This window comes from Nicotiana tomentosiformis, chromosome 5 (assembly GCF_000390325.3).
Source record: "Nicotiana tomentosiformis chromosome 5, ASM39032v3, whole genome shotgun sequence".
Classification (NCBI taxonomy): Eukaryota; Viridiplantae; Streptophyta; class Magnoliopsida; order Solanales; family Solanaceae; genus Nicotiana; species Nicotiana tomentosiformis.
Genome location: NC_090816.1, coordinates 82,108,558 through 82,180,646, shown reverse-complemented (window position 1 = coordinate 82,180,646; position 72,089 = coordinate 82,108,558). Strand labels below are relative to the sequence as shown.

Below are 72,089 nucleotides of genomic sequence, written 5' to 3'. Positions count from 1 at the left end.
TGCAGATGCCCCAACAGTCTATGCTTAACTCTTGAACCAGCAGTAGTTGATGTGCAAAAACAGTACAGATTGAGTGTGTTGTGCATTGATGTTCTCTTGATGTATTTGTATAAGATCAGTCTATGCCATTGCCTGAGTTAGCTGAACCTGTTTTAGGAACCTGCACAATGTAGCAAACAAGTTAGGAAGGGAGTTTGTGCTCCCAGGTTGTTGTGTGTTCTGGGAGCATTGAAGAAGCTTGGTTTGTAAGTGAGGTAAGCGGGCTTTGTCTACTGCTAGGTTTGTATATTGTTGTTGTGTGTCGCCAAACTACCCCTAGAATGAGAATGAAGCCATGCTAATGCCACTGAGAAGTAATGAGATAACACATAACAATGCAATACCACCCCAAGCATAGCATCAAAAGCAAATCTATGTGAGTGTAGGTTGCTTGTTATATTGAAGGTCATGAGGTGGATGTAAGCCCAGTAGCAATGAAGAAGCAGTAGATCCAATACATAGTTATTGGTTTGCTCAAAGGCAGTTATATCCAACCAATCAGCTGTAGTATTTCACATGCAAAGACAACAAACAATGCTAATAACAATGTGAGTAAGACAGGAGGTAAGAGCAAGCTGTTGGTCATTGGTTGCATAAGCTGTATGCTTATGATGACATGTTGTTGAAGAAGCTAGAGTTGCGAGAAACTGGTGGGTGACTATTTTAGGAATTTTGATTTCCTGTTGCATTTGGTAGTGTTGAAGTGAGGAGTGTTGTGGTTGTCTTGCCTGCATGGCTTAAAATGCTTGTCTTGCCTGTTAGGATTGCAGAAATATGAATCAACGAGAGGCAAAGCATTATATGTTTTGATCATCAATCAGGTTCTCTTCTCTTTGCAATCCTAATCCGAAGGTTAGGAATTTGTGATTTGTCCATATTGATCAGTTTTTTGCTGCAATTGATAATTCATGAAATGACTGAAATGTGAGTGTACCTACAAAACATAAAGCTAGGTTAGCAATAAAATCTGCAACAATGATCCCTTCCCTTAGTACAAGCTAAAAGAGAATATTGTAGTTGTTCTTTATCTGCTTGATCTTCCTTACTTAAACACTTATACACCATGGAGTTGACCATTCCCCATCAATAATGTTCCTCATCACCAAGGAATCAGTCTCCATAATCAGTGGATGTAATTGCCTTTCAACACAGTATTCTAACCGCACACAAATAGCCTTTGCTTCTGCCACTATATTGGTTGCCTCTCCTATTTCACTTGCCTTAGCAAAAACCAAATCACCCACATGATCTCACACACAAAATCCATATGAGCTTGGTCCGGAATTACTTCTTGATGCACCATTTATGTTGCACTTGAACTACTTTTCATAAGGAAGTTGCCATGTCACTTTCTTGGTCACAACATATGGCTTGTAACCTTCCAAGAATATGATCATTTATGGCCATAAAAGGGGGATGCCTAACAGCCATGGATACCTCACTCTTGCTAGGTAATGTAGTGTCTTGTTTACCTCATGAAGCACCCTATTGCAGGATATTGTACCTCCATATTTCATTGTATTTCTCCTCTTCCAAAGTTCCCATGCGATCACCGTTGGAACTGCTTGAAATATTGGCTTTAGTTTAGGACAACATTGTGCATTCCACCATGCTCTTATTACTTGATGAACCTGTATCGGATTTACTACCAACCCTGCTGCTTGAAAGAAAGTCTTCCATACCTTGTTTGTAGTTTCACTCGTTAAGAAAAAATGCTGGAATGAGTCTTCTTGTGGTTGTGAGCAGCACTAGAACTTGGACACTATCATATACCCACCTCTCCTCAACAAGACATCTATGGGAATCTTCCTTTTTCCACAATATCCATAGAAAGAAGGAGATTTTAAATGGTAAACCTTGAGTCCACATCTTACTGTAATCAGGATTAGTAGGTGCTCTATGTCTCAAAATCTTCCAAGAACTACTAATAGAAAAATTTTCTGAAGGTATAGGCATCCATATAGGAATATCCCAGCCATCATCACTAGTGTCAAATAGAACTTCTTGTCTGATATATTGAGCAATGTCTATAGGAAAAGACTGATCCAGGAGTTGCTCATCCCAGTCATCATCCACTGTCAAGTCAGCTACTTCCTGTATATCTTCATTGATTGGGTAGTCTCTTGGAACAACATGGTACAAATAACCTAGTCCAGTCCAATTCTCATGCCAAATGTTAGTTGATCCCCTTTTTATTTTCCACAATATCTCATGCTCCACCTCTTGCCTGGCCTCTAACATTTTCCTTCTTACATGAGACCCCCCTCTAAATTTGACCACTGTTGCCAGCTTATTTTTACAGTATTTGTTCCATATGAAATTAGACCATAAGGAATTCTATGTCCTAAACTTCCACCACAACTTGGCAAGTAAATCTCTAGAGACATCATGCAGAGATCTAAAACCTACTCCCCCTCCTTCCTTTGGTAGGCATAGATTTTGCCATTTTGTCCAATGTCTACTTTTACCTTCATCTTTGTTACTCCAGAAGAACCTATAAAAGGTTTTATGAAGGTGTTCAAGTACATTGTTAGGTGGATCAAGGACATAAAGGATGTGTGTAGGCATGCTTTGTAGGACACTAGTGATTAATGTAGCTTTTCCCCTGTAGGACAGTAGCTTCCCCTTCCAAGATTGTGGCTTTCCCTTCACAATTTTAATCAAGTCATTGTAATAATCCTTCCTTATTCTTGTGTAGAATATTGTACTACCAAGATAAGTGAATGGAAACTCACCCCTTGAGAATCAACTAATAGCACCTACAGAGTTGAACAATCTTGCAGACACAGTAGAGTGCATATAAAAGGAACTCTTTGTCTTATTGATCATTTGGCCAGAAGTGTGCTCGTACTTGTACAAGACTTTTATAATCTTCTCTAAAAATAATGGATCAGTTGAAGCAAAGATTATAGTATCGTCTACGTAGGTTAAATGATTCAATGGATCAGTCCACTTGGGCATGCCAAAGCCCTTGAATTTCTGGTTTTCAAATAGCTTATTTAAAGACCTAGATAGTACCTCTATAGAGAGTATGAACAGGGATGGGGAGAGAGGATCCCCTTGCTTTACAGCTCTTGTTGAGTGAAAGAAACCTGAAGCTTGACCATTAATCAGAACAGAATACCGGTTGTTGGATAGTAGATTCCACACCATGTTGATGAAGCATTATGTAAATCCCATTTTCCTCAAAACATTCATTAAATACTTCCAAGAGACCTTATCATATGCCTTTGCCATGCCAAGTTTGATAATTACATTGGCAGGTTTTCCCCTTAACCTTATGCCAATAACAATCTCCTGAGTTAATAAGATATTTTCAAATATACTTCTTCCCTTGATAAATCCTGACTCGTTGGAAGAAATCAAAAAAGGCAGTATCTTTTCCAGCCTATCATGAACAACTCTAGATATCACTTTATTCATAAAATTGCTTAAGCTTATAGGTCTGAGATCAGTGAATGTTTGAACATGTTGTTTGTTTGGCAGCAAGACAAGGTTTGTGTGCGTTATAGACTTGGGAAAATGAATTCCTCCATAAAACAGTTTTAGCATCTCATGCATATCTTCACCTATTATATCCCAACATTCGTGAAAGAAAATGCCTGTGAAACCATCTGGACCACCTGCACTCTCACCACTCAAAGAAAGTACTCCTGCCTTTACCTCCTCAATTGTAGGAATTCTACAAAGCTCTAAGTTTTGATCACTAGACACCATTGGAGGTACATTGTTTAGAAGATCAGAGCATGTAGGGTCATCTTCTTGTGTAAACTGCTTCTGGAAAAATTTTGCTGCTGCATCAGCCAGCTGATCTTATGACTCAATCCAAGCGCCATCATTATTCTGGATTCTCTTCAGTTGGAGCTTCTGCCTTTTACCATTGACATGGTTATGGAAACATCTAGTATTTATATCTCCTTCTCCAAACCAGGACATTCCTACTTTTTGTTTCCAATACTGCTCCTCTATGCTCAGATATCTCTTTAACTCAGATTGTTCTTTTTGAAGTACAATTCTATTCTCTATTGTTGGTTCTTCTTCAAATAGCATTTCTTTTACTCTGACCACATATTCTCTTAAAGCTAGTTGTTTAAAGATATCCCCATAAGTGAGATTGCTCCATTTTTAAAGATCAGTCTTAACTCTTTTTAGTTTTTGTTTGAACATCAAGAAGGGGTCACCTGTGAAATCAGCCAGCCAATTCTGTCTAACTACCTCCATAAAAGAGGCATGTGTTGTCCAGAAATTCAAAAATTTGAAAGGTTTGGCAATTTGAGTGTTCTACTCACCACAACTCATCAGTAGTGGTGCATGGTCAGACCCTGTTCTGATGTGGTACTCCACTTCTGTACTAGGTGATAAAGTCTGGAATGGCACATTGACAAAACATCTGTCCAACCTTTTGAATATGCATTCTGAGTGTAGTCTCCCATTCCACCATGTGAATGGACTTCCTTTGTACCCCAGGTCAAATAGCCCACAAGAGTGTACACAAAAGGCAAAATTTTCATATTCTGGAGGGTAAACTGGTAGTCCACCAATCTTCTCTTCTTCATTAAGAATCACATTAAAGTCCCCTCCAACCACCCAATGTAATTCCATGTCTCTAGCAAGGTAGTATAGATTATCCCACAATTCTAATCTAACCAGGGATGAACACTTTGCATATACAAAGGTCATCATGAGGTGCTACTCAATATCTTGATGATAAACAATGATTGTAAGTTGATGGTCAGTGTCAATCACCACATCCCACTGGACCACAGCATCAAGAAATAATCATATCTTGCCATTGATATTAGATATTGTTGCTTCCATGCCTAGTCTCCTCCTATAGTTCTGAATAAGCCTCTACTTTTGGAAAGGTTCCATGAGTGATATAGTGAAAACACCATATTCTCTTTGCATGTTGATAACTCTCTGAAATGCCTGCTGAGTTTTAACAGATCTTATGTTCCATATGAGTGTCATAATCATCATATAGTGGTGGAGGCTGCCCTCTTGGGCAGTATTCTTGTGATGAGTTTGCTTCCTTCCTTTCTTACCATGTTTAGCTGCAGTCCTAGGTGACAAATCTCCTTCCCTTGCCACATACTTGAAATTCCCAGCTATAGATTCATCAACACCTTCATCTTCTAGTTGTTCATTAGTGTCCAAGGCTTTATGAATTTCCAAAGGAAGTTCCTTGTGTGCAATAATGTCATGCATAATCTGATTAGAATATTGCATTGGTATATTGATTTGATTCTACATTGGAGATCCAGTGGCTGATGTAATTGCCATAGGCAGTGTATCAATTACAGCTGACTCCCTAGGAATTATAGCTGACCCTACTTGCTCGTACACAATTGTTGGATCCTTCCTATTTACATTTTGAGAGGCTGACCTAAGTATATGGTGATCTGTCTCTGCATCATCATTACTAACCTGCACCCTGTCTGGAAATATTACCATTGCACCTTCAACGTTGGCTACTAGTTCCCCAGTTTTGTTGTTGTCCAAAGCATTCCTGGATACCTCTATATTAACCTATGCTGGCATTGATTTAACTCTTTGATCATCAAGTCTTAGTCTTGTGTGTGCCTTTGAACTTACTTTACCTCTCCCTAGTTGTATAGAGCCTGTAGTTTTTCCATTTGAATTAGGTGAGTCCACAAATGTATAATATGGTATTTCTTGACATGAGTGGTTGAGGGTCACATTAAGTGTTTCCTTATGCGTTCCAAAGTTCCTTTGAACCTAGTCAATGGTATTTTCTTTTGTCCCTGAAGCATTTTGCCCAGTATTAGTAGAGATAGAGTTTCTGGTCAGCTCTACAGCTTTAGGATTTGAATTTGATTTATCATCAGTTCTTAGATGCCAGGAAGTTCGGAGTTGATTTGGAAAGAACATTTTAATTTCGGAAGCTTAAATTTAAAGAATTTACTAAGGCTTTACTTTTGAGTAAACGACCTCGGAATCGGGATTTGAAGGTTCTGATAGGTTTGTATGATGATTTTGGATTTGGGCGTATGATCCGGTTGAGTTTCGGGTGGCCCAGAAGCATTTGGGCACTTATTATGGAAAGTTAACATTTTTGAAAGTTTAAGAATTTCTTAAGTTTGATTTGAAGTTAACTTTGGTGTTATCGATGTCCGTTTGGGGTTCTAAGCCTTGGAATAGGTTCGTATCATAATTGGAAACTTGCACGCAAAGTTTGGCGTCATTTTGGAATGTTTTAATATTGTTCAGAAGCATTAATCGAAGTTTGGAAGTATTTCGATCATTGATTCATAGTTTCGATGTTGTTTGGCGTGATTTGAGGCCTCGACTAAGTCCTTAATGTATTTTGGGACATGTTTGTATATTTAGTCAAGGTCCCGGGGGCTTCGGGCGGATTCCGGATGTTTAACGGATCGGATTTTTGACTTAAGGAAAAGTTAGAAATTTTGATTGCTGGTGTTTTCACACTTGCACATGAAGGACTGGAAGTGCGGTGTCGCAAAAGCAAGGCAGTGGCTCACAAAAGCGTCCAGGGCAGGGCTGGACTAAGGTCGCAGGTGCGAAGAACTTTTCCGCACCTACGCAATCCTGGAAGCGGAAATGGAAGCGCATAAGTGGATTTTTCAGGGAAAGGCTAGGACCGCAGATGCGGTCGCATTTTCCCAGAAGCGGAACCGCACATACAGATGAGGCGTCGCAGAAGCGTGGGAGCAAAAGCACTGGAGGGGCTACAGATGCGGTTGTCGACCTTGGCTGGATTCTCGCAGGTGCAAGCTTGATGCCGCAGAAGCGACCTTTGGGACCGCAGAAGCGGAATATTCTGGGTAGTGTGGGTTTTAAAAATGGGATTTGGCCCATTTTCTTTCATTTTCTCTTGGCTTGGGCAATTTTTAGAGAGCTTCAAGTGAAGATTTTCATCATCCATGTCAAGGTAAGTAATTCTAACATATTGTGAGTTAAATACATGGTTTATATTTGAATTTGAACATGGAAATGAGTAAAAATTTGGGATTTTGGTAGAAAACCTATAAATTGATATTTTTAGATTTTCACCACGAAATAGGACATGGAAATTGGAATAAATTATATATTTGAGTTCGTGGTGTTATGGGTAAAGTTTATCTTCGAAAACTTTCGGAATCCAGGCACGTGGGCCCGAGAGTTCACTTTATTGACTTTTCGAGCGGAGTTGGAAATTGTTATAAATTGTTAAAATGTAAGCATTGGTGTATATTTTGATTGATTTGCACATTGTTTGACTAGTTTCAGATCGTTTGGCTTAGAGTTGAGTGTTAGAGTGGCGTTGGAGCCGGTTATGGAAATTCGAAGCGAGGTAAGTCTCCTGTCTAACCTTGTGAGGGGGAAACTACCCCTAGGTGATGTAATTGCTATGTGATACTAATTTGTGGGTGCTACGTACGCACGAGATGATGAGAGTCTGTACGTAGCTAAAGCATGTTTATGTCCGAGTAGACTTAGGACCTTATTATGTAATAATTGAATTATTTAAACTCATTCTGCTGGCTTAATTAATTGAACTTATAGTTGAAATTGATTTAGAAATAAATGTATGTATTCTAGGCCAAACCTTATCACCTTGAGATGTTGGGTAGTAATTTGAGAAACGATAAAGACTATATTCACTTAGGCTCATGTACTGTATTGTAAACATGTACTGTATTGTAAGCACGTGTCTCGTAATTTGGAAACTTCCTTCCTTTATTGTGGAGCGAGCCGAATGCCTCGACATTATAATAGATGCATCTATGGTTCGTGCCCCTCGACCCTCGGCAGTGTACATATTATTCTGGAGCTGGCCGAATGACCTCGGTAGAATCGTGCGTTACATCGTTGGTAGTCCGAATATTCACGAGATAATCTTTCTATTGATGCCCAACATTTTACATGGTACTTATTATCCGTTTGTTACTAGTACTTGAAACATCTGAGCTGATGAGGTAGAATACAAGATTGAGGAATTCATACTTTAAAAGAAATATTTGGAAGACTAGGTAACTTACAGATTTACCCTGTTATAGTTGTGTGCTTCACACCTGCTTATTGTTTTGTTATATTGCTTTGTTGGACCTCTAGTAAGTGTTGATGTCGACCCCTCGTCACTACTTCTTCGGGGTTAGGCTAGATACTTATTGGGTATGCGTTGATTTACGTACACATGCTGCACTTCTGCACTAAATGGTGCAGGATTTGACAGATTCATTTGATGATCATTTTGGTGCGTAGGCGCAACTGTTGAGGAGATTTTGTGTGAGCTGCATCCCAGGCTACGCATCGCAGTCCACATAGTCCTCATTGTACTATTTATTTTATCCTATCTTATTTACATTCCAGACAGATGTTGTATTATTATTGTACTCCTTAGTAAATGCTCATGCACTTGTGACACCAGGTTTTGGGGTGTACTAGTTGATGCTTACGGTTATATATATGATCATCCCCTTTCATTTCTCTTATAAACTATAATTCTGTACATTTCTGTGGATTTAACAGTGTAAATTTCCTTTTCTTATTAAAATTTGTGATTTCGAAAGTAATAAATTGAGTAATTAAATTGATAAGTCACTGTTGGCTTGCCTGACGGCGGTGTTAGGCTCCATCACGACCTATAGTGGAGTTTGGGTCTTGACATGGGCCGTGGGCTATCTTTTGTAAAATTAATGGATTTTGTTGTACCTTTGGAAAGGTTGTGGCCTACAGGAAATTTGTAAATACGAGTTGATTATGTGGTGGTTTTGTGATAGTTTACTGTGTGAATTGTTGTGTGATTTGGGTTACTGTTATGCGGCGTATAAGGGTAGCATTCCATTGTTGATATTATGCGGGTATAAGGGTGGAATTTCACTGATGTTATGTGTGTTGGGATATTGTCTAGGCATAGTGATTAGGGTGTCTATTATACGGAGTGAGGAGGCTATTATACGGAGCAGTAGGGAGGCTATTATAGGAGCGATAAGGGTGGCTATTGATATTTTCAGGGTGGAGGTATAAGGGTGGCTATTATATGGAGTGCTATGGGTGTCTATAGCAGAGATAAGGGTGGCTATTATGAGGGATGATATGTGATGATGTGGGGTTATTGTGTTGGTGATTTTCATGTGATGTTATGATTTTCCTTGTATTTATTTTTATATCTTGTGCAACTTATCTTTTTATTTCAGTAAACTTGATAATAGTCGGATCCACGTTGAAATTGTGAGCCAGTGGGGTTTGCCGGGTGGATTATGTTATTGGCACGTGAACTGTCCATGCATATGTGATATGAAATGTGGGCACGAGGTGCCGGGGAAATATAATGATTTTGACATTGTCACGTGAACTATTTGTGCAGTTGTGTTATGAGATGTGGGCATGCGGTGCCGTGATTAGATAATGAATTTATTATTGGCATGTGAGTTGTCTGTGCGGTTACGAGTACGAGGTGTCGTGAAAATATGAAAGTGGGTTGAGACCCGTGTTACGAAAATAGGAAAGTGGGCTGAGACCCGTGTTTTATGATTATGAAATAAGGTGTCACATAGTGACTTTTAATTGAAAGACAACAACAACAACAACAACAACCCAGTATAATCTCACTAATGGGGTCTGGGTAGGGTAGTGTGTATGCAGACCTTACCCCTACCATGAGGTAAAGAGGCTGTTTCCAATAAACCCTCGGCATCCTTCCCTCCAAGAACTACCCACCTTGCTCTTGGGGTGACTTTTAATTGAAAGAATTATATTCAAAAGTATTTATTTGAAAGAATTATATTCGAAAGACATTTATTTGAAAGAATTATATTCGAAAGATATTTATTTGGAAGATTTATATTTAAAAGACTTACATTTGAAAGGCGTATATTTAATGGACTTGATTAATTGGTTTTACTTGTGTTCCTTATTCGTTTGAGGAATATTTATGGTATTTTTGTTGCCCTGTTGTTTATATTACCGGTTGATTTTTGTTGTTATCATTGCTAGTTATTTTCCAATACTATTGTATACTGCTATATTGTACAGGTTATTTGACTAGTGAGTATCTTGACTGCACCTCGTCACTACTCCATCGAGGTTAGTCTTGATACTTACTGGGTATTGAGTGTGGTGTACTCATACTATACTTCTGCACATTTTTGTGCAGAGCCATGTATTTGAGATATCAGATTCAGACAGGGTTAGAGTGTGATCGCAAGGATTCAAGGTAGGGCTGCTTGATCGTCACAGTCCCTTAGAGTCTTTCCATTTTATTGTACTATTAATTTATTATTCGAACAGTATTGTATATTCGACCCCCGAGATCATTCCATGTATTCAGTTAGAGTTCGTGACTCTGTATTACCAGTCTTAGGAGGTTGTTATAATTATTTTCGCTTTTGGTTTCGACCCTTGTATTAGATTATCTATAAAAATAAATGGCTCGAAATGTAATTGTAATCGTCTTACCTAGTCATAGATACTAAGTACCATCACAACATCTGTGGTAAAATTGTGGGTCGTGACAGATATAGACTATCATATTAGGAAGAAACTACTCCCAAATTTGAATTGAAATTTTTTTATTTTTTTATTTTCAAATAATTTTAAAACTCCAACTTGAAACTACTCCCCAATTTGAATTGGCAATTTTGTTTTTTATTTTTTAAAAAAAAAAAATTTTAAAACTCCAACTTTGTTGAAGCTTTGTCCTAAAACTCTACACTTGGCATCATATAATTATTTTACTTCTATATATATATATATATATACCCTACCGCGACCTAGGCCTCTAGTGGCCCTAGCTGGTGGTACTGGTGGTTGTCCATCCTGTCCGGTAGCACGTGTCCTCACCATCTGTGACAGAATAGAATACAGAAGTTTAGTTACCGGAATCAACAAATTTGCACGACAAGAATACAAGAATGTGAAATTTTCTAAGGGTTCGGCAGACTCTCGAAGATAAGTACAAATGTCTCTGTACCGATCCGCAAGACTCTACTAAACCTGTTCATGACTCGTGAGACCTATGTAACCTAGGCTCTGATACCAACTTGTCATGACCCAAAATCCTAACATGTCTTGATGGTGCCCATCGTGGTACTAGGCAAGCCGACATTTAAAAATATTTCCAACATTTTTAACATAAAACGAATTAAAGTAGTTTAAACAATAAAAGTTTTAATAAACGGGATAGAAATCTGAAATACAACGCAGAAGTTCCCAACCACCGGGGTGTCACAGAGTACATGAGCATCTATATATCACAAGTCTGGAAAATATTGTCTATGATAATCTAAAACTAAATACAATAAGTGGGGAAGATAGGGAAGGATAAACAAGGTCTGCGAAACGCCAAGCAGCTACCTCGATAGTCTCCGAGAATCCGAACTCCACAACTCAGCAACCGCCATGACCGGAAGCACCTAGGTCTACACACAAGGTGCAGGGTGTAGCTAGAGTACAACCAACTCAGTAAGTAACAAGACTAAATAAAAAACTGAAAGTAGTGACGAGCTTCACAATTATAGTTCAATTACAATGAATCAACATAGGAAAGTAGGCATGATCTCAAGTTCAATAAATTAGGTCAAATAGTTATTCCATGACAAGTTTAAGTGAAACAGATAGTAATATCTTTTAGAGATTTCAAGACAGTGATACATGGCAGCTAAGTGCAACAATAATGAAATCAAATGCATCCTCTCAGGGCCACAGTCACTCAGCCTTCCCATTCACTCAACACTCGGCACTCGTACTCAATAGGTACCTGCACTCACTGGGGGTGTGTGCAGACTCTGGAGGGGCTCCTTCGGCCCAAGCACTATAATCCGCACGGACAACTCACGTGTTGCAAGGATAACTCACGTGCTATAGTATAATATCTGGATCCGCACGGACAACTCACATGCTGCACGGACAACTCACGTGCTATAGTATCAATACCTCATAATCAGGCCATCGGCCTCACTCAGTCGTCAATCTTTCCAGTCTCTCGGACTATCAGTAATCATGAAAGTCAGCCCCAACAGAAATGATATAATGTATTAACAAGGAAGAATAGAGACTAAGATATAATAAACAAGTAAAATAATGACTGAGTATAAAACAACAATTTAGCAGATAATTCAACATGTACACGACCTCTGTGGGTCCCTACAGTGCCATCACATAGTGTAAACATGATTTGTGGTTCAATTTTTCTACTACATAGAGAACGTACAGATAATAATAGATTATTCAACTACACAGTTCCATGGAATTTGACCAAGTCACAATTCCTACGGTGCACGCCCACACGCCCGTCACCTAGCATGTGCATCACCTCAAATCCAAATACATAACACGTAATGTGGGATTTCGTACCCTCAGAACCAAATTTAGAACTGTTACTTACCTCAATCCGAGCAAATCTCTACTCCAACACACCCTTGCCTCGCAAATCAGCCTCTGAATGCCTCGAATCTAGCCATAAACAATGCGATATAATCAATACGGTCTAAAGGAATCAACTCCATGAGAAAATGATAAGCTATTAATCAAAATCAAAAATCGACTCAAAAGCCGACCCCTGGGCCCATGACTCGAAATTCGATAATAGTCATAAAACTCGAAAGCCCACTCAACCACGAGTCTAACCAGACCAAATTTATCAAAATTCGATACCAAATCATCACCCAAATCCCCAAATTAAACTCTACAATCCCTAGCCTCAAACTCCCAATTTACACCTTAAATACACTCCAACTAGGTGGGAAAATTAATGGGAAAGCAAGATTATTGATCAAAAATGAGCACAAGGGACTTACCTCAAGAATTCCTTCGGAAACCCTCTCAAGAATCGCCTAAACCGTGCTTGAAATGTTTGAAATGAAGCCAAAATCGCAAACCCTTGATTTAATAATCTGCCCAAGCTTTTCGCTTTTGCGGCGACGGAGAAGCGACAATACCTACGTATCTGCGGTCCATACCGCTCCTGCAGTCCCTCGCTCCGCTTCAGCGGACTCACTTCTGCGAGCATCCAATCCGCTTCTGCGGACCAAGCCCATCTGCCCAGTTCCACTTCTACGGTCACGCAGATGCGGAATTCCCCATCGTATCTGCGCGAGTTTCACTTCTGCGCACCTCTCACCGCACATGCGGCCACGCAGGTGCGGAAAAGTTCTCGCACCTGCGACCACTTGCACACTCCCCTCCAATCTTGCACCTGCATAAGCCAGCCCGCACATGCGAGCTCGCACCTGTGATCAAAGCTCCGCAGGTGCGGTTACACCAGCAGAGGTCCATCTTCAGCAATCACTCAACTTCAACTTTTGATCCGTTAACCATCCAGAATCAACACGAGGCCCCTGGGACCTCAACCAAACATACCAACAAGTCCTAAAACCTCATACGAATTTAGTCGATCCCTCAAATCACATCAAACAACTTCAAAAACACGAATCGCACCCCGATTCAAGCCTATTGAAACTAAGGAAATTTAACTTCTACAAACGATGCCAAAACCTATCAAAACACGTCCGATTGACCCCAAATTTTGCACAAAAGTCATATTTGACATTACGGACCTACTCCAACTTTCGAAATCAGAATCCGACCCTGATATCAAAAAGTCCACTCCCGGTCAAGCTTCCCAAAAATTCAACTTTCGCCATTCCAAGCATAATTCCACTACGGACCTCAAATTCACAATCCAGAAATGCTCCTAGGTACAAAATCACCCAACGTAACTAACAAAACCCTCAAAACTCTATTCCAAAGTCATTTACTCATAGATCAACATCCAGTCAATCATTTCGACTTAAGTTTTCAACTTTGAGACTAAGTATCTCATTTCATTCTGAATTCACTTCGGACCCGAACCGACTACCCCCGCAAGTTACATAACCGCTATGAAGTACAAAATGAGCAGTAAATGGGGGAACGGGGCTACAACTCTCAAAATGAGCGGTCAGGTCGTTACAGTTAGTGAGAGCAATTTTGAAAAATGAGGGACTATGTTAATGAATCCAATCATAGCAAAATGTCCAATAGTAGGTTATATATACTCTCACGACATAAAATATTTTTATAACATCAATATTGTTTAACTTCCTATAGTAGGTTAATTACTTTTTTATTAGGTTACTGTATAGGGTAAAATATGATATGACACGTGACTGACTAAAAGGAGGACATGTGGAATCCGAGATAGAATAACTGAAGACCGAACGCAGGCATTGCACTTGTCACCGGAATGGATAACATTTATAAAATTGTATTAAATGCTCTGCGCCCGGTAGCATTTACTAAGGAACACTCTATAGCATTAAGAGTGACGATCTGTTACAAAGAATTTGGCATTTACACTCAACGTTATATCTTCATCAATAACCCTCATAATTGGCATTAAAGGAGGGCATGATCCTAGGACCTTTTTCCCTAGGCATAGCTACAAATAGTGAACTTAGTTACCATTGTAAAGGACACGAATTTTCTGGCAAGAACATATACTATATTCTATACAAAGCTTTATACAATTTCACTCTCTTGCTTTTTGATCTCATCATTGATATGTTTGGAATCCGTGTTCACAAAATCACTATCTTTGTTGTTTCATCTACATTCCAAGGCTAAGTATTGTGTATTTCTTCGATTATTATATTATTTCAGGATCAAATTAGTTCATTTTCTAGAAACCATGTATAAATTCAGTTGTACTATTTTACGAGTAAACAGTTTGGCGCCCACCGTGGGGCCTTGACAACCGTGCAATTAAATTGATCCTTGCCTTTTTTACTAACGTGTCTTGATTATTTTATCTTAGAAAAAATCACAAAAAATGGCAGATAACACTGTTAACGATGCACGCAACCCTGAAATTTGAGGGGATCAGCCTCATTTTGAGGATTCGATTAGTGAAACCCGCAATGAGGGGAATGACGCCATACTGGTGCATGACAGGCGATACCCTCGACGGGTTCGGGAAACAACTCTCGATGATGCTGACGAGGAACAAGTAGCAGATGTTGTGAGGATCCTGCAAGAGCAACATGCAATCATCCTAGGCCATCTCACGTGGCAGGATCAGGTTATGACAGAACTGAAGCAGGCACTATCAAGTGCTTCAAATAATGCAAACAGGCGTGACCCAATTCCCCCCGCTGTTCCCGTAGACCAAATAATGTAGAGAGTCGACAACAACACTCCCAGGGGTGAAGTTGGCTCCGATGGGGCTGGGGGGAGCAGATCGGGTCTTAATAACGAGAACGATTCATTCAAGGATGATCTTTTACGGTTCATGAGGAAAGTAAATGCCCGCATGGATCAAATCACGGGCGCACCACCAGTATTGAAAGGCACGAACTCGAAGAAGTATGTTCAATTATCGTACAAGCCAAGTGCGGCACCAGAACTAATCCCGAAGCGTTTCAAAATGCCTGAAGTTCCAAAGTATGATGGAACTTCAGACCCGCAGGAACATATTACCACCTACACAACGGCGATAAAAGGAAATTTCACGACCCAAATTTCTCTCTGTAGGATATCATGATGGCACCTAGTTTTAGGGACTAGGTAAGCCTAACACTTACTGAATTAGTGGTGACTCAACCAACAAGTATTAAATATAAAATAGAAATTTCCTACAATCCCAAAACCGGTAGTACAAGTTACAAGCTCTACAGAGTTTACTAAAAAATCTCCAAGTACAACTATTCCAGAATAGAATCAAACAGTGCAAAGAAAATATCATAAGGTGACTCTGAGGCCTGCGAATGCGACAACAGGTGTATCTTGAATCTCCACAGAGATGCAAGATCAGATAACAGGAATATCAACAACTCTGAGGTACCTGGATCTGCACAAAAATATGCAGAAGAGTAGCATGAGTACACCACAGCGGTACCCAGTAAGTATCAAGTCTAACCTCGATAGAGTAGTGACGAGGCCAGGTCAAGACACCTACCGGACATATAAACCTGTACAAAATGTTACATAAAGCTAACAAGAAAAGAATATCAATGTAAGGCCAATAATAGAAGAATTTCCAATTCAAATCAACGATGAGAACAATGAGAACACGGATGGCAACGAGAAAACAATCAAGTAATTAAGCAACAACATAGTCAGAGTACAAATGACATGTGAATGGATTCAAGTAAGGAATAATATGACAAATCAATCAATTAAATTATTTATAATACATGTATTTCAACATAAATTACCCGAGGTATCACTCCTCGAAATCTCAATTCATGATTCACAACTTCCCATTCTTACACATGTGATATCTTGTACCCACATCTTCCGAATTACTTTTGCACGAAAAAATCCTTGTGCTACCATGTGTATAATTTCCATATCAATATCAACCAAGATGACCAATGAATAATTTAAACATAATTAAATACAGTGAAACATCAAATGAATCACTAAGCCAATTTGGGATTTAAATAAGGTAAAATAGTAAAGAGGTTGTACAAATAGAATATCAATTGAGTTTAGTTTAGAAGTATATGAGATCCGATAAAATATTGTATTTATACAAAATAAGACATTCAATCAAGTTTTAACGAGATAAATATGGAATTTATTAAAGTAAAATGAAATAATAATTTTTCACGCAAATTACTCGACAATAAGATAATGAGAAGGTTGAGATATCAATTAGAGTAAAAATATAATCACCATTTAATTTAGTAAATATCCAAATAAGATATGAGTTTTATTTTTGAAAGACACACAAGGGGAACAGCTTGAAAATTCTTTCATTTACCTCTGCTATATTCTCAGCAACTTAACATATCACATAGGATGCATGACTCACACAAGAAGTCCATATTGTTCCATTTTTAATATATTGACGGTTAATTAATTATGATCAAAATACAATGAAGTGATTTAAGAAACCATAGTAACCGTCCTAGCATGAAATGCATCATGAGAATCACAATTGGAATTAACCTTAATATCACAATAATTTCATATTTATACATTTGTTGCGGCGTGCAATCCGATCCCATACAATATTAATCAAATCTGTTGCGGCGTGCAACCCGATCCCACACAATAATAATCATATCTGTTACGGCGTGCAACCCGATCCCTCACAATAATAAATCATATATGTTGCTGTGTGCAATCCGATCCCTCACAATAATAAATTACATTTGTTGCGGTGTGCAACCCGATCCTCAAGCAACATAAATTAAGCAACCAATTTACAACCAACTACGGTATACCACAAAATCAAAAGGAATAACGAGGCTACACAAAGAAGTCACAACTAATGAAAAGGCTATACGATAGCTCACAAAATCAAATATCAAGGAAATGACAATCCATAAGTCAAGGCACAATTTATGAGCATCAATTGACAATTAAGGCATGTATCAGGTAAAACATGAATTCAACGAGTGATTACAATCAACAATTATCATATAAGGGTGAACTTAACAACAAGGATGGAACATGTGCTAACAATTTCAAGTAAAGCACGTACAAACAATTCTAACAACAAAAGATATAATCATGAAACGATATTTACAATCAATTGTATAAAAGGATCCTAACGGTCCAAACCGGTCAAATACCACGTATAGGTCGTGTACCCACTCATCATCTCGTGTACACGACCTTCACATAACACGAATGACACAATCATCTCAAATCCTAAGGGGTGGTCCCCCCCTCCCCCACAAAGTTAGACAAAACACTTACTTTAATGGAGTTAGGTCAATATTCCAAAATAGCCTTCTTGCACAAAACGACGTTCGCACGGCTCCAATCTAATCAAAATATTATTATAAATTAATTATAATTCATGTAAAATAATTTTGGATAATAATACGTTAATTTCAAATTTTATTCTAAAAGTTAACCGAAAGTCAACGCGGGGCCCCGCCTCTCAGAACCCGATATAATTTTCACGAAATCCGAATGCCCATTCCGATACGAGTTCAACCATACCAATTTAATCAAATTCTGATAACGAATCGACCTCCAAATCTTAAATTTTCGTTTTTTGAAAAGTTTTACAAATTTTTCCAATTTCTTCCATTTAATTCACTAATAATTGATGAAAATAACCATGGAATCATGAAGTATAATCACTTTTGGATATATAACACTTACCCCTATCCATATGGTGAAAATCGCCTCAAAAATCGCTTCAATCCGAGCTCCATAGCTCCAAATATGTTAAAATGGCCGAAACCCCGAAATATACCCAGGTAGGTCGCATCTTTAAAATGCGACCTATTTCAACTTATTTCCAAGCAGAAACTGCAGTGAAAACTGAAGCACCAGTCTCTAGTAAATCAATCATAACTTTCTGTACAAATGTCCAATAATAAATGGTTTAACTTTATGGAAACTAGATACCAAGGGCTACAACTTTCATGTTTTGCTCATCTCCCAATTCCTTATAGATGTCGAGATATAAGCTCCCAAAGTCAGCCATGTGCAGCAGAAATGTCTTCTTCGCGATTTCAAAACTCTTTCCAGACAGCCTGTAGTATATCAACCATAACTCTTTGTACACAACTCTAAATGCCAAGCAGTTTGAATTTTTGAAAACTAGACACAAAGAGGTACAACTTTTATTTTTGGATTATCTCCAAATTCTTTATAAATTGCAAGATATAAGCTTCCAAAGTCAGCCCTTTGCAACAAAAATTTCTCGCGATACACACTGCTGTAGCCAAAAACCAGCAATTAAAAATAACCTAGAAATGGTCTGAAACTCACCCGAGCCACTCGGAACCCCATCCGAATATACCAACAAGCCCCATAACATAATAGGGACTTATTCGAGGCCTCAAATCACATCAAACAACACCGAAACAACGAATCGCACCTCGAATCGAACTTATGAGTTTATGAAAATTTTCAAATTCTATATCTTGTGCCGAAACGTAACAAATCAATCCGGAATGACTTCAAATTTTGCATGCAAGTCATAAATGACATAATGGAATTGTTCTAATTTCCAGAATCGAAATCCGACCCCGATATCAATAAAGTCAACTCCCGGTCAAACTTTTCAAAGATCTTCTATTTTTCAACTTTCGCCAAAATGCACTGAATTGTTCTACGGACTTCCAGATACAAATCCGGACATGCGCCTAAATCCGAAATAACCAAACGAAACTATTAGAATCATCAAAATTCCATTCTGGAGTCGTTTGCTCAAAAGTCAAATCTCCGATCAAACTTTAAAAATTCAAACGTTATAAAATCAAACATTGTATTATGTTTTTTCAAAAACTAACGGAAAAACGTGCCTACGCACCTCGGAATGACTTCAAATTTTGTACATAAGTCATAAATATTGTTACAAAGATGATCGAACTCTCGAAATCCAAATCGGGACCCGGTATCAACAAAAATCCAATTATGGCCAAATTTAGGAATTCTTTAAACCTTTAAATTTCTAGTTTCCGTCAAATGGCGATAATTCAAGCTAGGGACTTCCAAATTTGATTCCGGGCATACGCCTAAGTCTCAAATCACGAGACGAACCCACCGGAATCGTCAAAATACTGATTCGGGTTCGTTTGCTCAAAGCATTGACCGAAGTCAACTCAAATGAGTTTTAAAGGAAAATTTTCACATTTTCTTTGGTTTATCACATAAAAATTTTTTGGAAAAAGATACGAATTATGCGCGCAAATCGAGAAAGGCTGAATGGAGCTATTCGAGATCTCGGAATACATAAATAAAGGTTAAAATTAAAAATGACCTATCGGGTCATCACAAGAAAAGATCTAGCTCCTCACGAAATTGAATCAGTGTTGCTAAAGAAATTCGGCGAAGATCTCATGAGGGGAGCCTTAACGTGGTATTCATTACTGCCCGAGCATTCCATAGATTCTTTTGAAATGCTCACGGATACTTTCATTAAAGCTCATACCGGGGCTAGAAAGGTGCAAGCCCGGAAGGCCGACATATTCAGAATCGTGTAAGGAGAATCAGAATTAATACGAGAGTTTGTTACTCGATTCCAGAAAGAAAGAATGTTGCTCCCGGTTGTCCCGGATGAATGGGCAGCAAAAGCATTCACCAAAGGATTGAATCTGAGAAGTTCAGACGCTTCTCGGAAGCTGAAGAAGAGCCTGCTTGAGTTTCAAGCAACAACCTGGGCAGATGTTCACAACCGGTACGAGTCAAAAATAAGGATCGAAGATGACCAGGTCGGTTCTACATCATCGGCCAAATGACGAGAGAAGAACAGAGAAAAATCAAAGGATGACTACGACACGGATAAGCGGACTACGAGGGGTCGGTTTTTGCCCTACGAGCGTACCGAAGGCCGTGGCAGAAATTTCTGAGCAGCAAACAAGTTCACCATTGACGGAGGGACTGATCGTGGTCAAAACAATAGATCACTTCAAGATAAACAAACATCGGGGTCTCGAGATCTTTCCTACCCCAAGTTATCAGAATATAACTTCAACGTCAGTGTAGTGGAACTGGTGTCAGCTATGAGGAACATTAAGGAAGCACAATTCCCAAGACCTATGACGTCTGATTCTAGCCAGAGGGATCCAAATTTATGGTGCGAATACCACGGGACGAACGGTCACCGGACAGGGGACTGCCGACATCTTCGGGAGGAGGTGGCAATGCTATTGAAGAATAGTCATCTCCGAGAATTCTTGAGCGATCGAGCTAAGAACAATTATGGTCATAACAGAGACAATGCAGATGCCTCGAAAGTAGGAGAAGAAACCCCACGCCAAACGATCAACATGATCTTAGGGGGGAACGAGATTAACGGGGTCACCTTTTCAATGGCAAAGAAGACTAAAGTATCTATAACTCGCAGCAAAAGACTCTGGGAGGACGATATCACTTTCACGGAAGAAGACGCAGACGGATTGCTGTTACCACACAACGACGCACTGGTAATCTCTTTAAATGTGTTGGATTTTAAAATTAAGCATGTTCTAGTGGATCCAAGAAGTTCAGCTAATATCATACAATAGAGAGTATTGGAACAAGCTAAACTCACCGAAAGCATTATTCTGGTGACAAAACTCCTCGCTGGATTCAACCTTGCGAGCGTGGCGACCCGGAGAGAGATCTTGTTGCTCACGAATGCTAAAAGAGTAATGAAAACAACTCTCTTTGAAGTAGTGGATGGTGATATGGGATACAACATCATCTTAGGAAGGCCATGGTTACACGAGATGAAAGTTGTACCTTTAATGTATCACCAATTGCTGAAGTTTCCAACGCCCGAAGGAATCAAGCAGATAAGAGATGACCAACCAGTAGCGGCATAGCAATTACAGGAACTGACACATACTCCTGAGTTAGAAGAGGTTATTCCAGGGGAAGAATCGTCAAAACAATATCAGGTGCTGAGATATTTCCAAGTTCTAGAAGAAACGGACGCAACGAAATCTACGACAGAGGAACTAGAGCAAGTGTCATTATTCGAAGAATTCTTAGAAAGAAAATTTCACTTGGGAATAGGACTGCACCCAGAGCTCAGGTCTGGTTTTATTGAATTCCTTAAAATTAACGCTGATTGTTTTGCATGGTTGCACGAGGATATGACAGGTATCCCGACGAAAATAGCTGTGCACAAGCTAAGTCTGGATCCCAACGTACTACCGGTATGACAAAAGAAGTGCCCTATTGCCGAGGCCAGGAATAAATTCATCAAAGAAGAGGTAACCTGCTTGCTTAAAATCGGTTCGGTCAAAGAGGTAAGATATCCAGACTAGCTAGCCAATGTAGTAGTAGTTCCTAAGAAGAACAATAAATTTTGTATGTGTGTAGATTATAAAGATCTCAATAGGCGTGCCCGAAATATTCGTTTCAACTGCCAAATATCAATCAAATGATTGATGCCACGGCCGGGCACGAACTGATGAGTTTCCTTGATGCTTATTCCGAGTACAACCAAATTAAGATGAACCCGGAAGATCGGGAAAAGACTTCATTTATAACAAATTTCGGTACATATTGTTACAATGTAATGCCTTTCGGGTTGAAAAACACCGGAGCCACTTATCAACGGTTCGTAAATAAGATATTTGAAAAGCAAATAGAAAAGACCATGGAAGTTTATATAGACGATATGCTCGTTAAATCTTTGAATGCAGGTGACCACCTTAAGCATTTGCAAGAAACATTCGATATCTTGAGGAAGCATAACACGAAACTTAACCCCGAAAAGTGCGCATTCGGGGTCAGCTCGGGTATGTTCCTGCGGTTTCTGGTCTCACAAAGGGGAATTAAGGTAAAACCCGACAAAATTAAAGCCATAGACAACATCCCGGACAAATTATCAAACGTGACAGAAGTCCAAAGACTCACGGGAAGGTTAGCAGCTTTGAGAAGGTTCATTTCTCGATCGTCGAAAAAATGTCATCACTTCTTTACATTGCTAAAAAGAAGAACAATTTCAAATGGACGCCGGAGTGCCAGTAGGCTTTGAGGGACCTGAAAAAGTACTTGTCAAGCCCTCCATTGCTCTCGAAACTAGAAGAAGGCGAAATATTGCTAGTTTACCTCGCGGTTTTAGAAGTTGCGATAAGTGCGGTTTTAGTCCGGGAGGATGAAGGTACACAGTTTCCTATTTATTACGTTAGCAAAATTTTAACGGGCAGAAACTCGCTACCGACATTTGGAAAAATTGGCCTTAGCTCTCGTAGTCGTCGCTCGGAAGTTGAGGCCCTATTTCAATGCCACCCAATAGCTGTGGTGACTACTTTCCCTTTGCGGAACATCCTTCATAAACCCGAGCTCTCGGGCAGATTGGCCAAATGGGTCGTCAAAATGAGCGAGTTCGATATAGAATATAAACCTAGGACTGCAATTAAGTCACAATTCTTGGCTGATTTCGTGGCCGATTTTTAGTCTGGGACTGCTGCCTCCGGCAACCAAGGAGGCAGTAATGGTGTCGGAATCGACATAAGGGGTTTGGACCTTATTTACGTACGGAGCCTCGAACGTAAAAGGGTCCGGGCTCAGAATAGTTTTAATCACGCCTTCGAGGGAAACCTTAAGGCAAGCCATCAGCATGATCCCTTTAACTAATAATGAAGTAGAGTATGCAACTTTGATTAAAGGGCTCGAATTGGCCCGGGGACTTGATTCCGAGGTTATCAAAATCAAATGTGACTCACAACTGGTGGTAAATCAGGTTTACGGGATCTTTGATACCAAAGAAGAACGTATGCAACAATACGTGGTAAAGGTCCAGACTCTTTTGGCACGATTTCGTGAGAGGTCAATCACTCATATCCCGAGAGAGGATAATGCAGAAGCGAATGTATTAGCAAACTTAGGTTCATCAACGTAAATAAAGGGACTGGAGTCCGGAACGGTAGTACAATTGATGAGCTTAGTCCTTAATACAGGTGGTTACTATGAGGTGAATTCTGCTAGTCTGATCTGGGACTGGAGAAACAAAATAATCAACTACCTCGAGCACAAAAAGTTGCCCGACGATCTCAAAGCATCACGGGCGTTACGCACCAAAGCTGCACGTTATAGCTTCAGGAAAGGTCAATTGTATAGAAAATCTTTCCAAGGCCCGCTGGCCCGATGTTTAGGAGCGTCAGAAGCTGACTATGTCATGAGAGAACTCCACGAAGGATATGCGGCAATCACTCAGGCGCAGAGTCTTTGGTGCTGAAATTGGTACTGGCAGGATATTATTGGCCTCGCATGGAACAAGACGCCAAAGATTTCATACGAAAATGTGATAAGTGTCAACGCTATGCATCACTAGTGCATCTACTGGCAAAACCCTTACATTCGGTTCTGTCCCCATGGTCGTTTATGAAATGGGGGATGGACATCGTCGGACTGCTGCCACCGGCTCCCGGAAAGGTAAGATTTCTTTTAATTTTGACTGATTATTTTTCTAAATGGGTGGAAGCAGGTTCTTATCAGAAGATCGGAGAACGTGAAGTGGTAGATTTCCTGTGGAAAAATATAATTTGCAGGTTCGGAATACCAAAAGAGATAGCATGCGACAATGGGCCACAGTTTATCGGTGCAAAAGTTACAAAGTTCCTCGAAGACTTGAAAATAAAGAGAATCACATCTTCGCCTTATCATCCGAGCGCAAACGGTAAAGCGGAGTCGACAAACAAAGTGATCTTTCAAAACCTCAAGAAAAGGTTAGAAGCAGCAAAAGGAAAATAGCCCAAAGAATTGCCCGGACTTCTATGGGCCTACCGAACAACGGCCAAATCAAGTACAGGAGAAACTCCTTTTCCCTCGTATACGGTGCTGAAGCCCTGATTCCGGTTGAGGTGGGCAAACCCACTTTGAGATATTCTCAAACAAATCAAGAATCGAACAAAGAAGCAATACTAATCAACTTGGAACTACTCGAGGGACGCAAGGACTTGGAGCATGTGAGAATAGCAGCTCAAAAACATAGGATGGAGCGATATTACAATCAAAGAGCCAACTTCCATTTTTTCAAAGTAGGAGACTTGGTTCTAAGGAAAGTAACACAAAATACACAGGAGCTCAACGCGGGAAAGCTAGGTCAAACGTGGGAAGGTCCCTACCGGATTGCAGCTGTCACTGGGAAAGGTTCATATGAGTTGGAGAACCAGAATGGGGACAAATTGCCCAGCAACTGGAACGTGGCACACCTCAAAAGATATTATTGCTGATGAACGACGCTCAAATAGGAAGTATGTGTTGCACTCTTTTTCCCAATTGGGTTTTTCTAGCAAAGTTTTTAATGAGGCAGCGATAGAAAGCATACTACGAACAAGGCAAACGAACAAGACCTTAGGTAATCTTTGGTTCGATAGAAAATTCCCAACACCATACTATGAAGACAACAACAGTAAGACCTTTGATAGCAAGGCAAACAAACAAGCTTCCCATCGGGGACAATTAGGTAATCTTTGGTTCGATAGCAAATTCCCACCGGGAAGTTCCGAACAGAGGTTACCCGAACGTTCACGGGCACAAACCGCCAGAGGACTGTTAGGTATTATTTTGCTCGATAACATGGATTCCTAAGGGGAAACAAGATATGTTGCCGAGTGAATGATTACCTAGCAATTCATTGGTGGGACACTCGAAGATACAAGACTTCTAGTGTTCGAATTCGCATTCTTCGCATTCGAACAGTAGGGGGAATGATATGAGGATACGACAACATTGACTGCCACGTCAACCAAGAATGAAAATCCAAAAATAAAATGCATCATCGGGACCGAGGATTGCGCAGCCAGCCCGTAGAAACAAGTTGTATAAGATGGCCACAAGTAATGACAATTTCTTTTCTTCATAGCAAAATGCTTATGTAATTTCTGAAAATAGAAGGAATAAAATGAAATCCTTTTGCTTTTATCTTGTTTCTTGTCTGAACGATGAACTAACTTTGTCATTTGAAAGTTAAACAAGTACTTCAAATGTTAGTGTCGTAATAAACATGAGACGTCATCTTCAAGAGCACCGTAAACATAAGAGGGCCATCTCTTATAAAAACCCTCACGTTAAAGGGTTGGTTCCGGAAGAATCAATGCCCGAAATCCAAAATGCCATCGGGGAAAAATACACCCGAAGTCGTATATGAAAAGGACGCAAAAGGAAAACTTGCGCAAATATTCATAGAAACCCTCACATTAAAGGGAAACTTGCGCAAATATTCATAAAAACCCTCACGTAAAAGAGATAATACTCGAAGCCAAAATGCTTCAAAGAAAAGGCATCCAAGACTACACATAGTAAAGCGTGAATTGAACAACATGCGCAGAATGCTTGAGTAAGTGCAAAAGTTAAAGGCTTGCATAGATATTCAAACGAAAGTAAGACTCAAATGACACTTGAACAAAAAAATATTATCTTTATTTACAAGAACATGCCAAAACGTTACAAGTACAAAATGGGGAAAAAAAAAAGCTAGACTACAGTGCCTCCGGAGTCAGGAGGAAGAGAAGTATCCGCATTGCCGGGAAGGGTAGGTGGTTCAGCCGATGGCTCAACGCTTTCTCAAGTTTGGTCTTCGGCCTCATTGCCTTCCGATCCTTCTTCAGTTTTCAAAAACTCAAAACCGGAATCAGAAGAACCTGGAGCATCAGACTGCACCGGGAGTCTATTTTTTGCAGCCAACTCAAGCTCTCGGGCCTTAGCAATTTCGGCATCAATGTCAATAATACTAGCTTTGGTCTCTTCCAAGGTTTTTCTCCTCATGCTATACATGAAATATGTTTTTTCAACAATGAGGGAAGCCGTTCGGTGCTTGAGTTCTTCTTTGAGTTGAGTAACATCGGCAAAAAGGTTTTTCTGGGCGGATCTAGCAGATTTGAGGCTGACGTCGAGCTCGCGGACAGTTGAACTAAAGAGCCTATTATGCTCAATGGTTTTCCTGTACTTCTCTTTTAGCTGGGCATGTTTCACCTCCGCAATAGCAAGCTCTTCACTTTTAGAGTTCAAGGCTACCTCCAAGTTAATCACTCTTTCCGCGGAGGCAGCCTCACGGTCGGCTCCAACAAGAACAACGTTCTGGACTTTTGCCCATTTGGCCTTGGCCTCATTAAAATTAACCCTCAGCGGCCCAATTTCTTGGCTAAGGGTTACCACTTCTTGCTCGCTTTGCTGCAAACGAGTCTCCAAAACAACGGCCTCAGCAGGCCTAGTTTCCAGTTCCGAGAGGCGGAGAACAATCTAGTCCCGTTCCGCCAAAAGCTGATCCCGTTCAGAAGTAAGTTCTTCCTTCTCACGAATCAACCTTTGAAGGCCCTCAGAAGCAAGAAAGTTGGCATGTAAAATAAGAAGAAGTGAAATTTAGAATACATTCGTTCAAAGTAGAAGAAATAACAGAGGAAGGAAGGAATGTACCGATGCGGCGTTATGCATAGCATTGTTCAACAAACACTCTCCCGAGAGTGTCTGAATCTTTTCCCAGTCCTTTTCTGAAGCCAAAGGCTTCAGGTAATTAGCAAGCTCCACCGACCGCGATAGCAGGTTGCACCCGATAGAGACCGAAAGAGTGATGTTCCTCCTCCTTTGTGGATCTTCAGAAGTAGCAGCATAATTTTGCCCCAAGTTCCCATGAACTTGGGACTGTGTAAGAGGAACACCTTCTTCATGGTCAGGTGCGGCCGATGGAGATGGTGTAGCAACAGTTGGTGGAAGTGTAGACGAAGATGGAAATGATGTAGCAGTTGCTGGTGTTGGTGAAGGTGGAGATGAAGCTGATGGAGTTGAGGAGTAAGAAGCAGCTGCATCAAATGCAGTGCTGGTTGTTTGATGCTTGCCAACCAAAGACGGCAAGGACCCGGTACTCAGCCCCGTAGCATGGGTTGCAACAATTGGGGCCCGAAAATGGGAGTTGGCATATTCTACCAAATCAGATTCTCCCCAAAGTGCCGAGACATCATCTTCAGTTGGTGTAACTATCTCAATAGGTCGAGCATCCTGTTGAGATGATGAGGATCATCGCCTTCTGTGTAAAGAAGCTCCCTTATCAACAACTTCTTCATTAATCATCACGGTGTCTACGACCGGCCCAGAAAAAGGACCAGTCATCATCGCCACCGGAGATGATTCAGGGGCATCAACCTTTGCCCTTTTATTTTTTTCCCCAGTCGTGGAGGAGCGTCTTCTCTTTGTTTGTTTATCCTCCGGTCGGGGACTCCGTGAAGAAGTATTTGCACCCGAAACAGGCCCGGAGATACCTGTTCGAGTAAGTGCTTCCTGAAGCAGCCTCGCTGCATCTGTAGGATCAGTCAGAACGTCCTCCTCGGGGACAGCAACAGAGCCCGTAGGTAGACCTAATTCCATGAACAAAGTCAGAAGGGTTCAACCAAGTGCTTCATATACAAAAATTGAGGCAAGGTAAATTAGAGTTACCATGATTTTTGGCCTTCCACCCGTATTTAAGGGCCAATTCTTTCCACAAACGAGTTTCGGGCATCGTAATGTCCAAAATCTTCTGAACCCACCAGTTCAAACCTTCCACCACCGGTGGGAGCCATTGAGTTGCTGAAACATGCAAAGGGTGAAGAGATGATACGGCCATAGAAGAATATCTAGTAAGAGGAATATTATAAAAGAACTTACGAGTGTGGTTCCAAGCAACCAGAAAGGATGAAGCCGTTGTCGGAATGATGTCGTTGGTGGCAACTGCAACGAACCGTTCCATCCACCCACGGTCGTTGTCATCATCCATGCTAGATAACAAAGCATGATGGCCACGCTTGCAAAGGTTTATCATTCCCTCGCGGAAGATTTTGGGGGAATAGAGATTCATCACATGAGCGAAGGTTAGCTCCTCCCCAGTTTCTTGACACAAGTGTCGGAGGCAGGCGATCATCCTCCACACTGAAGGACTTACCTGTGCCAAACATACCTGATAGCGAAGGCAAAACTCCGCAATCACGGAATCAAGCTCTCCGCTCAAAGAAAATGCACCCAACGTAAAGGGATACGTGAAAAAGTATGTAAAACCTTCCTTGGGAAGGGTCACTCGCTCCGATAGATCAGGAGCGATAATTTCCAACTCAATGTAGTGGTAGTCCTCCTTCACAGCAGGAATACTGGAAGGACAAATGGAAGAAGGGTACCTACTAACAGCCCATGTACGAGGGTTAGCAGTATGAAATTTCTCTTCAAAATCCTTCGAAGTACTAAGCCTTCTTGGGATGATGGAATCCACTGTTGGAGGAACGGAATCCTCAGTTTTGTTTTTATTCTTTGTAGAACCACCACGTTTGGAGGAAGAAGCCATTGGAAAAGAAGAAGGTAAAAGAGTTTGTGTTTGAAGAAAATTAGAAAAAGGATTGAAAATAAGGATGCAAATCAGAAGCTCGAGCAATTGTGAAACGCAAAGGAAAAGAAAGTTGCGTATAAGTAAAATTTTGGCGTCTAAATTCATTGCCATGGATACCTCGATAATCGGAAAAAGCTGTGTTGAATCATGGGATGACGTGTGTTCGGGGCATTAAATGCGGAGAGACTTGCGTCTAATCAACCGTCAGAGACCTTCAGAGGGAATTATAGTAATTCCCGCCAAAAAGATGTTTCCACTAACTTTCCGGTAACACAAAGTTATGTCACCGGAAAGCATGGGGACTATCTGTATAAGGTAAAATATGATATGACACGTGGCTGACTAAAAGGAGGACACGTGGAATCTGAGATGGAATGGCTGAAGACCGAACACAGTCATTGCGCTTGTCACCAGAACATATAACGTTCATAAAAATGTATTAAATGCTCTGCGCCCGGTAGTATTTACTAAGGAATATTCTATAGCATTAAGAGCGACGATCCGTTACAAAGAATTTGACATTTACACTCAACGTTATATCTTTATCAATGACCCTCATACAATGGCGAGCCACCTTATAGGAAAGAGGTGTCAAATGACACCCATTCGCGAAAAAAATACGCTGTGTAGATAGGTAAAAATAATTAAATTATATGTATATATATTATATATTGACTCCCTTTAATTTCCTGGTATGTTTACTTTTATATATTTTGACACCCCTTAACCAAAATTCTGGCTTCGCCACTGCCCTCATAATTGGCATTAAAGGAGGGCATGATCCTAGGACCCTTTTCCCTAGGCATAACTATAAATAGTGAGCTCAGTTACCATTGTAAACACGAATTTCTGGCAAGAACATATACTATATTCTATACAAAACTTTATACAATTTCAACAATTTCACTCTCTTGCTTTCTGATCTCATCATTGTTGTGTTCGGAAATCGTGTTCACGAAATCACTATCTTTGCTATTTCATCTACATTCCAAGGCTAAGTACTGTGTATTTCTTTGATTATTATATTATTTCAGGATCAAATTAGTTCACCTGTCTAGAAACCACGTATAAATTCAACTGTACCGTTTTATGGGTAAACAGTTACCTATTATCTTATTATACAAATAACTTTTACGCTTTAGTGCATAAAAGCCTAAACTCTTATTTTGTAGGGATCAAAACGAGGTAAACGTTTTAATCAAACTAATTTGAAAGATTTATTTCAATCAACAAAAATGGGGTGAAAACAATTGAGCACCCAATACTGAACAGTCTATCAAGAAAAGTAGAGAGGAAAAATAAAATCAAAGGAAGGACAAAATGATGGAATAAGAGTAGTAAAGACTAGGACAAGGAGTCGTATATTTAAACGACTCTCGATAAAATAACACTGCAAAGACATTTCTAAATAACCTAAATTATGCTGTTTCTGTCAGACATCTATTTCCCGCAAAAAGCTGATCCATTGACATGAAGCTGAAGATCTCAGACTAAAGTTCGCCGACAAGATTTCTGCTTTCATCTTTGTCTGAGATCTTTACAGGTTCGTTATTCTTCCGATTTTTATGTCAATGTTGATGTTTTTACATTTTTTGTATATAGAGATGCCAATTCAGCGGTTCTATTCACTAAAATTTTCATTTAGATCATTGTGTTACTTTATTTCTTCGATTTTTTTTTTTTACTTTTCCTTAGCACTTTTTTGGTGCACAGAAGATTTTAGCTTTTTTTGTTAGCTCGTGCTAGTTCTAGGGTTTTGTGTTGGACAGATGCTAATTGTATTGTTGACTTCTCTGATTCTCTGAATAGAAGAATTGGTTCCTCCATTGGTAAGGTTTGGTATCTGCTCAGTGAAACTGTTAAATTGCCAGAGTTATTAGTTGGACCATTTAACAACCCCAGGAAAACTTAGCTTTAACCCGATACTACTTGGGGTAGGCATATGAATCCTCAATATTGATTCTGCTCCTTATGAACCAGTTTCTTCCAATGCTTACAAATAACTCTTTGGGGTTCCGTCAGTAGGGGACTTTCACAAATCGGATCTTTCAATACCATCCCAAATGAAAAAACAAATAAGAAAGAGTTGGCAAGATAGTGGAGAAGGGTAGAGGGGCGGGCCCATTATCCCCGAGTTTCGAAGGCTGCGGTTCGTGAGGGGTTTGCCCCGGACGAATTTCTCGGTCATCAAAAAAAGAAAAGAAAAGAGTAGGGAAGATACTTGTGAGGGTGAACTATAAGCTTTAAAAATTCTGTTACTTAGTGTGCTGTCAGCATGTCATTTTCATTTGTTGATACATGATGATATTTCTGCCCCTTTTTGTGTTGTTTTATTGTGGAAATAATCTTGAATTTCTTTGCTTTTAATGCAGGTTTCTTGCTTTAAGTTTCACTATCCATCAGAATTGAGGGACTGTTTGCAGTATATTAAGTTGCAGCAATCAATTTTGAGGGCAAATGGTCATGCTTACTGGTTCTAATGAAATTCTGGGATTCTTTCTGTCTTGAAAAAAATAAATTTATTTGCCATGGGCGTAAGCTACTTGTCAATTTCAGCACTCTGCACTGCTCTGAGCTATGTTGGACTCCAGTGTTGGATGGGAATTTCAGTTCAGAAACTAAAATCAGATGGGCTCATTGGGGAGAGCATTATCAACTTTGGGAATGAAAGCCGTGCATTAGAGACTCTTTTAGGTTCACAGACCACAATTGCTTTGGGAGCCAATTTGGCAGTTAACGTATTTATCCTACTGGTTTTGTGTCTTAAGGTAATTGTTCTTTGCACATTGAGCTTAATGGTGATGACAGATATTGTTACCATGGGCTGGGAAATATTAAACAGTCTTGCTTTTAAAAAGCTCGGAGTAAATCAGGAAATAGTACTCATTCTATTATAATGTGCTCGGCCTTCTATTCAGTATACCTGTGGATAATTTTTAGTTGTTGTTTTCCCTTTGACAAATGCACACAATTTATTATTTGTACATGAGGGACATGGTTATGGAATCAGATTGAAGGAAAGAAGACCATATTAGTGTTTGTTCTAGCTTATAATTTAGTTTAAGCTAACACCTTTTGAAAAGGGGGAATCACAATTGAGGATGTTTTAATGTAAATGTAATTACAGCCAAGTAGACTTCATTCATCCTTGGATAAGTGACTCAGTTACATGTAAGGACTACCAGGTTATACCAGATAAGCCCTAACCATATAGGACAAACTGGCAGGATGTGAAGTGAAAGAGTGGAGCATGGTAGTCGATACTAAAAGGCTCAAACCAAGTAGTATTCACGGACAAGCTTTTGAAGGAGGGAGCCTGTGGAAGTAAATGAAAAGTTGCATTAAGAAAGTAGAAAATGAAGTTCGTGTCTAAAAGACTAAGACCTCAACCACAAGAATCATGGTGGTGGAGTAAGGAGATGCAAAGCGCTAAATCAAAAAGAGAGTGATGTAAGAAGTTACCAACAATCATCATAAAAAAAAAAGTTGTTACCAACAACAGTAGATGGAGAAGCCTTTGAAAGCTATAAGAGAACGAAAAAAGAATCTTAACCTCAAGCTTCATTAATAATCACATTCTTTTTCTTTTCCTGTTCAAGAGAAAGAATGTGATTATGAAGCTTGAGGTAAAGCCTTAGATATATCACTTCTACCAAAACTAATGGACGTGGGAAGGAAATAAAGTAATATATAAACTAGCACCACTGAGAGAGTGGAGGGATAGACTCAACTGTAGATGATTCCTAAATAATTCTGAGAGGAAATAGTGTGATCAAATAGGAGATGAAAATCCTACTTTGATTTATTTCTCAGCACAAATCACGAGGACAAATTTTCAGATTTTCGTGCATATGTGATAGAGAGAAACTTAAGTATAGACTCAACTGTAGATGATTCCTAAATAATTCTGAGAGGAAATAGTGTGATCAAATAGGAGATGAAAATCCTACATCGATCAATTTCTCAGCACAAATCACAGGGACAAATTTTCAGATTTTCGTGCATATGTGATAGAGAGAAACCTTAGTTACACTCTTAGAAGTAGGTCTACCGAAGTAAAGGAGGCAAAATTAGCTGAGTTAGAACGCGTTTATGAATGATAAGTACCAAGAAGGTACTACAACAGTATAGAAGAAAAGGACACCCTTTCAGCCTTACTGAATGGCTATCAAATCTTTTAATTTCTTCTGTAAGTTTCTTGGACATTTATGCATGCAATGGCTTTGTCTCTGAATATTGGTGTGAACATTCGAAATAGGACCTTCTAGTGGAAGTTCATGGGAAAAATAGGTATCTCTTTGTGCACCCGAATCCTTTTTAAATTTTTATAGACCTTTTACAACACAAGTTTTTTTTACAACTTTTAAGGTATTAGCTATAAATTTAATTGGGTCGTCTTTCTCAGATAGATTTGGTTGTCAACAATCTTTGTGCTTTCTGCAGACAATATTCTTTGGAGATTTGCACTCACCAGAAATACGAAAGCTGGTTGAGCGCCTCATCAATTATGTTATTTCCAAGGTAAATATCTTAGTTATATGAATAGTAGGTGGTGTGTAGAACCTTGATGAACTTTCACTTTCTTTTCTTTCCCTGTTGAAGGACTATCATTATGGCTCAAAACTCTACACTCTGTGACTTAAGAAGAGTTATGCAACATATAGTGTTGGCATTGTCTCATTTGATTTTACTTTTTAAGAACTTTTTATGGCCCCTTTAAATGACATGCAAAATATTATGTCATAACATTGATTTGTATGATTAAGCCTCATTTGTTTTTTTAAAGATTAAGACATCTGAATCTGAATACATATCTGAATATCAAGATGTGTATTAAGATTAAGACATCTGAATTTGAATACACGTCTGAGATTAAGATGTGTATTAAAATCTGAATACTAAATGATTAAAACTGTTTGTTTTTTTAACATCTGAATATATAAAAGTTATCTTTATTTAAAAATTAATAAACAACAACAAACATAAAATTCTGTAAAAGTTATCTTTATTTAAAAATTAATAAACATAAAATTCAAATAAAATACTAATTAATCTAATATTCTATTAATAAAATATAATTTTTTTAAAATATGATAGTTGGTGACGGTGATGGCTAACGGAGGTGCTTGTGAATGCCGACTAGAGGCGGTGGTTAATAGTGGTTTTGGTTAATGGTGGTGGTTCTAGGTAGTAGTTACTGGCGATTATGGTTGAGGATGGTGATGATGATGGTGGTGGTGATAGTTAAAAATGGTAGTAGGTGGTGGTGGTGCTGGTTGTGATTGAGGAAGGTGATGGCGGGCGGTACCGGCTATGGTTGTTGATGATGATGGGGTGGTTGGTTGTATGGTTATGATTGAGGATGATGTGGTGGGGATGGTGGGTGATGGTAGTGGTGGCAGCTGTGGTTGAGGATGGTGGTGGTAGTGATAACGGTAGGCGGTGGGGGTAGTTAATAATGGTAGGCGGTGGCAGCACTTAGTAATTAAGATTCAGACGTGCATTAAGTGCAAACAAATGAGGACTAAGTAAGCTGATGTGTGATAGTTACTTCTTCTCCCTTCTTTCTTGGAGCAATGCTGAGCCAAGTGAGTACGAGCACCTGATGCAAAGAAATTAAAAAGAATTAGGAAGGGGGAGGGATGAAGGCCTCTCTTTTAAAACTAGCTCTATTCCAATTTCTTGATAACTTGTTGAAAGAAGTGAGCTTTAGCATGGTTAAGATTATTAGCTCCTCTCAGTCCTTGCTACGGGAGATCTCAATAGTTGATCCATTGGGTTGTTGTCAATGAATTGAACTAAAGATGGTGATAGACTGAGCTTTAGCCTGGTTCAGATTGTTAAGCACCTAAGTTGCTCCGACATGGTAGTTTAAGTGCCGCACCCGTATCGACACGACACTAGCATGGGTGTGGGTATGGGATCTGTACTGGATCTAGTCAAACAATTTTGGTACTTTGATCACGACGGACGGGAAAATACGAGACGAGATACAATTTGATTCCCGAAATCAGAATCTAAACTAGGTAAATTGAAGAAAATAACATACCTTATCTAGGAAATCATTCCTTTACTTATCTACAACTTGAGAATAAAGAAGTCTACATTTTACAATTTATACGTAAGTCCACAAAATTTCTCATAATTTAGGGATATTTTTATTTTTTGAATTATTTTTAGCCGGATCCCCACACCCGTATCTATACTAGGATCCGTCTCCCCGAATCTTAGAACTTACATCTCGAAGGATCCGACCTCTAGATCCGCACCCGTGTCGGACACCCGCACCCATGTCTGAGCAACTTAGGTTAGCACCTCTCTGTCCTTGCTATGCAATACCCCAGTAGTTGATCCAGCGGGTTCTTCTTGTCAATGAATTGAACTAAAGATAGTGCACTGTAAGAATTGTTATAGCTCCAAGATATATATGCCCGAGGAAAGTAGGGAGAACCGGCATGCAATTATTTTGTTGGACTTGGACTTGCTATCTATAACAATTTTTTTTTAATATCATGGAGTGTTCTAAGTTCAGGAGTTGAAGATCTCAATTTCTTCTGATGATTTTAGCTTTCTCTGATTTCTTCTTATTTTATATTGGAAACTTTTGATGTTTTAGGATAATTATTCAATCCATGTCTGGTTCCAATTTGAGATGTCTGCTTTTAATCATTCTTCAAATAAGCCCCGGAATGTTCACAAAGGTTACAGGGTAACCATCAATATCACTGTTGTCAGATTACTACATGTTGAAATCCAACAACATGATATCGAAGGAAGAAATTTTCCAAGTTCAAGAATTTGATGTGTCTCTCTTATTAAGAAAGCTTAAGTTTGAAGATATATTCTGTTTTTTTTTTTTTGATAAATGAAGTTTGTGCTTTTTTTAAGCTTTTAATGCAACATATAGTCTTTGAATTGTTTTAAACTGTTGGCTTGATTGTGTATGTCTTGTCATGGCGATTTTTCACTGATGAGCAACTGCAGGAGTTCTGAATCACTTCTCTGCAATGATCTAGAGCATTTCTAACTCAGTGCTTGAGACTTACAGATCCATGTTTACATTTGCTAGCTTAGTCATTACTACATTCATGTTGTCCTCTACGTGTAAACTTTATACTAATGAAGTCAATGAAGTAATTATCGCATTCATGTTTTTCTCTAATAGTTATATTGGAAGTATTTTAGTATTTCTGTCCACTGATAACTATTTCCAGGGAACTTTTCTTCCATTGGTAGTTCCACCAACGCTGTATCAGGCAGGCCTATGGTCAACGTGGCTCGTTGTTCTTTGCTTTTTAAAGGTATCTACTGCTGTCTTCTCTAAGCTTGTGAATGTTGGGGTTTTGAGCGTCTAATCTTGGACAAATCTAAATATATGTTTGCCCAGATGTTTCAAGCTTTAGCTAGGGATCGACTTGAACGACTGAATGCCTCTCCTTCAGCTACTCCCTGGACATACTTCCGTGTGTATTCTGCCTTATTGCTGGTTTTCTCTGCCAACTTACTCTGGTAATTCCTAGACCTAAATCTGTTTATTGTGCATTATATAATGGCATAGGCCACTTTTTTTCTTTTAAGACCATATTTAGTTTTTAGGATATAGAAGGTATTGTATGTGTATTGTCTTTGCCGCTGATGGGTGTCGGCATGTTATGATTCTGGTGTAGCTATGGTATCCATCCAGGATTCGTTCATACAAAACATGGTCTTTGACTAGAGAAACAACAACAACCCTGCACAATCCCACAAGTGGAGTCTGGGGAGGGTAGTGTGTACGCAGACCTTACCCCTACTTCGGAGGAGTAGAGAGGCTGTTTCCGATAGACCCTCGGCTCAAGAAGACGAAAATAGACAGTAGATCAGTAAAAGCAACAGAAGCCAGAAAGATAATACCAGCAACGTAGAAACCAGAAAGTAGAAAGACAAACAATAACAATAAACAGTAACGATGGCACAATACTACGAACACGAGGAAGTAGTATGGGCACAACATGAACCACTAGCAGTCTAAGACAAAACACTATCAGGCTAGCCCCACACCCAGTACGAAGTAGAAAAACGCTCAACTACCTCCTAACCTTCAACCCTAATGCTCGACCTTCACACCTTCCTATCAAGGGGCAAGTCCTCGGAAATTTGAAGCCGCGCCATGTCTTGCCTGATCACTTTTCCCCAATACTTCTTAGTCCGTCCTCTGCCTCTCCTCATACCAGACAAAGCTAGCCGCTCACACCTCCTTACCGGGGCATCTAAGCTCCTCCTCCGCACGTGCCCGAACCATCTAATAGCCTGTTTGGCCAAGCTTCTAAAATCAGCTTATTTTGAAAAGTGCTTTTCTCAAATGTACTTTTCAAAAAAGTACTTTTGGTGATAAGCAGTTTGTGTTTGGCTAATTAAGTTGAAAAACACGTTTGAGCAGTAATTAGTGTTTGGCCAAGCTTTTAAAAACTGCTTCTAAGTGTATTTTTCTCAAAAGTGCTTCTCAGAAAAGTGCTTTGGGAGAGAAGTTACTTTTTTTTTTTTTTTTTCTGCTTCTCAAAAACTACTTCTGCTTCTCTTCAAACGCACTTTTTTTCCTTCTAAAAGCTTGGCCAAACACCTTATTTTTTGGAAAAAAACACTTTTGGCCCAAAAAAAAGCTTGGCCAAACAGGCTATAAGCCTCGTTTCCCGCATCTTGTCCTCCATGGGAGCCACGCCGACCTTCACCCGAATATCTTCATTCCTAATCTTATCCAGCCTAGTGTGCCCGCACATCCATCTCAACATCCTCATTTATGCTACTTTCTTTTTCTGGATATGATAATTCTTGACTGGCCAACATTCAGAACCATCCCGGTCTTTGACTAGAGAAAACAGAAGAATATTCTTACCAGATTCATTCGCTCAACTCCTCCTACAACCTCAACCACCAGTGTTGCCTCTATTAGGTCAAGGTCTGACCTTCGGTAGAGTCATTTCGTGATTGAAAGTACCTTTTTCGAAAGTGATCCATTCTTGAGTTGATTGCTACCATATATTCTGTCAGCAGTGAGACTGCTGCAAAGTGGAGAATGAAAGGGAGAAGCAGCTTTAAGATGGCATAGAGACTGCTGCAAATCCGAGAATGAGAATGAAAAGGAGAACCAGCGAGTGATGAGGAAGATGGACAAGGGAAAGATCGGAAGGTAGGAACTATTGGAAGGCTTAAAAGAAGAATGAATAGAAAAGGAAAAAAAAAAAGGGTGATGTGGCCTCCATGGAGATTGCAGATAGGTGAGAGTTTTCCCATTGTAGAAACCTTTGTTGCCTTCTCCTTCTCTCTCTAGTGTTGCTTTTGTTTGGTTGGGAAGACTCTAGAATCTTAAAGAAAAAAAAGGAAAAAGGAAATATATATGAAAATGTTACCATTCTCAAAAAAAAAAAAAAAAAAAAAAACGAAAAAGGAAAAAGAAGGAAAGGAGAAAGAGGCCTTAGTCCAGTGGGCTATCCTTCTTGAGTAGCACCGTATTAGAGCGAATGCAACTTTTAGAATGATTTCCTTACCCGATAATGCATTTCCATGTATATAGCAACTTGGAAAATCTGTTTTACTATATGCTAACACACAAGTGGTAGCATTAGCTCCGGGATTGAGGACCTGAAGAAGAGCGCCGGAAGAGGGAAAACCACATTGGGAAGCTTGTCTGATTGAATCTGCTAACACAATTGCAATATTACCAATGGTTCGCATAAGGCACGTTTAAGGCCTGAACTTAGGTGCAGAACAGGCTGAGTGCTTCCCCTCGCTTAACTGGCGCTTCGGTGCAGCCACCAAGGTGCTAAGGCATTTAGCTATCACCAACGGAGAGTAGCCCTGAAGAAGTGATACTGAACAATAAATATTTCTCTTACTTGTAATAGTTTTAATTCGTTTTTTTAATTTAAATTTCTCTTAATTGCCTTAGATCCCTAATGGAGCTTAGCATTTTTTGCTACTTTTTGCCTTTGATAACACTGCACAATGGGAAAGATTTAGTTGTATGATTGTAGAAGGGAACTCATCTCTATGTTTTACCTTCTTGCTTAGATCATTGCTTTGGTAACATGAATAATGTTGTGTAAGTAAAAAAGGAAACAGCAAAGGCAGGTCAGCATCCAGAGTTAAGCCTCTTAGTGGGGTACCTATTGTGACACCAAGCCCTCAATAAGGCTGGACTTCCCTACACTCTGGCTCCTGAGAGAATCCATTTTCAATCCATTTCCCTCAGCTCTGTGCTTCCGTTTTCGAAACCTTCATTCCTTGGTGGATGCCTGGAATTGGTGATTTGCATCTTTGTGCATTTCTCCGAAGCCCTTTCTATTCTTTTTAGAACTTGGAGTATGTATTCTAAAAATTTAGGTGTGTCTGAATGAATGATCGAACAATAAGAGACCGTGGTCCATAAGGGTCCCTTTTAGAAATCATGAGAGGTATTTCTTGAACAATGTTGATGTTTGAGTGTTTGACTCTCTATACTGGAACCAAATCTTCAGTTGCTTTCCTTGGGTGACATATAACGTGCTTCAAGTACACCATCTGGTCTTTTTTATGACTTTTCTAACTACACTTTTCTTTGTTCTCTTCCAGGATGAGGGTGTGCCTGGTTGTATATCGAACAATAAGTTCATCCTTGTTTTTGTTATTGTTCTTTGAGCCTCTTAGCATTGCATTTGAGACGCTTCAGGTACTGTACATAAGAAGGTTATAGCTTCTACTTCTCTTAGATACGCAATGCACTTTTGATTTTGTTTTGTGACCTTCTCAAAAGCATGTTAACAATTGCATTTTGTATGCAAATCCTTCTCTATAGGCTATTCTTGTTCATGGATTCCAGTTGCTCGACATATATATCCATGACTCGGCAAATGATATTTCAAATAGCCGAATATCCAAGCTCTTTGACATATCTGCTGCAGGTAATTTGTATTCTGGTAACTTTTTCTGTAGGTGGTCTTGTTGATTGATTAATGAGCTTCTGTGATTTATTTTAGATGCACCGTGCCGTACTGTAGTGGATTTTTATTCAATGTTCTGCATTTGAGATTTTTGTTTGATTTATCGACCCTCTTTTGAAATGTTTTCTCCACTCTCTCTCTCTCTCTCTCTCACACACACACACACACACACACACACATATATTGATCCTTTTCTGAATGAGTTTGATCCTCTTTGTTTTTCCTGCCTTACTCTTTATCAGTACTAATGAGATATTCCACTTATATGATTTTGCTAAGTTCATTTACTTGAGAAGTTATCTTTCATTTGGAAGTTTTTCTAATCAAATGCACCCTACTCATAGCTAATGAAGGGTATATGTGCATTAGTGCTGAGCTAGTCTGAATGTATATCCAGTTGGAGGATGCAGACAAAGTTTTCTTTCTGCTTCTGTTCTGACTTCTGTGGGTTGTTTCATGTGAAGTCTGTGCTCTGAAACACTTTTTATCCGTCTTCCCCATACCCTGTTCATGCAGGACTGATGTATCTAGGATATTAACTCGAGTAAGATATAATGGTTCTTTTTATGTTTTCATCCATCTCCAGTCTCCTATCTCATTCCTGTAAACCTCGTACAGGCTCATTTGGGGAATGGAAAGGCATTCTTATTCGGAATATGGGTTTTCTCCTAGACATGATGACTCTGTTGATGGCTCTCGCTCATTATGTGCACATTTGGTGGCTCCATGGCATGGCATTTCATCTAGTGGATGCAGTTCTTTTCCTAAATATCCGTGTAAATATCTATCTATATGAATTAATGTAATCTCATAATTTTTCAAATACCTCTGTTGCCCTCTTCTATCTAATGTTTAGTTTGTCCATGCAGTGTTACTAAAATTAGTTCATTTTGAGCAGGCTTTATTGAGTGCTATTGTAAAACGTGTCAAAGGGTTCATTAAACTGAGAATAGCATTGGGCACTCTTCATGGTGCACTTCCTGATGCAACTTTGGAAGAGCTACAGACTTATGATGATGAATGCGCTATTTGTAGGGTATCTCCCTCCCCCTCTTTATAGCTTCCTTGTTTTTATTCTATTTTCGTTTTGTTTCATTTTATTCTTTTTGCTCTGAATGTATATAAGCCTTTGATATGTTGGATAACAACAGGAACCAATGGCAAAGGCGAAAAAGCTATCTTGTAATCATCTTTTCCATCTTTCATGCTTGAGATCTTGGTATGGCCTGTATTTATTGCTTGAAATGTTTACCAGGTAGTGTAAATTGCAATCTTATCAAGAAACTTCATATACTTACATGGTAAATAATTACAGGTTAGATCAAGGCTTAACTGAAAATTATTCATGTCCCACTTGCCGGAAGCCGTTGTTTATAGGCAGAAGCGAGAATGAGGTAAATCCTCATACTGCAGATGTTCGGGGTGACGAGCTGCTTGCTCGTGAGATGAGTATGGGGCTTGATCGGTTGAATCTTCCTGGTCATGCACTTCCAAATGAAGTTTCCCGCAATCAAACGCACAACCCTCTTGAAATCAGTGATTGGAGGTCTGTTTTCTTGTGTTATTGTTGGTAACTGCTTCTTACCCCATATGCCACTATATATAGGTGTTGGAGAAGAAATGAATTCATACAAAATATATAAATGTGATAATATATCTGTGAAGGAGCCTTCACAAATGTGAGAAGTAGGGTGGTCTTATAAAGGACTTTCCTATAGCTGTGTGATTAGTTCAAGGATTCACTTTTGAGCCCTTAATCGTTTACCTTAGTTATGGATGAGCTAGCTAATAGTATGCAAGCTGAGGTCCCATAGCGCATGCTATTTTGCTGATGCATTCACAGATTGTTTTGATAAGGTATTATTTTATATATGGATGAGCAGCAACAAGGTTGTGCTGGAGCATTGAGCCAATAACTAGCTTCTGTTAGTTATAACAGAATATGTAAGGAGTTTAAAAAGTCAAACATGGCCTCAACATCTTGAGAGACATTACAGTTGCCATATGGTCCCAAAGAAATAACAAACGAATACATTTGAACTTAAAAATAAGTATATTTTGTTGTTTGTCTTCATAAATTATGGAATTCATCTTACCAGGTGGTCCACCAAATAGGTGCTAGGATGGCTTACCATAATCTTGTGAGGATACTTCTCAGTCCCCAATATTCCACTCTATAGAAGTTCCAAAACAGTTCTAGGCATAGCCCATTTGAGTCCGAGAAGAGAGCGAGAAGCATGTCCCATAGCTGGAAAGTGACGCAAAATAAGTGATTTTCATCCTCCTGATGCACTTCACAGAAAGGACATGCTGCATATGACTAATCCCCTTCTGGAAGTTGCACTGCGTGAGGCAAGCATTTCTTCCGACCAACCAAATGAAGCATTGGATTACCAAGGATAAGATGTGTGTGTGTTATGGGTGTCCTGAGAAATGGAGTACCATGACTTGACAGAAAAAACTCTTCTTTTGTACCCTTCCAGCATAGGCAGTCTTGTTTGTTAGGACAGATGGAATTCCTTGTAGCAATAAGCAGACTCTTGAGGTGTTTGGATGGGCTTTTAAGCTAGTCAAATCAGCTTTTAAACTTTTCTTAAACTTGTTTTAGGGTTTGGCAAAGCTATAAAGTGCGTAAAATAGGCTAAAAACTGCTTAAAACAAGCCAAAAGCAATAAGCTAGGCAACCCCAACTTATTACTTTCTGGCTTAAAAGCTATTTCTGCCGAAAAAGTACTTTTTTTAAGCCAATCCAAACGGGCACTCTATCATATTCCCAATTGTTGCAATCCCTTCGAAAATCAAAATTCCACCCTTGGTTGGATCAATGATCAGCAACAGGAGCTACCTAATTGGAAGCCAAAGCAAAGAGGTCCGACTTCCGAGAATTGTTGTTCGAGAGGGGTATGACCCATCCAAGAATCATGCCAAAAGCTTATCTTCCTTCCTTCTCCCAACTGAAAATAGGTGTTGCCTAGAAAGTCCTAATGTGACCTGACATACAGAGAAGCCTTAAGACTTTTTTTTTGATAAGGTAAAGTATTATTAATAAAAAGTGTACCAAGAAGGTACACAAGAGTACAAAAAAGAGCAGACAGCACCTACAGAGAGCACTCTATTACATCTTTCCCAACAAATCCAAAAATTCCAGATACTGATCCATACCATACTATCTAATAAACACCTATTACACAAAAAAGAACAAATTATGCAGACATAAATTTTTGAGACTAGAAATATTGTTTTCTTATTCTCAAAACAAACACTTTCTTTCTGCCCAAATGGTCCAGCTATCAATTAGACTCCTAATATCTGAAGGCATAGCCCAAATGACACCACAAAGATTTAGAAAGAGCTCCCAGCATTGCTTAGTAACTTTGCAGTGAATAAAGAGATGATTTACTGATTCCAAACTTTCTTCACATAGATAACACCTGTTGCTTAAGGAAAAGCCTCTTCTCTGTAGATTATCTTGAGTTAAACAAGCTTCTCCGATGGTAACCCATCCAAAACAAGCCACTTTGAGAGGTGCTTTGGTTCTCCATAGCATTTTCCATGACCAATTCATCACATAATACTTGGTTGGGGGCTTTGTTATCCACTAATAGAACATTCCTTACTTGTTTCAATGACTTCTCTTCATAGTGCTTGATCCTCCTTTGTGAATCTCCATAATCATTTACGAGGAAGGCTGTCATTTTGAACTTGTAAGTTCTTACCCTGAGACCATCGGCTTTCTGTTCAGTCACAACAACTTTCTAATTATCAATGTTGAAGAAGTATTTGTTCTTTATTCCCTTGCCATAGGAAATCTCTGCGGATTTTGTCTAGCCTCTTGGCTACAGAATAAGGCAACGGAAATCATGCCATGGTATAAGCCAGTAAGACATCCAAAACGCTGTTTACAAGTACCAGTCTGCCACCAGAATGCTGTGGACAGCTTCCTCTCGCATTTCTCCAGAATGCTGTTCTAGATGGCAGTCTAAGTTGCTCCGACATGGCAATTTAGGTGCCCGCACCCGTATCGACACGGACACTAGTATGGGTGTGGGTATGGGATTCGTACTGGATCTGGTCAAACAATTTTGGTACTTTGACCACGACGGACGGGAAAATACGAGACGAGATACAATTTGATTCCCGAAATCAGAACCAAAATTAGGTAAATTGAAGAAAATAGCATACCTTATCCAGTGTTGTAAATAGCGCTCGCCTCAGCGCTAATAGCGTGAGGCGAGGCGAGCTGCCATCGCTATTTTACAGTGTGGCGTAGCGTTTTCAAAGAGGCGAGCGCCTCTGTCTCTGTAGCGTGTGGCGAGCTGTGGCGTCGCTTTTTGCAAAAAAGAAAAGAAGAAGAAGGCAGCAGCGATCTGTTAAAACAAAAAATTAGGGCTCGCGATTTTTTTACTCTTTCTCCTTCAAGTCGACAGCAGACCAGCGATTTCCTTTCTTCTTCAAGTTTCTTCATCAGGTATGCTTCTCTTCATCTCTTTTCTTCTTTCTTCAAGTTTCTGCTCTGTGACTCTGTCCAATTTTCTTCTTTCTTCTTTCTTCTTGTTTTGGGATCTGTTTTTTATTCTGTTTTTTCTTCCTTTTTCTTCTACTTCTTCTCTTCTTTCTTTTTGTTTTGGGCTCTGTTTTTGATCGCTGCTGCTGCAACAGAACAGAGTCTGTGTTGCTCTGTGTTTTCTTCCTTTTTCTTCTTCTTCTCTTTTTTTTTTTTTGGCTCTGTTTTTTATCACTGCTGCTGCACTCAACAGAACAGTCTGAGAAAAGCTCTGTTTTTTCTTCAGTTCAGAGAGCTTCTTCAGTTCTTACTCTTCTTCTTTCTTTTTTCTGCTCTTTTTTGTTTTTCAATTTTTCACAGCTTCAATTTGGGTTTGGGCAGAGGCAGAGAGCTTTATTGAATTGATATATTTATAATATATTATTGCTATTGAGTTTTTAGTTTTTTTTTTTTATATATATATATATATATATATTATCATTTTTTATTTTTTTGTATAAATTGTCGCTTCACATAAAAAATACGAGCGTTTCGCTGCTCGCCTCTCGCCTCAGTGAAGCGGGCCCTCGTCGCTATTTGTCACTGCACGCTATCCAAAACACTGATCTTATCTAGGAAATCAGTCCTTTACTTATCTACAACTTGAGAATAAAGAAATCCACACTTTACAAGTTATACGTAAGTCCATAAAATTTCTCATAATTTAGAGATATTTTTATATTTTTATTTTTTGAATTATTTTTAGCTGGATCTCCGCACCCGTATCTATACTAGGATCCGTTTCCCCGAATCTTAGAACTTATATCTCAAGGATCCGACATCTAGATCCGCACCTGTGTCGGACACCCGCACCCATGTCCGAGCAACTTAGATGGCAGTTCACTTGTGTTTGTAGTATAATGGGAGACCCTAGTGGAAGGCAATCATCCTATGTTACAGCCAAGAATTTCAGCCAACTGTGGGAGATTGTGGACTTCATTAACCGGCCACTGTGGGATATTGTGAAGTAATTACATTCAACAGATGGTTATTAAAAAAAGCAGCAATATGGATGTAAAATAGAGAGGTTAACTGAGATGGTTTGACCATGTACAACCTAGTCGTCCAAATGTGACAGTTCATTGGTGCATCACCATGATAATTGAAAGTTTTAAAGAGGGACAGGATAAACCTAAAAGTACGTGGAAGGAAGTTGTTTGAAGAGATCTACAAATTTTCAGAATCCACGAGGACTTCATAACAAACATAACAAAATGGAAAACAAAAGATCCATAGAATTGATACTAACTAGTTGACATTGTGGCTTAGTTGTATTGCTACATTTGCAGCAGATCCGGGCATAGGTCTTTTTATTTTGATTATAAATTTGTATGTCGTCTTAGGATTAAGCGATATTTAGAGACCTCTAGTTTGGGAACTCCTAATTTATTGAGTATTGGAATGAAAAGAGTGAAGATAGCAGAGTTTAAGGAATCCTTATAGCCGACTCAACTACTTTGTGATTGACAGTTATTTTAAAGGTGATATGATGGCCACTTGTTTGTGCAAAAAGTGGAACATTTGTTGTTTGTAACACAGTTTATCAGTGCTTGATAGATATTGTTTGTATTATTGCAGTTCTGGTGCATATTAATGATGCATTTGAAACTTTGCATTGGAGGTCCTTGACAAATGCTGATCTGTATCATAGATTGAATTCTCTTACTAATGGGCCATTTTCTTTCTCATTCTCTTGATGCTCTGTTGCTTGTCAATTGTCATCTTTTGCAGTATCTTCTCATCACCTAAAAACAGAGAGTGGTCAATAATTTTGCTCTCCTTTCTGTCTACAGGGGTTCGGGAATTGATTCAGGTTGGTTGGGCTTAGATGATGCTGGACCATCTACAGGCATCAGATCAGGGGGACTGGGTAGAGTTCAGACAGTGATGAGGCATCTCGCAGCTGTTGGAGAAACATACGCACAAACTGCTCTAGAAGATGCTGCCTGGAACCTTTGGTCTATGCGTGCCTCTCAAGCTGGTACTTCCAGTTCAGCAATCCCTCCCGCAGGTAATGTGAGGCATGTCGGAGGTGCTGGAGGGTTGCACTTGAGGACACCCTCACGTGCCACAAACAACAATGTATCCAACATATATACAATGGTTGAAACTGTTAGAGAAGTGCTGCCACACATACCTGATGAAATTATTCTTGAGGTATGGTCGCATTTGTTTAGAGGTTTTCCCATGAAATACGAATGTGATTTATTGTTTTCTCTACAGCCATTTGACTGTTCTGTTTAGTCTAAAGATCAGTAGAAAGGGAATTGGCACCTGGAGGAGTGCGCATCTACTTGTAGCGTCAGTATTAATTATAAAATGTGAGAGAGATGAAAAAACGAAATGAATGGCTGGTGTTCTTGCAGATAAATGGTAGGGCAGGGGAAATGAAGAAATTCATAGTTCTGTGATCTTTGTCCTTGTCATTCCCCTTGACATGGTATTACACCCTCTGTCCCAATTTATGTGATACTTTTTTCCTTTTTAGTCTATCCCAAAAAGAATAGTTCCTTTCTATTTTTAGAAACAATTGAACTTTAAACTTCCCATTTTGCCCTTAATGAGCTGATGTATATCCACAAAAATTTCTATGGCGTGTTTTAGACTACAAGTTTCAAAAGTTTTTATTTCTTTCTTAAATTCCAAGTTCAGCCAAACCACCTCACATAAATTGGGTGAGCGAGTTAAAGTCCCTTTATATTAAGTAAAAGAGGGTGGTGAAAGCTATGTTATATAGTGCTAAATAGCAGTAAGTCCATATTTCAATGCCCATTATTTGGGTGGCTGGTGCAATATACACGCAAAATAGCGATTACAGTACCACATTAACTGACCATCTTGTTGACATTCCTTGGAGAAATTTGCTTTGTGCTATTTCCCTTCCCCCATTCCCCATTCCTCACTCTCCAACCTAAAAGGAAAAAGAAAAACTATAATATCTCGTAAATAAATATCCAAGTAATTCCTCCATCCTGAAGAGTGTAAATTGACAAAAGGAGTGTAATTTGCGTTGCTGCAATATCCTGCTGCTTGGAAAATATTACTTTACATATTTAGCTAATAATTTCATGGACTAATAAGTTCTATATTTGCTTCATCCATGAACAATTCATTATCTCTTTGACTTTACATTCCTGTGTTGGTGCTTCTTTCCAAATTGCAATTTTAAGTTGATAAATTTGATTGCAGGATTTACAACGAACTCACTCAGTGACTGTTACTGTGAATAATCTTCTGCACATGTGATTATATCTACCTTTCGTTGTGATACAGTTATGGTATGTCTTTCACTGAGGCAGGTTAAAACAGAAGCTTTGGTTGAGTACAGGTCTGAGGTTTCCAAAGTGTCCTGGTGCCGAGCCTGTAATTACTACATTGTATCTGATATATATTAGTTTCACTTTTCTGTACATATAAATGACTTAGGGAACCTGCTTTTACAGAAAAATGATAAAATAATTCCATTTTGATAAATAAAAGAGCATATTTTTTGGCGCACATTGTAGATATTGCCGTTGTATTTTATCAAACAGCTGTACCAGCGTCTAACTGGGATTGAATAATATCTGGTCAAGCGAAGAGTTTCTTTTGCTTCGTAGTTGGTTGTGGCATGTGAAATTCGATTTGGGGATTTTCTTGGAAAAAAGGTGTCCAAGGAAAGCGATTCGGATGCTGGTTGAAGTGATTTTGCTTTCGTTGTTTCATATCATTTGTAGATATTTTAGTTTAAACTAGAAAAAAGGTTTCACAAGAACGAGGGTTTCTTTTTGTTTCTCGAGAATTTAATATCAGCTAATTAAATTCATAGAAACTTTCAATTAAGTGGTAGACTTTGTTTTACATAAAAAAGCTTAAAGAAAGCAATAAATCTGTATGTAATTTTTTGTTAAAACAAAACCAGAAGTTTAATACTATATTAAGGGGATTCGCACTCATTGGGTTTATTTTCAATTGTTTGAGCTTTATTTATTTATAAAAATAAAAGGGATAAGTAAGCAAAAGTGGGGCTTGAACTTTAAATTGGTAATAATTAATTTCCATCAAAATATTAACATTGCTAGGATGAGGCTCCATTTTCTCACGTAAATGTCAAAGGTATTTACAAAAAACATACTACGATTGTTGGCAGGCAAATATGCAAATTTGCGGTTTTATTTTTTTATCCTTTTTCCAAGATGGAAGGAGCTGAAATTGGGTAGAATTCACAAATTGTCACTTTTCAGCCCATGTGGTTGCAAAATAGCCATTGTTACGAAGTTTCACAAACTGTATCACGGTGCTTGTGACATTTGAAACGGTATATGGCTATTTTTGAAAGACCACTGAGAAATGGCAAGTGAACGTTATTGCTACCTGGCACATGGTCATTTGTTTTTTGGACGGGAAATTAACTTAGGATTTTCTCAATTTGCTTAGTTTTACAAACTTGAAGAAGTTATATATCTGATCCAGATTACGACGAGAAACATGTCCTGCTTAGAGTCTTTATTTTGATCAACAGAAGAGTAAAACATAGTAATTTATATTCAATAGGAAAAAAAATCCTTTTTAGTGAGTGGAAAGAAGAGCATATATAATAGCAGTCACATGGGTGAGGAGAATCTTTAATGATGTTAACTTCATTCACACTCAATCATAATTCCCAGGTGCTCATCATCTTCATGCCATGCGCGCGTATACCTATGTTTTTGACTTCACACACCACTTTTGGCTTCGAAAAAATATTTTTTGTCCTAGGATACCATTCTGTTAGCAAAATTACTCTTGTACTCCTTTCTTTCTAAAGTTCCAAAGATTGAGGTCAATGAGTAGGGAAAACATACTAAATGAGTATATATGTTCCTTGGAAAAAGACCATTATCCAATTAAGTTGGTAACTATATATATTTTCACAGTATTTAGTCTAAACTTGAGGTAGAAAAACTATCAAAAATACTGTTACAATCATCTCTCTTAATTTCATTTTATTCTCTCTTGGTCACTTTTCAACTTCTTCAGCGCAACTTTGCAGAGTTACTATAGTGACAAGATATACTTCTGTAAGTAAGTACTGTTCCCTTTTATCTAATTTCAAGCTCTTTCATCTTCCTTCCTGGATTCTTCAGAGCATGTGTTTGCATGCACTAGAAGTAGCTAGCACGGATACTCTTAATAATCCCATGGCAAACTAAGAGTATATTAAGTTTAAATTCTGAATCTCCCCTTTGTCGTCTATCTACTCGTGTTCCCAAGAACTTGCATGCAGTTGAAATGGCTTATAACTTAGCGCGCTGAAGCTTTAAGCTTAGGTATGTAAACTGTAGCATGCAGTATTCTTTGCCGTCTCAAAAAGGAATAGTGAGAGAAGCTCCTTTCCTTTTGATTTTTTTTTCTTTTCTTTGAGGACTTCTCCAGCTTTGTATATTTTTAGTTAAAGGTTTTTGAGGTAAAGTTGTTTAAGGTTTGAAGAGTACTAAATCGACATGTTGATCCTAACGGTTTCCTGCTGCAAAGTAGAATTCATTATTCCCCTATAGAAGCGATAATTGGGGTATATAACGCTGACTAGGTTTCTGGTAAACAGCTTGGATTGCTTCTTAAATTTTTTCTTTTCTCTGAAGAAAGAAAAAGATCTTTACGCAAAGCTATTTCAGTCATTAAGCTCAGATAGCAATGCAAGTCTTAACTCCAAAGAAACGTAATATACTTTTGCTGATGGAACTAAAAGCCAGGAATATCAACTTCTTTAAGATTTGTTCCATAAGAAATGTATACTGTTTGCTTTAATAAATGTTTTATCCATAATGGGTTGCCAGCAGTGGTAGATTCAGAATGTGCAAGCGGGTTTAAAGTCATCTAGAACGTTTGACAATAGAAGCACCATTAGGCATAACAAACGAATTTTACCCTCTGCTCTTTATTTTGTTTTGAAGCCGTGCTCTTAAAAAATAAAAATAACAAAAGAATAATAAAAAATAACTACATACCTATATATGTGCTTTGTAAATATAAAAAAATATTAAACTTCAAAAATTTCAGAATTTTACAAAAAAATCAATTCAAGCTATACCAAAATACTAAGTAGTACTCTACTTGTTTACTCCATTAAATTTAACAAAGTGCAAAAATACTTGTTGTAACAAACTAATTATTGCACATAATAATAATAATAATAATAAACATAACTAAAAACTAACGAAGCTAATGTGGGACCCATCTAATAAAAAGAATAAAAGAAAAAAGAAAAAAAATGAGAACAAGTTGCAATGCTAAGGACGGCTGAAACCAAAACAGCTTTGGACAGTGGCAACTTGCAAAGCAAATTGCAATGAAATGAACCAGTTTGATTGGTTCAAAAGTTGGAAAGTTTTCCTACAAATAGGATCTTATTTCTATTATTCAGATACACCAAAATGAGAGAGAACGCTCTATAGAGAGTAATTTACGGATTATAGTCTGTGAGATAAACAGAGAGTGAGAGTAATATCATAGTAAAGTATTTAAAATAAAGAGTATTATTTTTTTTAAAATTGTAATAGTTTTTTGACACTATCAAGTTATAATATTATAGTGGTGTTATATTGTTCCGCTCGTGTATTGTATTTTACTCCGTTAAAAGATTTGATTTCGTTATTACTTTCTTGTGTTATTGTTATTTACCGTGGATATTATTTCTGGGTGGGATATTATATTTTCCAACAACGTGATATCAGATAATGGCCCGCTGTCTTTTCAGTATCGACCGTTGCTGATGATCGGCCGACACAAGATGTGGATAGTAGGCGCCGACTGAGTTATGGGTCATCATCGAGGGATGCTGGGGATCTTTCACAGGCGCAGGTATGTTTGTATTACTATTACATTTAAATTTATTTTTATTTCATTGATTATCCATAAATACCTTTATGTTTTTTTTATTAAGGCTTCATCTTCGCCCGTCACGGAGGCCACTTTGTGCGATACTGACCTGGCTGCGCCGGATGATTATATTCAGGAGCCCGACGAGACCATGGTAAGACAATTTAAATTTTTGTGACTTAACACGTACATTACAAATATATATTTTTATATACTGAAATATCTTATATTCTGTAGGTTACTGCTGGGCAGACGACCCCTTCTACCGAGCCTGCCAGCCCTACTGACGATCATGCTGCAGCGCATCCTCCGATAAAGAGGCGACGTGATGAGGATGATCCTGATAGCGTAGCCGGGCGGGATGGGATGCGCCTCAGGCCAACGGCTTCATTAAAGCATACATGATGTGGGACGCATTGATTTTTTTTGTATTTTATGTACATATGACATTCAGTAAATAATTGCAATAATTATTATTGTTTACATTATATGCGCATTATGTTTTTGTTTCTCTGGTTCTTCGTTATTTTAATACTACAACACAAACACAAACACAAACATAGCAACTTAACATAATTTAAATTCAGTACAACTAATGAAAATACATGACACGGAAAACATAAAGATAAAATACTACACTCAACACATACATGTGTTTGTTTAGTCACTACCGCCTATTATTCTCTGCTCCAATCACTTAAATTTCTCTTCCATTTTATTTTTTTCTTCTTCTGCATCTTTTAGTTTCTCCTGCAATTCCGCAATTTCTCGTTGCATTTCAGAGATCTGGCATTGGTATTCACTGTTCATATTCCAAACATACTGCAAACATGATTTATAGTATTCCTGGTTAATGGGTTCATCATACCATTCCTCAAACATAAAATGATTTTCGTCATTGCGTTCAAACCTGTGGAGACACATCCAGTATCTGCGCCCAACATTACCATCAGACCAATATGCCCGAATATGATTCTCCACCTCCGATACTTTCAGGTGAGAAAATTTGGGAGAGGGTCCAGAACTTCAGTAAAGTTACTGAGGCTCCACCTTATAGATTCCCCGGATATGGTGTTAATCATAATTGGACGAAACATAGTATATTTTGAGAGTTGCCTTATTGGAAGGATAATCTTCTCCGACACAACCTTGATGTCATGCATATTGAGAAGAATTATTTTGATAATTTATTCAACACAGTGATGGATGTTAAAGGTAAGACAAAAGATAACCCAAAGGCTAGAATGGACTTACAAGAATATTACAGGCGGACTGAATTATACTTGCAGATAATAAATAATGGTAAGGTGTTCAAGCCCAAAGTAAGTTACATATTCACTTTGGAGGAAAGACGACAAATTTGTGATTGGATTACGAAATTGAAGATGCCTGAGGGTTATGCGCCGAATCTTGAAAAAAAAGTAGATATGGAGGTAGGGAAGTTGAGCCATTTGAAAAGTCATGACTGCCATGTTTTCATGGAGACCTTAGTGCCTATTGCATTTTGTGGTTTGTCTGAAAGAATCTGGAAACCCATCACAGAGATTAGTTTATTTTTTAAAGACTTGTGTTCTACCACATTAAGGGAAGAAAACCTACTTCGGATGGACCAGAACATTCGTGTAATTTCTAGTAAGATAGAAAAAATATTCCCATGTGGTTTCTTTGATGTGATGGAATACCTTCCAATACACCTTGTACACGAGGCACGACTTGGAGGGCCTGTTCAATGCAGATGGATGTATCCCTTTGAGAGGTAATATTATAAGTTTGATGTAATATTCTATTTTATTTGAATGTTCTTGGCTAACATGACATTATGTAGGACAATTGGCAAATGCAAATAATTTATTAAGCAGAGAAATAGGACTGGAGGATCTATATGTGAAGCCTATCTTGCAAAGGAAACTGCATATTTTTGTTCTTATTATTTTGAGAGTAACGTACCATGTTCTAGGAATAGGCCCAATAGGCACACGGTCGAATGTGTGAATGATCCATTATATCCACCAATGTCCATATTCAATCAACCAGGCCGAGAGTGTTAGAAAGAGAAGTTTGAGTGATATGGAGTACAAGTCAGCTACACTTCATGTGTTGCTAAATTGTCCCGAAGTTGTATAATTTCTCAAATATTGATTTATTAGTTATCAAAATGTAAAATTTACTGTGACTACATATTGATGCAATTACTAAAAATATTTGATGTGTCACAGTCACTTCATGGGTCAATTTGGTCATGATGCTGTATATACGAGATTTGATACGTGGTTCAAACAGTTTATATATATATATATATATATATATATATACAGTCACTTCGTGGGTCAATTTGGTCATGATGCTGTATATACGAGATTTGATACGTGGTTCAAACAGTTTGTGTGTGTGTGTATATATATATATATATATATATATATATATATTATAAAAATTGATTCATAAGTTGTGCTAACTTATGAATTGTTTTAACACTATGTAGGTAAATAATTCAAATAATGGTGTAAATCAATTTTTGAAAGATATATCTTGGGGACCTGGGCTTCAGGTCACAACAATGTCTAAGTACATAATGAATGGTTATAAGTTTCATACAGAGGATTGCTCTAAAAATAAAAATAGCAATAACAGCGGGGTGTGGGTTCAAGGTGGTGATGACAACCAGTTGGAGATATTGATTATTATGGTATGGTCAAAGAAATATTACAACTAGAATATACAGGTTGGCCATATAAGAAATTGATACTCTTTAGATGCAAATGGTTTGACCCAAATGCAACAAGAGGTACAAGAGTATCCAATACAACATAATTGAGGTTAATCATACGAGGGAGTATGATCACTATGATCCTTTCATAATTGCACATAACGTTAGGCAAGTGTATTATGCTCCTTATCCATTGCGGCGTAATAAGTCCGATTGGTGGGTTGTAATAAAAACTAAGCCTGTAGGTAGGGTGAAAGTCGAGAATGTGTTAGATGTTGCATATCAAAACGATATCTCCAATGTTCACCAAATAGTGAATGATCAGTTAGAAAATAATTTGGAACATCCTGAACGCATATTGGAAGAAGTTGATATAAATGAAGTAACAATTATAGAAAATGAGGACGAAGAATCAACTGATGAAGCTCAAACAAGTGAGGACGAAGACTTCTCGGACGAGGAACAATACGTCGATGATGATTAAAAAGTTGGTTTTTTAAAGCACTCTCATTTTATAGCTAGTTTCTTATATGTTTCAATCTAAATGTGTATTATACTATACAGATGGCAGGCAAGGGTCAAGGTAATAATGACCCTACTAGTTCTCGGGGTCGAGAAAAGGGTAGGAAGGGAAAGAGGAGGGTAGAAAATAATAGTCCCTCTTGTCCACCCTTTTCAGAGATGCCTATGTCTTATCTTCCACCACACGACTATACTGAGCTGCCACAGCATCACGAGCCGTACACCTTCATTCATACACCAGGTCTTCCATCACAGGGCTATAGGACTATACGTCCGACATACAGTCCAGCTGCCTCACAGCCATTTGCATCGCAGCCATCTACATCACATCCACATGGATCACATCCCTACATATCACAGCCATATGGATGACATCCATCCATGTCACAACCACTCGGGTCACAGCCACTCAGGTCACAACCGTCAGTATCACATCCACTTGGGTCGCATCCAACTATGTCGTAGTCACAGGGATCGCAACCATCTTCATCATCGACCCCATCTATTACAGGCCTTCGCCTGCGAGGCAATAGCTCTGACCCGCCTACACCGTCTTCACATGCCTCTGATACACATGTTTCGGATGGTGATGATGAGGTAGTGCATTATGATCGACATGGCAAGATCATCATAGTCCCTGAGGGTGATGGGTAAGTGTTATTCATTATTTTTGCGTCTATTGATTTGTAATATTTTTACTAAGATATTAATGTATTTTTATTGTTAAATTGCAGGTTCAGACCGGGTAATAAGACTACAAAGATAATCACCAATGCCATCAGAAAGCTTTATGATGGCCCTTATACGACTTGGACTGATTGCCCATTCTCGCTGAAGGAGCAAATTTTCAATCAATTTAAGGTATAAATGTTCTTTTAAACAGTTTAATAATTTATATTTATGATGTTTCCATCTAATATTTAACTTTTGAAATACAGAGCAAGTGTGTATGGGAAGACCGCTATAGCGCGGAAGTGACTACAAATTTTTATCATAAAGCTCGCAAGAGATTGACGGATACTTTCTCGGATGCTAGAAAGAAGAACAAGAAGCCTGGCTAGTTACTTAAGAATTTGTGGAATGATTTGCAAAGGCAATGGCTTACCGCGAAGTTCTTAGAGAGGAGCAAAAAAGGAAAGAAAGCTCGCGCATCCGAGAAGGGAGGCTCCTTGAACACTGGAGGTGTGATCAGCCTAGGGACAATAAAAAGAAGATTGGTACGTAATTGCTTAAATTATTTTACTTTTCTAAGTATATCTATTCTGTTTATTAACTAAATTAATTTGTTTTCAGGAAAAGAAGTATGGGCCTCCAATGAGTCATGATGAGCTATTCAAGGAGACACATATTGTGAAAAAGAAAAAAGAGGGGGATCAAGATAGGTGGGTCGAGGACCGGGCCTCGACAACATATGTAAGCTTTCAATTTTCTTTAAGTATTATAATTTAATTTTATAAAAATTTTGATATACTGATTTAATTTAAAATAATATAGGGTCGCTACCAAAGTAACGTGGAGAAATTCATCCGTAGTCATCCAGCTGGTGAATCGGGTGAGCCAACCCAACCTTCGGACGAGGATGCTGAAAGAATATGGTTGGAGTCTGTTGGCGGTCCAAAATGGGGGAAGGTATACAGGCTTCCTACTAAAAACTTCCATCGCTATAAGTGTGAAATGCGAGGAATAGGGACTTCCTCGCAAGGCGAGCAACTTAATAGGGAGAGCCTCTCCGCTATGCGGGAGACAGTGACAAAGCTCACATCCGAGCTAGAAGCGGCCAAGGAAAGAGAAAGGCTTAGAGATGCTCAATTCCTTGGCATGCAAGCTCAGATCAGAACTCTCCTATCTAGTGGAGCTTTTCCGTTGCCCCGATCTCGTGAGTCATCTCCAGAGGGTCGACCTTCACGTGATCGTTCCTCCCGTCCTGCTCGTGATCGTTCCTCCCGTCCTCCCCGTGATCGTTCTTCCCGTCCTCCACAAGACCGTTTTCTATACCGTCTTGTAAATAAAAGTTCATCAGACGGTGATGATGATGTTGTAGAAAATACCCCTTGACTTTTATATACTTTGAACTAGACAAATAGAACCCGTTTTGAACTAGTTGTAATTAGTTTTAACTTGGTTTTGAATTTTTATATTCAATTGAACTTTAATTTGTTAGTTTTAAAGTATTTATTGAAAGTTTTGATTGTTGTTGTTGTTGTTGTTGTTGTTGTTGTTGTTGTGTTGTTGTTGTTGTTGTTGTTGTTGTGTTGTTGTTATTGTTGTTGTTGTTGTTGTTGTTGTTGTTGTTGTTATTAGGTGTATTGGTATGCTGGCAGGTGGTGTAGCTGCCAAAACAGACATTTTATGCCAAAATTAAACCCAGAAAAATCGACCAAAGTTGGTCGGTTTTTAATAATAATAATAAAATTATTCCAAAATACCGACCAAAGTTGGTCGGTTAATGAACATTGAATTCTCAGAATTCAACATTACCGACCAACTTTGGTCGGTATTTTGCCTGCACTGTTGAGGTTACCGACCATCTATGGTCGGTAATATTTAATTTTAATTATTTTAAAAATATATATATTTTCAATTACAGACCAAAGTTGGTCGATTTTTTTAAATTTTAATAAATAATAAAAAAATATAATTTAGTTAAACCGACCAACTTTGGTCGGTAAAATTAAATTAATAAAATATATTTCCGACTAAAGTTGGTCGGTAAGTAGTTAAACTTGTCAGATGGTCGTTTTAAGCTACCGACCAAAGTTGGTCGGTAATTTCCGACCAACTTTGGTCGGTAAGCTATTCCGACCATCAAAACATTATCCACACCCTAATGGTCGCGTTTTGGTCGGTAATTGGCCATAACCGACCAACTTTGATCGATTGTTTTGGTCGATTTTTAGCGAATTTTTAGTAGTGAAAGAGAAAGATCTTTACGCAAAGCTATTTCAGTCATTGTGCTCAGATAGCAATGCAAGTCTTAACTCCAAAGAAACGTAATATACTTTTGCTGATGGAACTAAAAGCCAGGAATATCAACTTCTTTAAGATTTGTTCCATAAGAAATGTATACTGTTTGCTTTAATAAATGTTTTATCCATAATGGGTTGCCAGCAGTGGTAGATTCAGAATGTGCAAGCGGGTTTAAAGTCATCTAGAACGTTTGACAATAGAAGCACCATTAGGCATAACAAACGAATTTTACCCTCTGCTCTTTATTTTGTTTTGAAGCCGTGCTCTTAAAAAATAAAAATAACAAAAGAATAATAAAAAATAACTACATACCTATATATGTGCTTTGTAAATATAAAAAAATATTAAACTTCAAAAATTTCAGAATTTTACAAAAAAATCAATTCAAGCTATACCAAAATACTAAGTAGTACTCTACTTGTTTACTCCATTAAATTTAACAAAGTGCAAAAATACTTGTTGTAACAAACTAATTATTGCACATAATAATAATAATAATAAAACATAACTAAAAACTACTGAAGCTAATGTGGGACCCATCTAATAAAAAGAATAAAAGAAAAAAGAAAAAAAATGAGAACAAGTTGCAATGCTAAGGACGGCTGAAACCAAAACAGTGTTGGACAGTGGCAACTTGCAAAGCAAATTGCAATGAAATGAACCAGTTTGATTGGTTCAAAAGTTGGAAAGTTTTCCTACCACTGAACTTCGCGGCGACGGTTCGGACTCACGATTGGAGGGGAAGAAAAGTTTCACGGATTCCACAAGATTTTTTTTGAAAGCCTATGATGCTCTGGAACACATAGGAGCTTATTTCTCTTATTCAGATACACAAAATCAGAGATAACGCAATAGAGCGTAGAGAGAGTAATTTACGAATTATAGTCTGTGAGATAAACAGAGAGTGCGAGTAATATCGTAGTAAAGTGTTTAAAATAAAGAGTATTATTTCTTTTAAAATTGTAGTAGTCTTTTGACACTACCAAGTTGTAATATTATAATGATGTTATATTGCTTCGCTCGTGTATTGTATTTTACCCCGTTAAAAGATTTGGTGTCGTTATTACTCTTTTTTGTTATTGTTATTTACCGCGAATATTATTTCTGGGCGGGATATTATATTTTCCAACAACGTGGTATCAGATAATGGCCCACTATCTTTTCAGTATCCCTGTCTCACAAAAGATAATTATGAGAAATGTTGTCTACGTATGAAAGTCATCCTTGGCTCTTAGGATGTTTGGGAAATCGTAGATAGAGGGTATGCAAAACCCGATAATAAGGAAGCTCTGCCTCAAAATAAAAAAAATGTCTTGTCAAAGACAAGGAAGAAGGATTAACAAGCCCTCACGCTCATCCACCAATATTTTGATGATGCCATATTTGAGAAGGCGGCATATGCTACCACCTCAAAGGAAGTTTGAGAGATTTTACAAAATTCTCTCCAAGGAGTTGACAAGGCGAGGAAGGTAAAACATCAAACTTTAAGGGCTGATTTTAAAGTTTTAAAAATGAAAGAATCTGAATGCATTATAGATTATTGTTCAAAAGTAAAGGCTGTTGTGAATCAATTAAGAAGATACGAGGAGGACATAGAAGATGTCCGTGTAGTAGAAAAGATCCTTCGTACTTTAACACCTAAATTTGATTTTGTGGTGTGTGCTATTAGGAGTCTAAAAATTTAGACTCTATGATGGTAGAGCAATTTGAGGGTTCTTTACAAGCCCACGAAGAAAAGATCAAAAGGAGACAAGAAGTGACACTAGAGCAACTTCTTAAACTCATGCATTCTTTAAGGATTATGGAGGTGAAAAGAGCTATCGAGGAAATGGATGAGGACAAGGACGAGGATGTGGAGGTCATGAAAGTGGAAGAAGTAATGGTAACAACTTCAACAATGAAGTTAAAATTCACCAAACATTTAGAGATCGTGGCTGTAGACAAGGAGGAGGAAAAGTACGTGGCTACTATCAAGAAAATAATGGATAAAGGTATGACAAATCAAAAATTGAATGTTATAATTGTCATAAATTTGTCCATTACTCTTGGGAATATCGTAGCAATGTTGAAGAGAAAGCTAACCTTGTTGACAACAAGAAAGAAGAAGATGAGTCAACATTGTTGCTGTCACTCAAGAAAGAAGATAGGGATGATTGTAGCTCGTGGTATTTGGACAATAGAGCAAGCAATCATATGTGTAGATGCAAAGAGAATTTACAGTATGTGAGTCATCCTCAAGCTTCTCCTACGGAGGAAGCAAGCTCGCTCAGTGAAGGGAACATATGGCTAAAGCAGTTGGAGAGAGAATTGAGAGAGAAAATATATTATCTCTAGATATGACAACTGTAATCTAGCTGTCACATTACACTTCACTAACTTTCTAACTAACTGCATAGTGAATAACTAATCAAATACATATCCTAATATCCTAACACTCTCCCTCAAGCTGGGGGGTGTAAAATGTTAGTAACTCCCAGCTTGTCAAGCAAAGAACAATGTTGCACCTTGCCCAAAATTTTTGTCAACAAGTCAGCTTGTTGATCTTTAGATGCAATGTAGTGTGTAATGATTGTCCCTTCTTTGATCTTGTCTCTCACGAAGTGACAATCAATTTTTATGTGCTTAGTTCTCTCGTGAAATATAGGATTTGCTGTAATCTGTAGTGCTGCTTTACTGTCATAAAACAAGTCTACTAGTTGTTTAATTGATACATGTAGTTATGCAAACAACCCCAGTATTACCTCTGCTGTAACTGCTGTAAGCTTCTGTACTCTGCTTCTGTAGAGCTTCTTGATATAGTTTGTTATTTTTTCGACTTCCAAGATACAAGAGATTCTCCAAATTTTACTATGAATCTAGTCATTGACCTCCTGGTATTGGGGCAAGCTGCCCAGTCCGTATCACAAAAGCATGTCAAACTGTCTGCCTGTTTGCTGCTCATAAGAACTCCCATTCCTGGTGCCTGCTTTATGTACTTCACCACTCGAACAGTTGTATCCCAGTGTGACCTCTTTGGTGCTTGCATGAATTGACTTAACGTCTGCACTGTATAACTTATGTAAGGTTTTGTTATTATCAAATACAAAGCAGATGGAGATGTAGAAAGGTTCAAGGCTAGATTGGTGGCTAAAGGTTACAACCAAAAGGAAGGGTTGGACTACCATGCAAACTTTTCTCCAGTAGACAAAATGGTAACTATTAGATCAGTCATTGCATTGGCAGCCACAAAAAGGATAGACTACGTATCAGATGAATGTATTCAATGCATTCTTACAATGAGATTTAGAAGAGAAAGTATACATGAAAATTTCTCAGGGATTTAGAAGACAGGGGGAGACCAAGGTTTGCAAGCTTATGAAGTCACTATATGGGCTAAAACAAGCCTCAAGGCAGTGGAACATAAAACTCACAGAAGCCTTGTCATAAGCATGATACAAACAGAGTTTACATGACTATTCATTATTCACTAAAATAAGTGGATACAATTCTGATTTATGTAGATGATTTGCTGATTACAGGAAACAGCAACAGATTCATACAAGAAACAAAAGATGTTCTGCATCAGAAGTTTAAGGTGAAAGACCTTGGAAGTATGTTGAAACTGAATCTATTCCTTGAGTTATTGTAGCAATTTCCCTATGTAATTGAAAACTTCTAACTCGATTCACCTTATCGAACCTTTCTTGCAAATCCTCCCAGACTAGGTGTGCATTTGATGCATAGACAATACCACTAAGAAGGTCCGGTGACATAGTGTTCATGATCCAGGAAAGTACAATAGCATTGTATGTTTCCCAATCTTCATGTAGCTTAGTCTCAAACGAGTCCTTTTTGCATGTGCCTGAACCTTAACTTTCTCTTAGCTTGTAAAGCTATTCGCATCGATCTACACTAAATTTCATAATTCTCTGATTCGGTGAGTTTGACAGGAATCAGAATAGAACCTGGTGTGTCTAAAGGATGTACGAATAGAGGATGAGAGTGATTGATTTTTTCTGCCGCCATTGTTGAGTTTCAGAAATTGAGCTTCGAAGATGACGATCTCTAAATCTACTCAAAAAATGAGTTGAATTTGCGGAAATTCCAGTCTCTATCGCTCTGATACCATGAGAATTTACAGTATGTGAGTCGTCCTCAAGCTTCTCCCATGGAGGAAGCAAGCCCGCTCAGTGAAGGGAGCATATGGCTGAAGCAGTTGGAGAGAGAATTGAGAGAAAATATATGATCTCTAGATATGACAGCTGTAATCTAGTTGTCACATTACAATTCACTAACTAACTAACTCCAAAGTGAATAACTAATCAACTGCATACCCTAATATCCTAACAGTAGCAAAGGGCGTATGGGGAAGGATGGAAGAGATTGAGTTGCTGGAGGGTGGATCAGAAAAATCTTGTTTTACTTTTCTTCTCCGACGATTGATGATTGATGACTGAAGAGGGGTTGGGGTGTTATTTGATGTGAAAGAATTGGTGGACTGGCGGGACGAGTCTTTTCGCCGGTTTCCCTTTTTGCGTTACTGGTGGTCGGAGATAGATTTCTTGAATGGTAGAGGGTTTATGAATATTGAAAATGGAGATGAAAGAGTTGTGCTTTTTTATTTCTCTGGTGGGTCGCGGAGATGAGGTCTGTCCACTAGTTATAGTATAAATTATATAAAGGGCCGGGGTTAATTATTTTTTATGGACGTGAAAGAAGGAGAAGACATGATAGACGGTGGCATCATGCCAAGAAGAGTGATCTTTATTGGAATTTTAAGCTTGTGTAGCTTAAAGAGGGTGAATGAGAAATGGAGAGAGTATGAAATATTTGAGTTTCCCTCCTTGGCAAAGGGACATTGTCCCATATTGGAGGAAGAAAAGGCTTTTGATGGGTATATATATAATTGCTCTTATTCTAGCTCTTAAAGAGTTAAGAAGAAGGCAAGCCTCGCGCCGTCGTCGTCGCTCGCTCGCTCGGCTCGGCTTCAGCTTCGGCTTCGGCTTCGGCTTCGGATTCGGTCAAAGATCGATTGATTGATTAATCTTTTGGGATAAAATTTCTTACAATTATTTAATTAAATTAATTAAATAATTAACAAAAAATTCAATCCGGAATAACCCCTGACCTGCGACCTGGTCCGGTCAGGCCCGTTTTCTTTTTCAGATTATTTTAAATTTTCCCGCAATATTTCAAACAACCTGTTCCAACAGCCATGGCTGTTTCTGAAAGCTTGCAAACCTTTTGAGAAACAATGCCAGCAACTCTATAAATATACTTTGAATCCCAGAATCTTTCCTTACAAAATTTTCTGATCTTCTTCTTCTTCTTCTGCACAAAAATTCCAGTGTGTTTTACAGCTTTCGAGTGGCTCGCTGTTCACCGGTGTTTTGGTACCAACACTCCGGTGAGTTAAATCGTTCTATCCTGGGAGGATATATTCTAGCACCTAGGGTACTTGAGGGGAATAATTTCCTTAAGGACACACTGTGTATTCAGCGGGCTCGATTTATTCCTACACTATTTTTCGAGAAATTATTTCTTTAAACAAGTGTTACGAACTTTCTATTTTGTTTATATATTTCAGAAAGTTTAATGATTTAATTATTTATTACAGCAATACAGATTTATAACAATCTTAAAGAAATTATTTTATTATATTCTGTATTTTATTTGTGGAGGTTAAAACCTGTGTGGTTTTTTACTCCTTCTGAATTTTACTATTCTGATTTGAAGATATAAAAAACTTCATCAGAGTATTGAAATTCATAAAATGATTTGAAGAACATAAAAACTTCATCGTTTTTCTGTGAAACAGTATATAAAAACTTCGATTTTATTTATTATACATACTATTTTTTGTTAATAACAGTATTGTTTACTGTTCTGATTTTGCCATTAATTGAACTTTTCTGTTGTTTACAGTGAGAAATGGCAATTGATAACGGAAATTCTTCTGCGACTGTTGCGGCAACGACGATAGCCTCGTCAAGCCGGACTGCTGTTCCACCGGAAGAGAAATCGGGGAAATTTTTCGAAGCCAACTTCAAAGGATGGCAACAAAGGGTGTTCTTCTGGCTTTCCACACTTGGTATGCAGAAATACACTAGTGAAGAACCTCCAGTGCCTGCTGCGGACATGCCGGACAACGAGAAATTCATGATTGTTGAGGCGTGGAAGCAGGCAGATTTTCTTTACAAAGGCTATATCTTAAGCGCTTTAGAGGATGACTTGTACAATGTGTACAGTGCGATGAATACTTCGAAAGAATTATGGGACGTACTTGAGAAGAAGTACAAGACTGAAGATGCATGCTTGAAGAAGTTCGTGGTTGCCAAGTTTCTAGACTATAAAATGATAGACAGTAAAACTGTTGGAACCCATGTTTAGGAGCTTCAACTTATTTTTCATGACCTTATTGCTGAAGGTATGGTCGTGAATGAAGCATTTCAAGTGGCTGCAATGATTGAAAAATTACCTCCTTCGTGGAGAGATTTCAAGAACTTCTTAGGCACAAGCGCAAAGAAATGAAGTTGGAAGATCTTGTGATTCGTCTCAAGATTGAGGAAGACAACAAAACAGCCGAGAAGAAGTCTCTTGGAAATTCAACGATCATGGGAGCTAATATCGTTGAGGAGACTGCTCCAAAAAGTAAGAAGAGAAAGAGGTCTTCTGGACAGACTAAGGAGCAGAACAAAAAGAAATTCAAGGGCAGCTTCTACAATTGTAAAAAAATCGGTCACAAAGCCCCTGATTGTCGTCTCCCGAAAAAGTATAAGAAGAAGGGACATGCCAACATAGTGGAGAAGAATGATGACATTGATGATCTGTGTGCAATGCTTTCGGAATGCAACTTAGTTGGAAATCCGAAAGAGTGGTGGATTGACTCTGGAGCCACTCGATATGTTTGTCTGTCAAGGAAGCATTTGTGACTTACTCTACTGCTGGTCCCGAAGAAGAGCTTTCCATGGGAAATACTGCAACAGCCAAGATTGAAGGTTATGGGAAGATATTCCTGAAGATGACTTCCGGTAAGGTGTTAACGCTAAACAACGTTCTTCATGTTCCTACTATTCAGAAGAATTTAGTTTCTACTTCTTTGCTTGTTAAGAATGGATTCAAATGTGTATTTGTTTCTGATAAAGTTGTTGTAAGCAAGAATGAAATGTATGTTGGAAAAGGGCTACCTCACAGAGGGCCTCTTCAAACTAAATATAATGGTTGTTGACAGTATGAATAAAATTTTAGCTTCTTCTTATTTATTGGAGTCAAATAATTTATGGCATATTCGTTTAGGACATGTCAATTACAAAACCTTGCGAAAGTTAATTAATTTAGAAGTATTGCCTAAATTCGAGTGTAATAAATCAAAATGTGAAATATGTGTTGAGTCTAAGTTTGTAAAACATCCTTATAGGTCTATTTTAGACTTAATTCATACTGACATTTGTGATATGAAGTCGACACCATCTCGAGGTGGGAAAAAGTATTTTATTACTTTTATTGACAATTGCACTCGATATTATTATGTTTATTCGCTTAATAGTAAGGATGAAGCAATTGAAACATTTAAGCAATACAAGAATGAAGTGGAGAATCAATTGAATAAAAAGATCAAAATGATTAGAAGTGATAGGGGTGGAGAATATGAATTTCTGTTTGCAGAAATATGTTCGAAATATGGAATTATCCATCAAACTACTGCACCTTACACACCTCAATCCAATGGATTGCGGAAAGGAAAAATCGGACATTAAAGAAAATGATGAATTCTTTATTAATAAGTACCGGATTATCGCAGAGTTTGTGGGGCAAATCTATCCTTACAACTAACCGAATACTCAACAGAGTACCCCACAGCAAAATGCAATCTATTCCATATGAAAAATGGAAAGGAAGAAAACCCAACTTGAAATATTTCAAAGTGTGGGGGTGTCTAGCAAAGGTACAGGTTCCTTTACCTAAAAGGGTTAAAATTGGACCAAAAACTGTTGATTGCATTTTTATTGGATATGCTACAAACAGTAAAGCATGTCGGTTTTTGGTTCATAAATCCGATAATCCCGAAATCACGTTAATACGGTAATGGAATCAGATAATGCTGAATTCTTTGAAAACATCTATCCGTATAAAACTGAATGTGAGTCGTTAAGTGAAAGACCTAAACGACCTCGGGAAGAACCAAAGGAAAATACTCCAAGTATAGAAGATCCAAGGCGTAGCAAACGCCAAAGAACATCTAATTCTTTTGGACCAGATTTTATGACATTCTTACTTGAAAATGAGCCTCAAACTTTTAAAGCAGCTATGTCATCTTCTGATTCAGCGTTTTGGAAAGAGGCAGTCAATAGTGAGATTTAATCAATTTTGGATAACCATACATGGGAATTGGTAGATCTTCCTCCAGGAAATAAGCCTTTAGGTTCGAAATGGATCTTTAAACGGAAAGTGAAAGCTGATGGCAGTACTGACAAATATAAGGCAAGACTTGTTGTCAAAGGTTATAGACAAAAGGAAGGCCTTGATTACTTTGACACTTATTCGCCAATAATGAGGATAATATCTATTAGGGTGTTAGTGGCACTAGCGGCCGTGTATGGTCTTGAAATCTATCAAATGGATGTTAAAACAACGTTCTTAAATGGAGAATTAGAGGAAGAGATTTACATGGAACAACCTGAGGGTTTTATGATTCCTGGTAAAGAAAAAAAAGTGTGCAAACTTGTTAAGTCGCTTTATGGACTTAAACAAGCACCCAAACAATGGCATGCCAAATTTGACCAAACAATGTTGGCAAGTGGGTTTAAAATCAACGAGTGCGACAAATGTGTTTACATTAAAAATACTCCAGGTCATGAAGTCATTGTTTGTTTATATGTTGATGACATGTTGATAATGAGCAAAAACATGGCAGATATAAATGCTACTAAGCACATGTTGGCTAGCAAATTTGATATGAAAGACTTAGGAGTTGCTGATGTGATCTTAGGAATCAGAATTCACAAGACTCCACAAGGTCTAGCATTATCACAGTCTCACTACATTGAAAAGGTAATTGACAAGTTCAAGTATTTAGATTTCAAAATTGCAAAGACTCCAATTGACGTGAGTTATGCACTTCAAAAGAATGAAGGTGAAAGTGACTCACAACTAGATTATGCAAGAGTATTGGAAAATTTGATGTATATCATGAATTGTACGCGACCAGATATAGCATGTGCTATTAGTAAACTGAATCGGTTTACAAGTAATCCCAATCACATACATTGGATGGCAATGAAACAAGTTTTGGGGTATCTCAAACATACCCAAAATTACGCTTTGCATTATAAAAAATATCCCTCAGTGATCGAGGGATATAGTGATGCAAATTGGATCACTGGATCATCTGAAGTTAAATCCACGAGTGGATATGTTTTCACAATTGGGGGTGGAGCAGTGTCTTGAAAATCATCCAAACAAACGTGTATCGCCCGTTCTACAATGGAATCTGAATTCATAGCTTTAGATAAGGCCGGTGAAGAAACTGAATGGCTCAGGAACTTCTTGGAAGATATTCCATTTTGGCCTAAACCTTTGGCACCTATTTGTATACATTGTGATAGTCAAGCGGCAATAGGCAGGGCAGGGAATGTTATGTATAACGGAAAATCTCGTCATATACGACGGGGACACAATACCGTTAGACAACTACTCTCTAGTGGTGCTATCACAATTGACTACGTAAAGTCAAGAGATAACATGTCGGATCCACTTACAAAATGTCTATCTAGAGAGGCAGTTGAAAGATCATCAAAGGGAATGGGGTTAAGGTCTAGGACAAGTCATCATGGCGGTAACTCTACCTAGCAGACTGGAGATCCCACGAGCTAGGTTCAAAGAGATCAAACAAAGTTATGAATGACGGTTCAACATTGTCAAATAACTCAACCCATTCTCGTGATGAAGACAATGTTCAAAAATCGAGGTAAAGTATTAAGGCTTTTTGTTGAGTCAACAAAGCTTAAAGATTTTTTAATGATTTGCTAAGTCTGGCAGGATATGACCAGATAGTGTGTCTATAGGATTACACGTTTAGAAATTACCTATGTGAGTGTGAAGTGTAAGCCGCTTCAAGGGGAATGAAAGTAAAAGCCCATTCTCTAAGCACTCATGAAACCAGGCAGTGTTCATGGCTGAAACGAATACAACCGTGAGAACCATAGATGGTTAAGGATTGATTGTGTGACTTATGTTATCTAGGTATACAACAAAGTTCGGCGGTTCAAAGATATCAAATCTACCGATTGACCGAGTATATCCGATATAAGTTCACTACGAAAAGTTCAAAGGGAAACCTACTTATCCGGATGTAATTAATTCTTGCATGTAAAACACACAAGCGTCCGTGCATTCCTTTATTTATAGTCATTTCCCATTCATGTGGGGGATTGTTGGAATTTTAAGCTTGTGTAGCTTAAAGAGGGTGAATGAGAAATGGAGATAATATGAAATATTTGAGTTTCCCTCCTTGGCAAAGGGACATTGTCCCATATTGGAGGAAGAAAAGGCTTTTGATGGGTATATATATAATTGCTCTTCTTCTACCTCTTAAAGAGTTAAGAAGAAGGCAAGCCTCGCGTCGTCGTCGTCGCTCGCTCGCTCGGCTTGGCTTCGGCTTCGGCTTCGGCTTCGGTCAAAGATCGATTGATTGATTAATCTTTTTGGACAAAATTTCTTTTAATTATTTAATTAAATTAATTAAATAATTAACGAAAAATTTAATCCGGAATAACCCCTGACCCGCGATCCGGTCCGGTCAGGCCCGTTTTCTTTTCCGGATTATTTTAAATTTTCCTGCAATATTTCAAACAACCTGTTCCAACAGCCATGGCTGTTTCTGAAAGGTTGCAAACCTTTTCTGAAACAATGCCATCAACTCTATAAATATACTTTGAATCCCAAAATCTTTCCTTACGAAATTTTCTGATCTTCTTTTTCTTCTTTTGCACAAAAATTCCAGTGTGTTTTACAGCCTTCGAGTGGCTCGCTGTTCACCGGCGTTTTGGTACCAATACTCCGGTGAGTTAAATCGTTCTATCCTGGGAGGATATATTCCAGCACCTCGGGTACTTGAGGAAAATAATTTTCTTAAGGACATACTGTATATTCAGTGGGCTCGATTTATTCCTACACTGTTTTTCCAGAAATTATTTCTTTAAACAAGTATTACTAACTTTCTGTTTTGTTTATATATTTCAGAAAACTTAATAATTTAATTGTTTATTACAGTAATACAGATTTATAACAATTTGAGAAGGGGAAATAATTTTTCTCGCTTTGTTTATAGGAAACGACTAAATAATGGGAAGTAGGGATACCGGCCGGCCAGGTTAAAAATTATAAGGCAGACACTGTGATAATTATGTAAAAACGTTTACAATGCCAGTATATATATATATATATATATATATATATATATATATATATATATATATATATATATATATATAAGTTATAAATAAAATTTAAGGAGAGTGCATATTATAATTATTACTCTAATATCACTTAATAACATTTAAACATCGGGAAATAATCCGCCGGGTTATACTACATAAACAAAGCAATGGCTATGACACCATAACAACGATAGCCATGCTTTACACAATGTCAATGCTGCAAATTACAACTCCATACAGCGACAGCCAGCTGCAAGATAGACCTATATAGCGCTTCATCCATCACTATCAGTTAATCGTCATCTTAACTTAATACAATTAGAAATGTCGTACAGTTTCTATACATTTATTATGTACACATAATCTTCAGATATTTTTCAATCAATAATGTACTCTACTTTCTTTAATCATGAGTATATATACCATCACTTAGGTGTATTTCACTTCACTTCCACAAATCAATTTGAGAACTGGAGGATGCCGTGGAGGTATTTTCTGGAGCCATTTCTTGCTTGTCCAAAACTTTGACCATCAAATTTGAGTCGTCGCCCCTAGCATTTGAATAGTTATTCTCATCTTCTTGACTAAGTTGGGATGCTACAAATTTGTCAAGAACTCGCCAATCGGTCACTTGATCTTCAACTTGGTCATTAGTACAACCTCTATTAATGTTGTTTCCAAACGTAGGATGCAAATGTTCTTGATTGACATTAATGCCAAATATTGGCATTGAGCTGCAACTTATTCCAGAAGGTGCTGCTGCTAGAAGTTTAGAATTAGTTTCTAAAAGAGGAAGCTGAAGAAATTGCTGATGAGGTGGGATTTGGTAGTGCAAATTATCGAGTTCCTTCTTACAATTAGGGTAATTAGGATAGTGGTTGTTATAAGTAGTGATGGTAGAGTGAGGGTACGGTGGCTTAGGGGAGTCCATATTGTCAGGCATGAATGAAAGTTGATCATCGTACCAAATTGGTGAGCCATGCTCACTAGTATCCATCCTCATAGCTGCTATTTTCTTCTTGAACACTCTACATATAACCCATCCTTCGTCCTATTGTAGTAGATAACCATTGATTAGTAATTTGACAACTAACGTACTATAAAAGGTTAAACTATATCCAGGTTAAACTATACCAGCGAGTCACACACTAAGTACACCATACATTGTTAAAACTTAAGTCCTTAAAATTTTAAGTACTTACGCGGTAAAAACACTCAGAGATCGTTTGGTAGGGCGTATAAGATTAATAGTGCTAAATAAGGTGTATTAATAGTGCAGGGATTACTAATGCATGCGTTAATAATGCAAGCATTATTAGTTATGCAGAGATTACTTCTTATTCACTGTTTCGTATGGTGCATTAAAAATTAAAAAGCATTGCATAAAAATTAGTTATTTACAAAAATGCCCTCCATATTCTTTAGCTTTTAGGGATCGGACTTTAAGGATAATTGTGTCTTTAACCATGCTAATGCATGCATTAATAGCACTGGTATTGCTAATACCATGGTTTGTTATGTATTAATTATACATAGGATAATACCAAATATGTTGTATAACTAATACTCGCATTAGTAATACATATGTTGAAAATATATACCAAACAATTGATTAGTAATATCAAACTAATGCATACATTATTTTCTTTAATGCACCCTACCAAACGATCTTTTACATAATCAGGTCATTTATAATATAATTACAAGTAAATCTCTATGTAAAGCATATTAATTGATAACTTAGTAAAAACAATAACTAATTTACTATCACATACTAACTACATTGATGATAAGGTAATATTTTTATAGCGTCGATGTATCTAACTTTAATCCATTTAACTATGTGGAGTTTATTTGAAGGGAACTTGCCTGAGGAGCACCATTTGGATCAGTTTCAAGTCGGTATTCATGCATAATAAAGTCAGATTTTTGTCCATTTGGAGCCCTCCCTTTATAATAGACTAAGGTCTTCCTCATGCCAATCAAGTCGTGCTTAGAATAAATAGCCTTGTCCCTTCCTGTTGCTTTCCAGAATCCTGCTGCTGTTGCTCTATTTGTTCTTGTTCCTGTTGGATATTTTTTATCTTTGTGGCTAAAGAAGTACCAGTCACTTTGTTCTTCTGTGCCCATTCTGCATAATTCTGTTGACAATTTTATTAAATTTGTGAGTGATCATACCTTTTATTTGTGAGTGTGTGTGTATATATATATATATATATATATATATATATATATATATATATATATATAGTTGTACCTTGAAGATCCCATGGCTCAATTTTGTAGAGATCTATGTCTTTAATAACATCAACATCAATCCTTCTGGAGGTGATTTTCTTCCTAAGGTAATAATCGACGAGTTCTTCATCAGTTGGGTGAAATCTGAAACCTGGAGGAACTTGTGAGAAAGAATTCATCATCTTCACTCAAATGTATAGCCTGCATATTCACGAAAAAATATCAGTATTACACTCCAATTGTATGATCAAATGTAGAATATAAATCTTTCAAACTTCTGTTTCTTTTTTCTTTTCATATTTATTGCTCAGGTTATAAGAAATTTGAATAGAACATGCACATAATACGAGTTTCCGGATAGATAGTGCTCTAGCAACGAAATTGAAGTCTATGCAAATTCCTCATATTGATGGTTCCACCTACTTATTTTTAAGAAAATGAAAAAGTAAGATATATTTTACTTTCTTGTGAACAACTGAAAATATATATTTCACCTAAAATTGCAAATCAGTTTGACCTTTTTCCTTTACTTCCCCACCATATTTATAGAAGAAAACCCCTAGAACGCCAATGATAATTTATCTCGTTGTGTTTTTTTTACCTAACGAGGCAAAATTTTCAGAGAGTTTATTAAAATATAGGTGGTTTTGGGCAGAAACATTCACTAGCTAGGAGTAATAAACAATTTGACTAGTTTGCTCAAACTCTGTCAGATATGAGGTGCCTAAAGAGATTTCCTTCATTGTTGGTTCTGTAGCACTTAATTTGCTCTTTGGTTTTTTCTGATCAAGCAATTTTTAACAAAAAAAACTGATCAAAGTGAAAATACTATAGAAATCAAGATCCTCCACATTTGATAAAAAATATGCGCAAACTATTTAACAGGGAATTTTCTCGTATATCATCAGATTCAAATAAGAAAGGACGACTCTTGAATAGTGCATGCAAAAATTAGCCAAACAGATTCAATTAATTCCAGCAATCGTTATCTTGAGATTCATTTGCCTCCCCCTTTTTACACTTCATAGTCACTGGAGTGCAAATTAACATCCACATGAAGAAAGCAAAACAAGCTAATGACGAAAAACAATTGAGAAAACCACCAAAATATTAAGTAAAATGGAACAAAGAACAATAGTATATATTAATTCGAAATGTAATATAA

The 72,089-nt window shown here is 38.1% G+C and overlaps 5 protein-coding genes across 5 annotated transcripts in view; 3 read left to right on the top strand and 2 right to left on the bottom strand.

The window, feature by feature from the left end:
* Nucleotides 1-2,376: 2,376 nt before the first annotated feature.
* Nucleotides 2,377-3,192, bottom strand: LOC138892674 (uncharacterized). Its single transcript, XM_070176410.1, has 2 exons — nt 2,803-3,192; nt 2,377-2,685 (listed from the first exon to the last, which is right to left on the bottom strand). The coding sequence occupies exons 1-2, from the start codon at nt 3,190-3,192 to the stop codon at nt 2,377-2,379; spliced, it is 699 nt and encodes a 232-aa protein (XP_070032511.1).
* A 20,972-nt stretch (nt 3,193-24,164) lies between these two features.
* On the top strand, nt 24,165-24,623 carry LOC138892673 (uncharacterized). Its single transcript, XM_070176409.1, has one exon. The coding sequence runs from the start codon at nt 24,165-24,167 to the stop codon at nt 24,621-24,623; it is 459 nt and encodes a 152-aa protein (XP_070032510.1).
* Nucleotides 24,624-30,034: 5,411 nt separating this feature from the next.
* On the top strand, nt 30,035-47,734 carry LOC104098886 (E3 ubiquitin protein ligase RIN2-like). The gene is made up of 13 exons (XM_009605731.4): nt 30,035-30,281; nt 31,111-31,506; nt 33,182-33,259; nt 35,953-36,039; nt 36,126-36,247; nt 39,326-39,422; nt 39,549-39,654; nt 40,312-40,469; nt 40,592-40,729; nt 40,845-40,912; nt 41,009-41,239; nt 46,030-46,393; nt 47,426-47,734. The coding sequence occupies exons 2-13, from the start codon at nt 31,267-31,269 to the stop codon at nt 47,480-47,482; spliced, it is 1,746 nt and encodes a 581-aa protein (XP_009604026.1). The 5' UTR covers nt 30,035-30,281; nt 31,111-31,266; the 3' UTR covers nt 47,483-47,734.
* An 831-nt stretch (nt 47,735-48,565) lies between these two features.
* On the top strand, nt 48,566-51,556 carry LOC138892672 (uncharacterized). The gene is made up of 5 exons (XM_070176408.1): nt 48,566-48,599; nt 49,151-49,279; nt 50,952-51,055; nt 51,138-51,227; nt 51,311-51,556. Exons 1-5 carry the CDS (start codon nt 48,566-48,568, stop codon nt 51,476-51,478), a joined length of 525 nt encoding a protein of 174 aa, XP_070032509.1. The 3' UTR covers nt 51,479-51,556.
* Nucleotides 51,557-68,771: 17,215 nt separating this feature from the next.
* The window catches only part of LOC104097929 (NAC domain-containing protein 7-like), a 5,120-nt gene continuing 1,802 nt past the window's right edge, over nt 68,772-72,089 (bottom strand). The window contains exons 2-4 of the mRNA XM_009604549.4: nt 70,944-71,125; nt 70,556-70,827; nt 68,772-69,737 (exon numbers count right to left, since the gene is read on the bottom strand). Coding sequence (XP_009602844.1) covers nt 69,132-69,737; nt 70,556-70,827; nt 70,944-71,106 — 1,041 coding nt within the window. The 5' untranslated portion in view covers nt 71,107-71,125 and the 3' untranslated portion in view covers nt 68,772-69,131. The remainder of the gene's footprint in view (nt 69,738-70,555; nt 70,828-70,943; nt 71,126-72,089) is intronic.

Excerpts from the sequence above, each read along its gene's own strand:
- LOC104098886 (XM_009605731.4), top strand. The coding sequence starts at position 31,267 with ATGGGCGTAAGCTACTTGTCAATTTCAGCACTCTGCACTGCTCTGAGC. Across the intron at positions 41,240-46,029 it reads CTTGAAATCAGTGATTGGAG|GGGTTCGGGAATTGATTCAG; the intron begins GTCTGTTTTCTT and ends TTCTGTCTACAG. Across the intron at positions 46,394-47,425 it reads CTGATGAAATTATTCTTGAG|GATTTACAACGAACTCACTC; the intron begins GTATGGTCGCAT and ends ATTTGATTGCAG.
- LOC138892673 (XM_070176409.1), top strand. The coding sequence starts at position 24,165 with ATGGGCCTACCGAACAACGGCCAAATCAAGTACAGGAGAAACTCCTTT.
- LOC138892674 (XM_070176410.1), bottom strand. The coding sequence starts at position 3,192 with ATGGTGTGGAATCTACTATCCAACAACCGGTATTCTGTTCTGATTAAT. Across the intron at positions 2,686-2,802 it reads CTGCAAGATTGTTCAACTCT|GGAAAGCCACAATCTTGGAA; the intron begins GTAGGTGCTATT and ends AAAATTGTGAAG.
- LOC138892672 (XM_070176408.1), top strand. The coding sequence starts at position 48,566 with ATGGCAAGTGAACGTTATTGCTACCTGGCACATG. Across the intron at positions 48,600-49,150 it reads TTATTGCTACCTGGCACATG|GTAGAAAAACTATCAAAAAT; the intron begins GTCATTTGTTTT and ends TCTAAACTTGAG. Across the intron at positions 49,280-50,951 it reads GACAAGATATACTTCTGTAA|TATCGACCGTTGCTGATGAT; the intron begins GTAAGTACTGTT and ends CTGTCTTTTCAG.